This window comes from Triticum urartu, chromosome 5, assembly GCF_003073215.2.
Source record: "Triticum urartu cultivar G1812 chromosome 5, Tu2.1, whole genome shotgun sequence".
Lineage (NCBI taxonomy): Eukaryota > Viridiplantae > Streptophyta > Magnoliopsida > Poales > Poaceae > Triticum > Triticum urartu.
The window spans coordinates 550,526,835-550,598,923 of record NC_053026.1 but is presented as its reverse complement, the minus strand read 5'-3'; the positions used below and the strand labels follow the sequence as shown (position 1 = coordinate 550,598,923).

At 45.5% G+C, this 72,089-nt stretch overlaps 3 protein-coding genes across 3 annotated transcripts; all 3 read left to right on the top strand.

Moving 5' to 3' along the window:
* The first annotated feature begins 42,715 nt into the window (after positions 1–42,715).
* On the top strand, positions 42,716–43,527 carry LOC125510592 (dirigent protein 22-like). The gene has a single exon (XM_048675812.1). It carries the CDS (start codon positions 42,828–42,830, stop codon positions 43,359–43,361), a length of 534 nt encoding a protein of 177 aa, XP_048531769.1. The 5' UTR covers positions 42,716–42,827; the 3' UTR covers positions 43,362–43,527.
* An 11,332-nt stretch (positions 43,528–54,859) lies between these two features.
* LOC125510591 (dirigent protein 22-like) lies at positions 54,860–55,776 on the top strand. Its single transcript, XM_048675810.1, has one exon. It carries the CDS (start codon positions 54,977–54,979, stop codon positions 55,505–55,507), a length of 531 nt encoding a protein of 176 aa, XP_048531767.1. The 5' UTR covers positions 54,860–54,976; the 3' UTR covers positions 55,508–55,776.
* A 13,022-nt stretch (positions 55,777–68,798) lies between these two features.
* Positions 68,799–69,571, top strand: LOC125505972 (dirigent protein 22-like). Its single transcript, XM_048670867.1, has one exon. It carries the CDS (start codon positions 68,891–68,893, stop codon positions 69,419–69,421), a length of 531 nt encoding a protein of 176 aa, XP_048526824.1. The 5' UTR covers positions 68,799–68,890; the 3' UTR covers positions 69,422–69,571.
* Positions 69,572–72,089: the final 2,518 nt, after the last annotated feature.

The window sequence follows — 72,089 nt, the reverse complement described above, 5'->3', positions numbered from 1 at the left end:
TACCGTCAGCGTCAGTCTTCTTCTTAAAGATCCATTTATTCTCAATTGCTTGCCGATCATTGGGCAAGTCAACCAAAGTCCATACTTTGTTCTCATACATGGATCCCATCTCAGATTTCATGGCTTAAAGCCATTTTGCGGAATCTGGGCTCACCATCGCTTCTCCATAGTTCGTAGGTTCATCATGATCTAGTAGCATGACTTCCAGAACAGGATTACCGTACCACTCTGGTGCGGATCTTACTCTGGTTGATCTACGAGGTTCAGTAGTATCTTGTTCTGAAGCTTCATGATCATCATCATTAGCTTCCTCACTAATTGGTGTAGGTGTCACAGAAACTGGTTTCTGTGATGTACTACTTTCCAATAATGGAGCAGGTACAGTTACCTCATTAAGTTCTACTTTCCTCCCACTCACTTCTTTCGAGACAAACTCCTTCTCTAGAAAGTTTCCGAATTTAGCAACAAAAGTTTTGCCTTCGGATCTGTGATAGAAGGTGTATCCAATAGTTTCCTTTGGATATCCTATGAAGACACATTTCTCCGATTTGGGTTCGAGCTTATCAGGTTGAAGCTTTTTCACATAAGCATCGCAACCCCAAACTTTCAGAAACAACAACTTTGGTTTCTTGCCAAACCATAGTTCATAAGGCGTCGTCTCAATGGATTTTGATGGTGCCCTATTTAACGTGAATGCGGCCGTCTCTAGAGCATAACCCCAAAACGATAGCGGTAAATCAGTAAGAGACATCATAGATCGCACCATATCTAGTAAAGTTGCGAAACTATTCTGTGGTGTTCCGGGTGGCGTGAGTTGCGAAACTATTCTGCATTGTTTCAAATGTACACCAAACTCGTAACTCAAATATTCTCCTCCACGATCAGATCGCAGGAATTTTATTTTCTTGTTACGATGATTTTCAACTTCACTCTGAAATTCTTTGAACTTTTCAAATGTTTCAGACTTATGTTTCATTAAGTAGATATACCCATATCTGCTTAAGTCATCTGTGAAGGTGAGAAAATAACGATATCCGCCACGAGCCTCAACATTCATCGGACCACATACATCTGTATGTATGATTTCCAACAAATCTGTTGCTCTCTCCATAGTACCGGAGAACAGTGTTTTTGTCATCTTACCCATAAGGCACGGTTCGCAAGTACCAAGCGATTCATAATCAAGTGGTTCCAAAAACCCATCAGTATGGAGTTTCTTCATGAGCTTTACACCGATATGACCCAAACGACAGTGCCACAAATAAGTTGCACTATCATTATCAACTCTACATCTTTTGGTTTCAACATTATGAATATGTGTGTCACTACTATCGAGATTTTAATAAGAATAGACCACTCTTTAAGGGTGCATGACCATAAAAGCTATTACTCATATAAATAGAACAACCATTATTCTCTGATTTAAATGAATAACCGTCTCGCATCAAACAAGATCCAGATATAATGTTCATGCTTAACGCTAGCACCAAATAACAATTATTTAGGTCTAATACTAATCCCGAAGGTAGATGTAGAGGTAGCGTGCCGACCGCGATCACATCGACTTTGGAACCATTTCCCACGCGCATCGTCACCTCGTCCTTAGCCAATCTTCGCTTAATCTGTAGTCCCTGTTTCGAGTTGCAAATGTTAGCAACAGAACCAGTATCAAATACCCAAGTGCTACTGCGAGCATTAGTAAGGTACACATCAATAACATGTATATCACATATACCTTTGTTCACCTTGCCATCCTTCTTATCCGCCAAATACTTGGGGCAGTTCCGCTTCCAGTGACCAGTCTGCTTGCAGTAGAAGCACTCAGTTTTAGGCTTAGGTCCAGGTTTGGGTTTCTTCTCTTGAGTAGCAACTTGCTTGCTGTTCTTTTTGAAGTTCCCCTTCTTCTTCCCTTTGCCTTTTTTCTTGAAACTAGTGGTCTTATTGACCATCAACACTTGATGCTCCTTCTTGATTTCTACCTCCGCAGCTTTCAGCATTGCGAAGAGCTCGGGAATAGTCTTATTCATTCCTTGCATATTATAGTTCATCACGAAGCTCTTGTAGCTTGGTGGCAGTGATTGGAGAATTCTGTCAATGATGCAATCATCTGGAAGATTAACTCCCAATTGAATCAAGTGATTATTATACCCAGACATTTTGAGTATATGCTCACTGACAGAACTGTTCTCCTCCATCTTGCAGCTATAGAACTTATTGGAGACTTCATATCTCTCAATCCGGGCATTTGCTTGAAATATTAACTTCAACTCCTGGAACATCTCATATGCTCCATGATGTTCAAAACGTCGTTGAAGTCCTGATTCTAAGCCATAAAGCATGGCACACTGACCTATCGAGTAGTCATCAGCTTTGCTCTGCCAGACGTTCATAACATCTGGTGTTGCTCCAGCAGCAGGCCTGGCACCCAGCAGTGCTTCCAGGACGTAATTCTTCTGTGCAGCAATGAGGATAATCCTCAAGTTACGGACCCAGTCCGTGTAATTGCTACCATCATATTTCAACTTTGCTTTCTCAAGGAACGTATTAAAATTCAACGGAACAACAGCACGGGCCATCTATCTACAATCAAACATAAACAAGCAAGATACTATCAGGGACTAAGTTCATGATAAATTTAGGTTCAATTAATCATATTACTAAAGAACTCCCACTTAGATAGACATCCCTCTAATCCTCTAAGTGATAACGTGATCCAAATCAACTAAACCATGTCCGATCATCACGTGAGATGGAGTAGTTTCATTGGTGAACATCGCTATGTTGATCATATCTACTATATGATTCACGCTCGACCTTTCGGTCTCCGTGTTCCGAGGCCATATCTGTATATGCTTGGCTCGTCAAGTATAACCTGAGTATTCTACGTGTGCAACTGTTTTGCACCCGTTGTATTTGAACGTAGAGCCTATCACACCCGATCATCACGTGGTGTCTCAGCACGAAGAACTTTCGCAACGGTGCATAATCAGGGAGAACACTTCTTGATAATTAGTGAGAGATCATCTTATAATGCTACCGTCAATCAAAGCAAGATAAGATGCATAAAAGATAAACATCACATGCAATCAATATAAGTGATATGATATGGCCATCATCATCTTGTGCTTGTGATCTCCATCTTCGAAGCACCGTTGTGATCACCATCGTCACCGGCGCGACACCTTGATCTCCATCGTAGCATCGTTGTCGTCTCGCCAATCTTATGCTTCCATGACTATCGCTACCGCTTAGTGATAAAGTAAAGCATTACAGCGCGATTGCATTGCATACAATAAAGCGACAACCATATGGCTCCTGCCAGTTGCGGATAACTTGGTTACAAAACATGATCATCTCATACAATAAAATTTAGCATCATGTCTTGACCATATCACATCACAACATGCCCTGCAAAAACAAGTTAGACGTCCATGAATCAATACTATTTTTAGGCAAAGATGAAAACCAAGATTTAGCACAATCTCTAAGCGAAAAAGGAAATAGCTTCAATTTAACAATATCATTATCGACATCTTTCTTCTTTTGCATGTCACACAAATCAACGAAGCTATTAAGATGGGTAGCGGCATCTTCACTAGGAAGGCCGGAAAATGGATCTTTCATGACAAGATTCAGCAAAGCAACATTAATTTCACAAGATTCAGCATCGGTAAGAGGAGCAATCGGAGTGCTAAGGAAATCATTATTGTTGGTATTTGTGAAGTCACACAATTTAGTATTATCTTGAGCCATCGCGACAAACAAGCAATCCAACACACGAGCAAACAAAAACCAAACGGGCAAAAAGAGGCAAATAGAGAAAGAGAGCGAGGGTAGAGAGAGGGCCAATAAAACGGCAAGGGTGAAGTGGGGGAGAGGAAAACGAGAGGCAAATGGCAAATAATGTAATGCGGGAGATAGGGATTGTGATGGGTACTTGGTATGTTGACTTTTGCGCAGACTCCCCGGCAACAGTGCCAGAAATTCTTCTTGCTACCTCTTGAGCACCGCGTTGGATTTCCCCGAAGAAGAGAGGATGATGCAGAAAAGTAGCGTAAGTATTTCCCTCAGTTTTTGAGAACCAAGGTATCAATCCAGTAGGAGGATATGCGCGAATCCCTCGTACCTACACAAAAACAATAGCTCAACGCAACCAACGCGCTTAGGGTTGTCAATCCCTTCACGGTCACTTACAAAAGTGAGATCTGATAGAGATGATCAATAATATTTTTGGTATTTTTGGTAAGTAAAAGCAAAGCAATAATAAAGTGATGGAGATTGATATGATGAGAAAGAGACCTGGGGGGCATAGGTTTCACTAGTGGCTTCTCTCAAGAGCATAAGTATTCTACGGTGGGGGAACAAATTACTGTTGAGCAATTGACAGAATTGAGCATAGTTATGAGAATATCTAGGTATGATCATGTATATAGGCATCACGTCCGAGACAAGTAGACCGACTCCTGCCTGCATCTACTACTATTACTCCACTCATCGACCGCTATCCAGCATGCATCTAGAGTATTAAGTTAAAAACAAAGTAACGCCTTAAGCAAGATGACATGATTTAGAGGGATAGTTTCATGCAATATGATAAAAAACCCCGTCTTGTTATCCTCGATGGCAACAATACAATACGTGCCTTGCTGCACCTTCTGTCACTGGGAAAGGACACCGCAAGATTGAACCCAAAGCTAAGCACTTCTCCCATGGCAAGAAAAACCAATCTAGTAGGCCAAACCAAACTGATAATTCAAAGAGACTTGCAAAGATAACCAATCATACATAAAAGAATTCAGAGAAGATTCAAATATTATTCATAGATAGACTTGATCATAAACCCATAATTCATCGGTCTCAACAAACACACCGCAAAAATAAGATTACATCGAATAGATCTCCACGAGAGAGGGGAAGAACATTGTATTGAGTTCCAAAAAGAGAGAAGAAGCCATCTAGCTACTAACTATGGACCCGTAGGTCTGAAGTAAACTACTCACACTTCATCGGAGGGGCTTGAATGATGATGTAGAAGCCTTCCGTGATCGATTCCCCTTCCGGCGGAGCTCCGGAATAGGCCCCAAGATGGGATCTCGTGGATACAGAAAGTTGCGGTGGTGGAATTAGGTTTTTGGCTCCATCCCGATCGTTTGGGGGTACGTAGGTATATAGAGGAGGAAGGAGTACGTCGGTGGAGCTTCGAGGGGCCCACGAGGCAGGGGGCGCGCCCTAGGGGGGCGCCCTCCACCCTCGTGACCGCCTCGTGGCTTTCTTGACGGAGGGTCCAAGTCTCCTGGATCTTATCTGATGAGAAAATCACATTTCCGAAGGTTTCATTCCATTTGGACTCCGTTTGATATTCTGTTTCTCTGAAACACTAAAATAGGCAAAAAAACAGCAATTCTGGGCTGGGCCTCCGGTTAATAGGTTAGTCCTAAAAATAATAATAAAGTGGATAATAAAGCCCAATATAGTCCAAAACAGTAGATAATATAGCATGGAGCAATCAAAAATTATAGATACGTTGGAGACGTATCACCCGGCCTCGGAAGATCAACACGTCGCAGCCCTACCTAGGCACAACAGAGAGGTCAGCACGCCGGTCTAAATCCTATGGCAGAGGGGTCTGGGCCCATCGCGCATTGCACACCTGCATGTTGCGAACAGAGCCGGTGGGTAGACCTAGCAACCTCCATTACAAAGGAAGTTGCGTTACGCGGTCCAACCCGGCACGCGCCGCTCAGTTGCTGACGTCACGAAGGCTTCGGCTGATACCATGACGTCGAGTGCCCATAATTGTTCCCGCGTAGTTGGTTAGTGCGTATAGGCCAGTAGCCAGACTCAGATCAAATACCAAGATCTCGTTAAGCGTGTTAAGTATCCGCGAACGCCAACCAGGGCCAGGCCCACCTCTCTCCTAGGTGGTCTCAACCTGCCCTGTCACTCCGCCTCAAAGTAACAGCCGGGGGCCGTCGGGAACTCAGGCCCACCACTACCTGGATGGAGCCACCTGCCCCTTCAGCCCCCACATCAGAATCACCTGCGGGTACTCAACGAGCCGACCCGATTTTAGTCACCACCTGTATAGTATGTATATATGTATAAGTATATACTCGTGATCACCTCCCGAGTGATCACGGCCCGATAGTATAGCATGGCAGACGGACAAGAATGTAGGGCCACTGATGATAAACTAGCATCCTATACTAAGCATGTAGGATTGCAGGTAAGGTACCAACAGTTGTAGCAACAATGACAGGCTATGCATCAGAATAGGATTAACGGAAAGCAGTAACATGCTACACTACTCTAATGCAAGAAGTAGAGAGAAGAGTAGGCGATATCTGGTGATCAAGGGGGGGCTTGCCTGGTTGCTCCGCAGACAAAAATTTACCCTCGAAGGTGAAGTAGTCGATCACTGGTTCAACCGCGGTCTCGGGGTTTACCGGAAAACGTAACGGAAGGGGAACACAATAAATAATAGAGCAATCAAATGTAACACAAGGCAAGATGCGACAATACGTTGTTCTAGGGGTGCCCTAACGCGGTATGAGGTCGTGCCAGCGAAGGGGGGAAACATCCGGGGAAATATCCCCGGGGTTTTGCATTTTTGGACAGATGAATTGGAGGGGGAAAGTTGCGTGTTCTCTATGCTAGGGATGTGTGGCGGACGAATGGGCTGCGTATTCGGATTCGTCTCGTCGTTCTGAGCAACTTTCATGTACAAAGTTTTTCCATCCGAGCTACGGTTTATTTTATATTAATTTTAAAAGATTTAAATCATTTTTAGGATTTATTTAATTACTTAATTCAACATTATTCAGAACAGTGTTTGCTGACATCATCATGACGTTAGCATGACATCAGCAGTCAACAGGGGGTTGACTGGGTCAAACTGACATGTGGGTCCCACATGTCACTGATTGTTTCTCTAATCAGTTAATTAAGGTTAATTAACAGGGTTAATTAGATTAATTAACAGTACTAATTAAGTTAATTAATTATCTCAATTAATTAAATGATTAATTAATTGATTATATTTCATTATTATTATTAATCTAAATTAATTAATTTTATTTTATTATTTTTATATATATTTTGTAAACAAGGGCGTGGGGCCCAGTGCCATAGGCCCAGGCCACAAGCGGGCACTAGGCGCTAGCGGGCAGCGGGCGCTGGGTCCCGGCCCAACTGGGTGCTGGCCCAGGCCAGCAGGGGCCGCGGCGGGGGCACGAGCGCGCGTCCCGGCGATGGCGGCCGGACGACGCGGGGTGCGATGGAGCGCGGTCGCGAGACAGGGGCGGTGGATCGGCGAATAGGCCCGCGGTGGGCTTGACTGCGACGGGGTTCGGCCGGGGAGCAGCGCAGTAGAGGGGGGAGGCGAGGCGATGCAGCATCAGACCGCTGATACGTCTCCAACGTATCTATAAATTTTTATTGCTCCATGCTATATTATCTACTGTTTTGGACCATATCGGGCTTGTTTTTCCACTTATATATTATTTTTGGGACTAACTTATTAACCAGAGGCCAGCCCAGAATTGCTGTTTTTTTGCCTACGAAACTGTTTCGGAGAAACAGAATATCAAACGGAGTCCAAACGGAATGAAACCTTCGGAAACGTGATTTTCTCATCAGATAAGATCCAGGAGACTTGGACCCTCCGTCAAGAAAGCCACGAGGCGGTCACGAGGGTGGAGGGCCCCCCCCTAGGGCGCGCCCCTGCCTCGTGGGCCCCTTGAAGCTCCACCGACGTACTCCTTCCTCCTATATATACCTACGTACCCACAAACGATCGGGGACAGAGCCAAAAACCTGATTCCACCGCCGCAACTTTCTGTATCCACGAGGTCCCATTTTGGGGCCTGTTCCGGAGCTCCGCCAAAGGGGGCATCGATCAAGGAGGGCTTCTACATCATCATCCAAGCCCCTCCGATGAAGTGTGAGTGGTTTACTTCAGACCTACGGGTCCATAGTTAGTAGCTAGATGGCTTCTTCTCTCTTTTTGGATCCCAATATAATGTTCTCCTCCTCTCTTGTGGAGATCTATTCGATGTAATCTTCTTTTTGCGGTGTGTTTGTTGAGACCGGTGAATTGTGGGTTTATGATCCAGTCTATCTATGAATAATATTTGAATCTTCTCTGAATTCTTTTATGTATGATTGGTTATCTTTGCAAGTCTTTTCGAATTATCAGTTTCGTTTGGCCTACTAGATTGGTTGTTCTTGCCATGGGAGAAGTGCTTAGCTTTGGGTTCGATCTTGCGGTGTCCTTTCCTAGTGATAGAAGGGGCAGCAAGGCACGTATTGTATTGTTGCCATCGAGGATAACAAGATGGGATTTTTCTCATATTGCATGAAACTATCCCTCTACATCATGTCATTTTGCTTAAGGCGTTACTCTGTTTTTAACTTAATACTCTAGATGCATGCTGGATAGCGGTCGATGAGTGGAGTAATAGTAGTAGATGCAAGCAGGAGTCGGTCTACTTGTCTCGGACGTGATGCCTATATACATGATCATACCTAGATATTCTCATAACTATGCTCAATTCTGTCAATTGCTCAACAGTAATTTGTTCACCCACCATAGAATACTTATGCTCTTGAGAGAAGCCACTAGTGAAACCTATGGCCCCCGGGTCTCTTTCTCATCATATCAATCTCCATCAATTTATTATTACTTTGCTTTTTTACTTTGCCTTTTACTTTTTACTTTGCATCTCTATACCAAAAATATTATTTATCATCTCTATCAGATCTCACTTTCGTAAGTGACCGTGAAGGGATTGACAATCCCTAAGTGCGTTGGTTGCATTGAGCTATTGTTTTTGTGTAGGTACGAGGGACTCGCGCGTAGCCTCCTACTAGATTGATACCTTGATTCTCAAAAACCGAGGGAAATACTTACGCTACTTTGCTGCATCATCCTCTCCTCTTCGGGGAAATCCAACGCAGTGCTGAAGAGGTAGCAACCGCAGGCGAGGCGCGGTGCGGGCGAGCGGAGGCGTGCGCGCGGTCAGCGGGGCAGGGGGCTGGCCGGAGCGGGCGTAGCAGAGCTGGACGGAGGGCGCGAGGGAGCACAGACGGGTGCGGCAGCAGCGGCAGAGCACAGCGGAAGCTGCGGGCAAGGGGCGCGGTGGCCGGTGCGGCCTGGCGCGTCCATGGGCGCGGGGCTGTAGCCAGAGCGCGGCGAGGGCGAGGCGAGCGCGCATCGGGCGCGGCCGAGGACGACGCGAGCGCGTGTAGCTGCAGTGACTGGGGCGTGCGGGCACTAGCGACGTCGGGAGATGGCAGAAGCCAAGGGAGGGAGGAGGGTGAGCTCACGCACGCGTAGAGGAGCGGGGGTGGTGAGTCTTGATGAAGCGGCGCGAGGAGGGGACGAGGACACGGTCCGGCGGCGTCGTGGCTCCGGCGAGGGGGACTCCAAGCGGCTGTGGCGTCGGGACCGAGTCCCAGCTCCAGATCGAGGGCGGCGCGCGGACGGGCATCGGAGCGACTCTGGGTGAGGTGAGGAGGAGGCGGTGACAGGGCGGGGCGCGCGGAGGATGGGCGCCGCGAGGTGGCTTCGGGCGGCGGTGATGGACAGCGCCGGGCGGGATCGATCCCGGTCCTGATTGGATCGGGAGTGGGAGAGAGAGAACGTGGGGGAGGAAAAATGGGTGGGGGTGGGTGGGTTGACCGTGGAGTGGGGGGTTATGGAGAGGGAGTGGGGGTGGGCCGGCCCATTCAGGCGGCCGGGGGCCGTGTGGACGGCCAGCTGGGCCAAAAGGCCCAGTGGGGGGGAGGGTTTTCTCCTTTTCTTATTTTTGTTTTGTTTTTTTACCTTTCACTTATTTTATTTTCTGTTCTAATTTCTAGTTTCCTCTGATTTTAGTTTTATAAAACCACAAAAGTTGAACCTAATTTAGTATCAGTAACTATACCTTAGCTACAAAAAGATCAAACCCTAAACAAAATAGTCTAACATTTTATAAATAATAAAAGGCATTTATTAAATTGGTTATGTTGTTGTTTTATTCATCGTAGAGTGTTTAAGCATTTTATAAAAGTATGGTTCCCCTACCATAATAACCTATGCAATATTTGGTTCACTCCGAACATTTTAGTTTTAATATTTGAAAACCTTTATTGTTAGATGGATTTTGAACTTCAATTTGAATCGGTTTTGAACTACCGCGAGACTAGCAACAGTAATTGAAGTGACGTGGCATCATTAGCAGAGGGTTGCTGTAGCTTAATTATCCGTGCGTCACAATTCTCCTTCACTACAAGAAATCTCGTCCCAAAATTTAGGAGCGGGAGTAAGGGGAAAGTTCTGGTTACGAAATTCTAATGGATCTTCTCGTTCTTGGTTGCTCTTCTCGAAGAGGTCGATCTATTACATTGATGTCTTCATTCCTCTGTTTCAGGTCATCATGATGAAGTCATCATCCTTTCTTCGGAAATTTCATCGTACTTGCGAAAAGACAATGGGTAACTTCGGAAGAACGAACCTTACAAGGTTGACTATGTGGCAGATAACTCAGGGAATGTGGTTGAAAGCAACTCTCGAATAGATACTTAAGAAAATATCAAGAGTAAAATAAGAAGGTACCATGAGAAGTTTCCAATGGGCAAGCAATAATTCGATAGCCTAATCAGAAGGTGAAAGAGGTTCAGAGCAACGAGAATAAGTATTGCGTCTGATACCAGAATAGATCACTAGGCAGGTGGCCCGTGAATTACATATGAAGTCAAACGGGAGGAATAACTTTGACAACAGGGTGTACAGGAGAGTCTGGTTTCGATCCTGTGGAACTTTGGGTTATGGGCCCACCATGTGGGTTAAAAGTAGGAGGAGCAGTGACATCTTGCACGGTCATGATAGCAAGGCATGTCAGAGGGTAGCCTGTCAGTTATGTCGGCAACAACGTCGGTACCAAGGGCGAGGGACGAGGAGAACCATTTTCCTGCTCATTAAACGAGGCAGACCAATAGGCAAGGTTCTCATCCATCGGTGACTACCGGAATGTCATCAACAATAGTAACAGGGTCTTGCTAACGGAATTGTACAATGAGGTGTTTACATAAGTAGGAGAATATTACTCCTTAGATCATATAGATCACAAGAAAGATTAAATCAAACAATGGAAAGGAAAATGTGATTATTAGATTAAACAGAACAATGGAAATGAAAATGTGTTAAAATACATATTCCAGGGGTATATCCTCCCAAGGACAAGCGGAGCATGATATCCTTGACTGGTTATAATGTAGAAAACTCTTTAGGTAAGGTGATAGAAATTTCATGACACTACTCATACAGTGGTGTTTGGGTAATTGAGCAGGAAACATTTAGCATTGGGCTTCAAATGTTCTTGTTGATAATCGGAGTACCACAAACAAGCTTAGAGATAGCATTGACATGGTCACCAGGTAAAGATCAGACTTTGGATACACAAAGGTTCCATCAGGAACAACTTATAGAATAAGTCTTACAATTTCCTCATGGAAGAATGGCTAACCTTGCTAAAAGGAAACTATAAAAATAGGTCCTCCGGGCAGGTGTGTTAGGATGACATCACCTTATTGGGTTTAAGACCAATGTTATAACTCTGGGGAATATGTTCCAACCATCGTATCTGACCAAGATTCATGTCTGATTGGTGTCAGGATACCCTAGACTCGGATGCCTGAGAAGAAAAAGGTGCAACTCCAATAAACGAGATGACATTGTAAGATTATCAGGAAATGAACTATGGAAGCAAGTTTCGAATCATGAGTTCATCATTAAACCAAGAAGAGGATGAGGAGGTGGCTGATGAACTCAACGACAATGAATCGAGATTTCCAAAAGATGGATTCCCCACCAGTATTCGAACAAGGAGATAACATTTGTCAGATCAAATGATATAATGAGGTATGCCCGAGGAAAACATACACAGTTAATCATTGATTGAAAGGTGCACCCAAAATATGGGATTAGGTAGCACGATCAATGTTAGAATGGTGATTCGATAACCAACGATCTAAGAATGAAATGTCGATCATTAACTTCAAAGCAATAGGGTTGCTAGAAGTTTCGAAGTCGCACATCATAGTTCAATTGTTGGTTTTCCGGTTAGAAACAACACGGGGACCAAGGAATGAACGAATATGGCAAGAGGTATCACCTGTATCAAAAATTCTTAAGGGGTGGTGAAATTCTCACTACATTGATGGCTTAAGAGATGGTAATGTTCCAAGGTAAGGAAGAACAAAGGCTGTATAGCAAGGATCTCAAGGTATAACACAAAAACACGAACAAGTTTGTGTTGGAGGGAAGGAAATAAAGTGGCCGATGATAACACAAATTATCGAGGGCAAGGATGGTATTTCTCATCATGAATTTGATTGATATCCTGGCAGAGCTCTTAAGGTTGATGATAATCACGACACATTTGTCGAGAGATTTCATGAAGATGTAATCAATCAGCGATGACATCAGGTCAAAGGAATGATGAAGCGAAGGGTTTTTGGAACCATGGGTACGACACAAACTTAGATTCAAGTTTGTGCTTCGAGGTGAAACGATAAGACGAGGAAATCGACGTAAGCTTAGCTTATTTCCGGAAGATGTGCTCCGGTAATAAGGAATGGGTGTCACAGTTAAAATTTAGCACGATAATGATATAGCCAATCAGGCTAGGGATGACTTGAAGTATTTTTAAACTCATAAGCAACGAAGATTACTTAGCGTTATCGAACCAGAGTGTTGAATCGGTTCACTTACCGGTGTTCTTGAGCGACTAACAACTCAGAACCCATGAAAATTTGGAATCAGTGAGAAATAATAGCTAAATGATGACTCGTAAAATGCAACATAATTCTTAGATATTATCGAGATGCCAGAGGGTAATACTCGGTGGTAGGTCAAGGAAGAGGCTGGACTGGTGTATTGAGTTGCAAAAGACAAGTGGTTTAACTCATCCGAGATATGGGATCAAAGAAGAACATATGGTCGGAACCATGATTGGAAAGGATCAACTCACCGATACCAAAGGATATTATATCAAGGAAATAGTTATCAATACAAGAAGCTACCAGGATAGGATCTACATCGTGTCCATGGGCCTGAACACAAGGTTCAAGGTCGACTCCGACTTCCTCAATGCATAACCTACCATTCACCTCTCGTATTTCAAAAATGACATTAGTTGTTGAAAGTTTTACCTGGTGCAATACCAGATAAGTATGTCCTGTGAAATCTTTCGGGTTCACACAAATTAAGGAAGTCATAGGTTGAACCCATCAGGGCATCTTAGGAACATATACCACAAACTTCAGAGTAATTTATTACAAGCTCAAAAGTAGAGCATGGTTTAGAAAGCAGAGGATACAATTTACCAAAGGCATTATGTATCTGAGGAAAGGCTCATAAGTTTAATGAATATGAAGGACGGTGTCGGACAAAATCCAACAAAGGATCTGGTGGTCCATAAGGGATCTGATGTGAGTATCGGTACTCAACCAGAGAAAGCAAGAATGCAATGAGATCAGATTATAGAAACAACTGACTAACTCAAAGCTCAAATGCAAAGGAATTATGAATTCCAAAACAAGGGATCAGAAGCAATGCTCTGATTAGGGATGGATAAGTTGAATAGCCTTAGGGTTACAATCAATGGCAATTTGGTTGGTCGACAACCAGCTCAGGTTCAAAATGACGTCCGAGCCGGAAGGATAATTTTCAGGGAATGACTGATGATTGTGTGCATTCACACACAAGTTGAATCAACGGGATCAGATTGTCGATCACAAAGTATTTTAATGAATATTGCTTGACATATGGAAGTAACCATTAGGCAAGCGGGTAAAGAAGATCAAGAGCATTAGGCTACTGAGGATTTCAGAAGTTCGAATGGCATTTCAAAGAATTTTGCGAAACACCTGAACAACTGGGGACGAACGGATCCTCGCTAAGTGCGAGAAATTATCCGTAGGGGTATTCATGTGGCAAAGAACAACATGGTAGTAAGATCAAAGCATTCTCGGGACAACAGAGAGTATTTCGGGGCATCTTGTAATGACAAGAGCAACGGGGAATGTTTGTATTTATGGAAAGTGTATGTAGTTTCCCATAGGGTTGACGGTGGAAGGAAATCTCAAAACCGATGAGCACAAGTTCTCGGGCGAACATGAGAGAGTATCTTTTGAATCTTCTGGTGCAGCAGGTGATCATCTGTAATAAGGGGCTCTCCGGAAGAAAGTACTTACGAGAATCTAGAGTTAGAGTTAGCAAAATCTTTTAACCCGAATAGAAGAGAGATCAGAGTCCCAGAGTATAGATGAGGAATAAAAGATCCTAATACCACCCAAATGGCGACGTGGGCCTGTAAGGCACACAGCCATGTTAGTAAAAGTTTTCCAATGTCTAGACTCGACTTCGGCCAAGGAGTGTGGAAGGGGGATTCCTACAGGAAGTCGGCTCTGATACCAACTTGTGACGCCCCCGATTTGACCGTACACTAATCATATATGCAAACATGTACGATCAAGATCAGGGACTCACGGGAAGATATCACAACACAACTCTACAAATAAAATAAGTCTTACAAGCATCATATTACAAGCCAGGGGCCTCGAGGGCTCGAATACAAGAGCTCGATCATAGAGGAGTTAGCGGAAGCAACCATATCTGAGTACAGACATAAGTTAAACAAGGTTGCCTTAAGAAGGCTAGCACAAACTGGGATACATATCGAAAGAGGCGCATGCCTCCTGCCTGGGATCCTCCTAAACTACTCCTGGTCGTTGTCAGCGGGCTGCACGTAGTAGTAGGCACCTCCCGAGTAGTAGTAGTCGTCATCGACAATGGCGTCTGGCTCCTGGGCTCCATCGTCTGGTCGCAGCAATCGGGTATAGAAAGGGGAAAAGGGGGGAGCAAAGCAACCGTGAGTACTCATCCAAAGTACTCGCAAGCAAGGAGCTACACTACATATGTATGCATTGGTATCAAATGGAAAAGGGGTAACATATGTGGACTGAACTACAGAATGCCGGAATAAGAGGGGGATAGCTAGTCCTATCGAAGACTACGCATCTGGTAACCTCCATCTTGCAGTAGAAGAAGAGAATAGATGGTAAGTTCACCAAGTAACATCGCATCGCATAATCCTAACTGATGATCCTCCCCTCGTCGCCCTGTGAGAGAGCGACCACCAGTTGTATCTGGCACATGGAAGGGTGCATTTTATTAAGTATCCAGTTCTAGTTGTCATAAGGTCAAGGTACAACTCCAAGTCGTCCTGTTACCAAAGATCATGAGTATTCGAATAGATTAACTTCCCTGCAGGGGTGCACCACATTTCCCAACACGCTCGATCCCCTTTGTCTGGACACACTTTCCTGGGTCATACCCGGCCTCGGAAGATCAACACGTCGCAGCCCTACCTAGGCACAACAGAGAGTTCAGCACGCCGGTTTAAATCCTATGGCGCAGGGGTCTGGGCCCATCGCCCATTGCACACCTGCACGTTGCGAACGCGGCCGGTGAGCAGACCTAGCAACCCCCATTACAAAGGAAGTTGCGTTACGCGGTCCAACCCGGCGCACGCCGCTCGGTCGCTGACGTCACGAAGGCTTCGGCTGATACCACGACATCGAGTGCCCATAACTGTTCCCTCGTAGTTGGTTAGTGCGTGTAGGCCAGTAGCCAGACTCAGATCAAATACCAAGATCTCGTAAGCATGTTAAGTATCCGCGAACGCCGACCAGGGTCAGGCCAACTCTCTACTAGGTGGTATCAACCTCCCATGTCGCTCCGCCTCAAAGTAACAGTCGGGGGCTGTCGGGAACTCAGGCCCACCAAGTCTGGATGGAGCCACCTGCCCCTTCAGCCCCCACATCAGAATCACCTGCGGGTACTCAACCAGCCGACCCGGACTTAGTCACCACCTGTATAGTATGTATATATGTATAAGTATATACCCGTGATCACCTCCCGAGTGATCATGGCCTGATAGTATAGCATGGCAGACGGACAAGAATGTAGGGCCACTTATGATAAACTAGCATCCTATACTAAGCATGTAGGATTGCAGGTAAGGTATCAATAGTTGTAGCAACAATGACAGGCTATGCATCAGAATAGGATTAACGGAAAGCAGTAACATGCTACACTACTCTAATGCAAGCAGTAGAGAGAAGAGTAGGCAATATCTGGTGATCAAGGGGGGGCTTGCCTGGTTGCTCTACAGACAGAAATGGGCCCTCGAAGGTGAAGTAGTCGATCACTGGTTCAACCGCGGTCTCGGGGTTTACCGGAAAAGGTAACGGAGGGGGAACACAATAAATAATAGAGCAATAAAACGTAACACAAGTCAAGACGCGACAATACGTTGTGCTAGGGGTGCCCTAACGCGGTATGAGGTGGTACCAGCGAAGGGGGGAAACATCCGGGAAAATATCCCCGGGGTTTCGCGTTTTCGGACAGATGAATTGGAGGGGGAAAGTTGCGTGTTCTCTATGCTAGGGATGTGTGGCGGACGAACGGGTTGCGTATTCGAATTCGTCTCATCGTTCTGAGCAACTTTCACGTACAAAGTTTTTCCATCCGAGCTACAGTTTATTTTATATTAATTTTAAAAGATTTAAATCATTTTTAGGATTTATTTAATTATTTAATTCAACATTATCCAGAACAGTGTTTGCTGACATCATCATGATGTTAGCATGACATCAGCAGTCAACAGGGGGTTGACTGGGTCAAACTGACGTGTGGGTCCCACATGTCATTGACTGTTTGTCTAATCAGTTAATTAAGGTTAATTAACAAGGTTAATTAGATTAATTAACAATATTAATTAAGTTAATTAATTATCTCAATTAATTAAATGATTAATTAATTGATTATATTTCATTATTATTACTAATCTAAATTAATTTATTTTATTTTATTATTATTATATATATGTATATTGTAAACAAGGGCGTGGGGCCACAGTGCCATAGGCCCAGGCCACAAGCGGGCATTGGGCGCTAGCGGGCAGCGAGCGCTGGGTGCCGGCCCGACTGGGTGCTGGCCCAGGCCAGCCGGGGCCGCGGCGGGGGCACGAGCGCGCGTCCCGGCGATGGCGGCCGGACAGCACGGGGTGCGATGGAGCTCGGGCGCGAGACAGGGGCGGCGGATCAGTGAATAGGCCCGCGGTGGGCTCGACTGCGACGGGGTTTGGCCGGGGAGCAGCGCAGTAGAGGGGGGAGGCGAGGCGATGCAGCATTGCTACGTCTTGAGCTTGCGTTGGTTTTCCCCGAAGAGGAAGGGATAATGCAGCAGAGTAGCATAAGTATTTCCCTCAGTTTTTGAGAACCAAGGTATCAATCCAGTAGGAGGCCACGCTCAAGTCCCTCGTACCTGCACAAAACGATAGCTACTCGCAACCAACGCGATTAGGGGTTGCCAATCCCTTCACGGTCACTTACGAGAGTGAGATCTGATAGATATAATATTTTTGGTATAAAGATGCAAAGTAAAAAGTATAAGCAAAGCAAGATCAAAGTGATGGAGATTGATATGATGAGAATAGACCCGGGGGCCATAGGTTTCACTAGTGGCTTCTCTCAAGAGCATAAGTATTCTACGGTGGGTGAACAAATTACTGTTGAGCAATTGATAGAATTGAGCATAGTTATGAGAATATCTAGGCATGATCATGTATATAGGCATCACGTCCGTGACAAGTAGATCGAAACGATTCTGCATCTACTACTATTACTCCAGTCATCGACCGCTATCCAGCATGCATCTAGAGTATTAAGTTAAAAACAGAGTAATGACTTAAGCAAGATGACATGATGTAGAGAGATAAATTCATGCAATATGAAATAAACCCCATCTTGTTATCCTCGATGGCAACGATACAATACGTGCCTTGCTGGCCCTTCTGTCACTGGGTAAGGACACCGCAAGATCGAACCCAAAGCTAAGCACTTCTCCCATGGCAAGAACTACCAATCTAGTTGGCCAAACCAAACGGATAATTCGAAGAGACTTGCAAAGATAACCAATCATACATAAAAGAATTCAGAGAAGATTCAAATATTATTCATAGATAGACTTGATCATAAACCCACAATTCATCAGTCTCAACAAACACACCGCAAAAAGAAGATTACATCGAATAGATCTCCACAAGAGAGGGGGAGAAGTTTGTATTGAGATTCAAAGAGAGAGAAGAAGCCATCTAGCTACTAACTATGGACCTGAAGGTCTGAGGTAAACTACTCACACTTCATCGGAGGGGCTAGGATGATGTAGAAGCCCTCCGTGATGACGGCCCTCTTCCGGCGGAGCTCCGGAACAGGCCCCGAGATGGGATCTCGTGGATACAGAAAGTTGCGGCGGTGGAATTAGGTTTTTTGGCTCCTGTTTTGATCGTTTGGGGGTATGTGTGTATATATAGGAGGAAGGAGTACATCGGTGGAGCACCGAGGGGCCCACGAGGCAGGGGGCGCGCCCTAGGGGGGGCGCGCCCCCACCCTCGTGACCTCCTCGTTGACCCCCTGGAGTAGGGTCCAAGTCTCCTAGATCACATTCGGTGAGAAAATCATGTTCCCGAAGATTTTATTCCGTTTGGACTCCGTTTGATATTCTGTTTCTCCGAAACACTGAAATAAGAAAAAATAGCAATTCTGGGCTGGGCCTCCGGTTAATAGGTTAGTCCCAAAAATAATATAAAAGTGGAAAATAAATCCCAATATATTCCAAAACAGTAGATAATATAGCATGGAGCAATCAAAAATTATAGATACGTTGGAGACGTATCAGGCATCCCCAAGCTTAATTCCTGCTCGTCCTCGAGTAGGTAAATGATAAAAAGAGAATTTTTGATGCGGAGTGCTACTTGGCATAATTTCAATGCAAATCTTCTTAATTGTGGTATGAATATTCAGATTAGAAAGATTCAAGACAAAAGTTTATATTGACATAAAAATAATAATACTTCAAGCATACTAACAAAGAAATTATGTCTTCTCAAAATAACATGGCCAAAGAAAGTTATTCCCTACAAAATCATATAGTCTGGCTATGCTCCATCTTCACCACACAGAGTATTTAAATCATGCACAACCCCGATGACAAGCCAAGCAATTGTTTCATACTCTAACTTTTTCAAAACTTTTTCATCTTCACGCAATACATGAGCATGAGCCATGGATATAGCACTATAGGTGGAATAGAATGGTGGTTGTGGAGAAGACAAAAAGGAGGGGAAGATAGTCTCACATCAACTAGGCGTATCAACGGGCTATGGATATGCCCATCAATAGATATCAATGTGAGTGAGTAGGGATTGTCATGCAATGGATGCGCTAGAGCTATAAATGTATGAAAGCTCAACAAAAGAAACTAGTGGGTGTGCATCCAACTTGCTTGCTCACGAAGACCTAGGGCAATTTTGAGGAAGCCCATCATTGGAATATACAAGCCAAGTTCTATAATGTAAAATTCCCACTAGTATATGAAAGTGACAACATATGAGACTCTCTATATGAAGAACATGGTGCTACTTTGAAGCACAATATATGAGACTCGCTATATCATGGTGCTACTTTGAAGCACAAGTGTGGAAAAAAGGATAGTAGCATTGCCCCTTTTTATTTATTTTCTTTTTTTGGGCCTTCTTTTTTTCTTTGGCCTTTCTCTTTTTTTATTGGGACAATGCTCTATTGAATGATGATCATCACACTTTTATTTATTTACAACTCAATGATTACAACTCGATTCTAAAACAAAGTATGACACTATATGGATGCCTCCGATGGTGTACCGGGATATGCAATGAATCAAGAGTGACAAGTATGAAGAAATTATGAACGGTGGCTTTGCCACAAATACTATGTCAACTACATGATCATGCTAAGCAATATGACAATAATGAATGTGTCATGAAGATGGACTGGATGGTGGAAAGTTGCATGGCAATATATCTCGGAATGGCTATGGAAATGCCATAATAGGTAGGTATGGTGGCTGTTTTGAGGAAGGTATATGGTAGGTGTATGATACCGGCGAAAGGTGTGCAGTATTAGAGAGGCTAGCAAAGGTGGAAGGGTGAGAGTGCATATGATCCATGGACTCAACATTAGTCATAAAGAACTCATATACTTATTGCAAAAATCTAGAAGTTATCAAAGCAAAGTATTACGCGCATGCTCCTAGGGGGATAGATTGGTAGGAAAAGACCATCGCTCGTCCCCGACCGCCACTCATAAGGAAGACAATCAATAAATAAATCATGCTCCGACTTCGTCACATAATGGTTCACCATACGTGCATGCTATGGGAATCACAAACTTTAACACAAGTATTCTTTAAATTCACAACTACTCAACTAACATGACTTTAATATTATCACCTCCATATCTCAAAACAATTATCATGCTTCAATCTTTTCTTAGTATTTAACACACTCAAAAGAAAGTTTCATAAATCTTGAATACCAAGCATATTATTATTAAGCAAATTACCATGCTATTAAGAGACTCTCAAAATAATTTAAGTGAAGCATGAGAGATCAATAGTTTCTTTAAAACAAATCCACCACCGTGCTCTAAAAGATCTAAGTGAAGCACATAGAGCAAAATTATAACGCTCAAAAGATATAAGTGAAGCACATAGAGCAAAATTATCTAGCTCAGAAGATATAAGTGAAGCACATAGAGCAAAAATACTTAGCTCAAAAGATATAAGTGAAGCACATAGAGCAAAACTACTTAGCTCAAAAGATATAAGTGAAGCACATAGAGTATTCTATCAAATTTTAATTCATGTGTGGCTCTCTCAAAAGGTGTGTACAGAAAGGATGATTGTGGCATACTAAGACACAAAGACACAAATAATACAAGACGCTCCAAGCAAAACACATATCATGTTGGTGAATAAAAATATAGCTCCAAGTAAATTACTGATGGAAGTGGACGAAAGAGGGGATGCCTTCCGGGGCATCCCCAAGCTTTGACTTTTTGGTGTCCTTGGATTATCTTGGGGGTGCCATGGTCATCCCCAAGCTTAGGCTCTTGCCACTCCTTGTTCCATGATCCATCAAAATAATTCACCCAAAACTTGAAAACTTCACAACACAAAACTCAAAATAGAAAACTCGTGAGGTCCGTTAGCGAAAGAAAACAAAAGACCACTTCAAGGTACTGTAATGAACTCATTCTTTATTTATATTGGTGTTAAACCTACTGTATTCCAACTTCTCTATGGATTATAAACTATTTTACTAACCATAGATTCATCAAAATAAGCAAACAACACTCTAAAAAACAGAATCTGTCAAAAACAGAATAGTCTGTAGTAATCTGTAGCTAGCACAAGATCTGGAACCCCAAAAATTCTAAAATAAATTGCTGGACGTGAGGAATGTATCTATTAATCATCTTCCAAAATAATTAACTAAATAGCACTCCTCAAATAAAAATTACAGAAGTTCTCGTGAGCGCTAAAGTTTCTGTTTTTTACAGCAAGTTCAACAAGACTTTCCCCAAGTCTTCCCAACGGTTCTACTTGGCAAAAACACTAATTAAACACAAAAAAACACAACCAAAACAGAGGATAAATAATTTATTTATTACTAAGCAGGAGAAAAAAGCAAGGAATAAAAATAAAATTGGGTTGCCTCCCAACAAGCGCTATCGTTTAACGCCCCTAGCTAGGCATAAAAGCGAGGATAGATCTAGGTATTGCCATTCTTGGTTTTAGAGAGAAAGAGAGCAAACTTGTTATCTATGGAATTAATCTTTCTTTTTTGACAAAGTACATGTCCATTAATGTTAGAAGAAAGATTAAGTATGTTGCGGAAATTGGCATCTAGGCTAGTTTTTATCTCTTTAATATATTCGTTTTGGTAAGAAAGCAAGAGAGATGTGATTTCAGCTTTCTCATTAATGGGGTGCCCAAATATAGTTTTCATACTCTCATAGGTATCTATGGGGTCCCCTTCAAGGAAACCCCCTTCGAAAATAGAATCTAAAACTTGTTTGAACGAAGCGGGTAGCCAACCATTAAAGCTTTTTAAGTAAACCTCAATTTGATATTGGGGTACATAGCTAGCCCGGATCCTTAACAGCCTATCCCAAGCATCTTTCAAAGATTCATCAAGTAAGTAACGAAAAATTCCAGAATCATCTTCATCAAAATTACTAAGGTTCTCATTGATAACTCCGGCAAGTTGTTCTATAGCATTCCGATTTATGAGTTTAGATAAGATAACAGGATTGTCTAAAGTACTAGAACATGGGAGAGGACCCCCAACTCTTTTTGATTCTGACATGGCGAGGGAAAAGGGGCAAATAGAGAGGGAGGATAGAGATAGAGAGGGCGAATAAAACGGCAAGGGTGAATTGGGGGGAGAGGAAAACGAGAGGCAAATGGCAAATAATGTAATGCGAGAGATAGGGATTGTGATGGGTACTTGGTATGTTGACTTTTTGCGTAGACTCCCCGGCAACAGCGCCAGAAATCCTTCTTGCTACGTCTTGAGCTTGCATTGGTTTTCCCCGAAGAGGAAGGGATAATGCAGTATAGTAGCGTAAGTATTTCCCTCAGTTTTTGAGAACCAAGGTATCAATCCAGTAGGAGGCCACGCTCAAGTCCCTCGTACCTGCACAAAACGATAGCTACTCGCAACCAACGCGATTAGGGGTTGTCAATCCCTTCACTGTCACTTACGAGAGTGAGATCTGATAGATATAATATTTTTGGTATAAAGATGCAAAGTAAAAAGCAAAAGCAAAGTAAAAAAGCAAAGCAAGATTAAAGTGATGGAGATTGATATGATGATAATAGACCCGGGGGCCATAGGTTTCACTAGTGGCTTCTCTCAAGAGCATAAGTATTCTACGGTGGGTGAACAAATTACTGTTGAGCAATTGACAGAATTGAGCATAGTTATGAGAATATCTAGGCATGATCATGTATATAGTCATCACGTCCGTGACAAGTAGATCGAAACGATTCTGCATCTACTACTATTACTCCACTCATCGACCGCTATCCAGCGTGCATCTAGAGTATTAAGTTAAAAACAGAGTCACGCCTTAAGCAAGATGACATGATGTAGAGAGATAAATTCATGCAATATGAAATAAACCCCATCTTGTTATCCTTGATGGCAACGATACAATACGTGCCTTGCTGCCCCTTCTGTCACTGCGTAAGGACACCGCAAGATCGAACCCAAAGCTAAGCACTTCTCCCATGGGAAGAACTACCAATCTAGTTGGCCAAACTAGACGGATAATTCGAAGAGACTTGCAAAGATAACCAATCATACATAAAAGAATTCAGAGAAGATTCAAATATTATTCATAGATAGACTTGATCATAAACCCACAATTCATCGGTCTCAACAAACACACCGCAAAAAGAAGATTACATCGAATAGATCTCCACAAGAGAGGGGGAGAACTTTGTATTGAGATTCAAAGAGAGAGAAGAATCCATCTAGCTACTAACTATGGACCCGAAGGTCTGAGGTAAACTACTCACACTTCATCGGAGGGGCTAGGATGATGTAGAAGCCCTCCGTGATGACGGCCCTCTTCTGGTGAAGCTCCGGAACAGGCCCCAAGATGGGATCTCGTGGATACAGAAAGTTGCGGCGGTGGAATTAGGTTTTTTGGCTCCTGTTCTGATCGTTTGGGGGTACGTGTGTATATATAGGAGGAAGGAGTACGTCGGTGGAGCACCGAGGGGCCCACAAGGCAGGGGCGCACCCTAGGGGGGGCGCGCCCCCCACCCTCGTGACCTCCTCTTTGACCCCCTGGAGTAGGGTCCAAGTCTCATGGATCACGTTCGGTGAGAAAATCACGTTCCCGAAGATTTTATTCCGTTTGGACTCCGTTTGATATTCTGTTTCTCCGAAACACTGAAATAGGCAAAAAAACAGCAATTCTGGGCTGGGCCTCCGGTTAATAGGTTAGTCCCAAAAATAATATAGAAGTGGAAAATAAAGGCCAATATAGTCCAAAACAGTAGATAATATAGCATGGAGCAATCAAAAATTATAGATACGTTGGAGACGTATCAACCATCAGGCCGCCGGCGAGGCGCAGTGGAGGCGAGCGGAGGCTTGCGCGCGGTCAGCGGGGTAGGGCGCTGGCCGGAGCGGGCGCAGCAAAGCTGGACGGAGGGCGCAAGGGAGCACGGACGGGCGCGGCAGCAGCGGTAGAGCACGGCGGAAGCTGCGAGCGAGTGGCGCAGTGGCCGGTGCGGCCGGGCGCGTGTGTCCGGGCAGGGCGCATCCATGGGCGCGGGCTGGGAGCCCAGGGCACGGTGTGCGAGCGGGGCTGTAGCCGGAGCGCGGCGAGAGCGAGGCGAGCGCGCATCGGGCGCGGCCGAGGATGACACGAGCGCGTGTAGCTGCAGGGACTGGGGCGTGCGGGCGCTAGCGACGTCGGGAGATGGCCGAAGCCAGGGGAGGAGGAGGGTGAGCTCACGCGCGCGTAGAGGAACAGGGGCGGTGAGGCTTGATGAAGCGGCGCGAGGAGGGGACGAGGACGCGGTCCGGCGGCATCGCGGCTCCGGCGAGGGGGACTCCAAGCGGCTGTGGCGTCGGGACCGAGTTCCAGCTCCAGATCAAGGGTGGCGCGCGGACGGGCGTCGGGGTGACTCAGGGTGAGGGTATGAAGGAGGCGGTGACAGGGCAGGGCGGCGCTGAGGATGGGCGTCGTGAGGTGGCTTCGGGCGGCAGCGATGGACAGCGCCGGGCGGGATCGATCCCAGTCCCGATTGGATCGGGAGTGGGAGAGAGAGAATGTGGGGGAGGGAAAATGGGTGTCGGTAGGGGTGGGGGGTTGACCGTGGAGTGGTGGGTTATGGAGAGGGAGTGGGGGTGGGTCGGCCCATTGAGGCGGCCGGGGTCCGTGCGGACGGCCAGTTGGGCCAAAAGGCCTAGCGGGGGGGGGGGGGTTCTCCTTTTCTTATTTTTTTTGTTTTTTTACCTTTTACTTATTTTCTTTTCTATTCTAATTTCTTTTCTTTTTTTGAGGAATTTCTGTTCTAATTTCTAGTTTCCTCTGATTTTAGTTTTATAAAACCACAAAAGTTGAACCTAATTTAGTATCACTAACTATACCTTAGCTACAAAAAGATCAAACCCTAAACAAAATAGTCTAACATTTTATAAATAATAAAAGGCATTTATTAAATTGGTTATGTTGTTGTTTCATTCATCGTAGAGTATTTAAGCATTTTATAAAAGTATGGTTCCCCTACCATAATAACCAATGCAATATTTGGTTCACTCTGAACATTTTAGTTTTAATATTTGAAAACTTTTATTGTTAGATGGATTTTGAACTTCAATTTGAATCGGTTTTGAACTACCGCGAGACTAGCAACAGTAATTGAAGTGACGTGGCATCATTAGCAGAGGGTTGCTGCAGCTTAATTATCCGGGCGTCACACTTTGGCCTTTAGAAATCAGGATGTGTGCAAACTATATGCAATTTGGATCTCTTTGGGCTTTAGAAACTAGGAGTGAATTGTCTGCAGAATTTGGATTTCTTTGGACTTTCGAAACAAAGACGTGTGTAAATTGTCTATAGATCATGAAATACATATATTTTTGTAGCTTGACAAGAGTCTAGACCCTTGACATTTCCAATGTCATGAACTTATTTTATCTTCCTGGCTGATGGCAAAGTAAGTTCTACAATGTTTATCTTAGCGATGAATTTGGCATTTCTATTTGGCATGGCGAAGCATTGCTCCTAGTCCATGTCTAATTTTATAGGCTAGTGCACTAAGGGATGAGTGTCATTCAATAGAGTGCCCAGATATATAAATAAGTTTGAGGTAGGATTAGTCTAGATATTGAAAATTTTGATATATGAAATGCTAAAGAAACACGGAGTGGTGGATCACCCATGGAGACTTTGTTTTACTGAGAGAAAAATAGTTGAATCACTTGCTCCACAACTAGAAAACTTTCCCGCGCTGGCCTACTATGTGTTACGTTTTTCACAAATTGGGAAGCATGTTAGGCAGAATATATTAATGCCAGGTTAAATAAGGTATACTTTTCCTCCTTATTTTTTATGCATATACACAAATGATTGTCTTATGATTTTACATATATTTTAGATGTTCTCATTTTGGTAAATTCCATTAGTGATGTGTTACCACCATTCGTTCATGCTTGGCAGCAGAGACACTAGGTTTATATTACCACTGAACGATCAATGTTTTCTAGCATGTTGTTGTGACAGTATGGAGATTTAGCAGATATATTTGACGACGTCAGACTACTCGAGGGTGTGCATATTGTGGCTATATTTGTTTCCACCTTGGCTAATCAATATTCAGGTATGTAAGTAGTTGTGCGGAAGAGATTAGTTTTTAATAGTATTTAAAATTAATTGGTGGAAAATGACAATAATATGAAAATTGTTACAACATTTAGGTATGCTGGAGTTCTAATCCACCTCCACCTTCACATGGTACATTAAATGGAAGCCCCTGGTGTGTTAGCCAATTTTGAAAGGTAATAATAACAAATTGCACTTCTATGCTTATTATTTTAAATTCTGCATGTTGTTTTCTTTTATTTCCAATTAAACTGCTGCTTGATCTATGGTTAAAAGGATACTGCAAATGCACATACTAAGAACAAAAGATATTAGAAGTGTTGAGTGCTTATTTATGTGGTGCATCATATTCCTCTTTTGTATTTATATTTTTTTTTAATTATTCAAATTCTCAATTTGAGCAATAAGAATATCTCGATCTGACTCCTTATTAGAAGAAGGAAAAGGTAAGAACCATGTTGTCTCCATCCCATTTGGCACATGCCTTCTCCATGTTCCATAATCTTAATCCATAACTTACAATGTGTTTTGGGGATTATTTTCTTTAGAGTTATGGATCTTGGAATCCTAGATTTTGCTAATAAAATTCTTTGTGATGAACAACATGTATTTTCATTATTGTTAGCCATGATTGAGGGAGTCCTGGATTAGGGGGTGTCCGGATGGCCGGACTATACCTTCAGCCGGACTCCTGGACTATGAAGATACAAGATTGAAGACTTCGTCCCGTGTCCGGAAGGGACTTTCCTTGGCGTGGAAGGCAAGCTTGGCGATACGGATATGTAGATCTCCTACCATTGTAACCGACTTTGTGTAACCCTAATCTTCTCCGGTGTCTATATAAACCGGAGGGTTTTAGTCCGTAGGACAACATATAGAACAACAATCATACCATAGGCTAGCTTCTAGGGTTTAGCCTCTCCGATCTCGTGGTAGATCTACTCTTGTACTACCCATATCATCAATATTAATCAAGCAGGACGTAGGGTTTTACCTCCATCAAGAGGGCCCGAACCTGGGTAAAACTTCGTGTCCCTTGCCTCCTGTTACCATCCGGCCTAGACGCACACTTCGGGACCCCCTACCCGAGATCCGCCGATTTTGACACCGACATTGGTGCTTTCATTGAGAGTTCCTCTGTGTCGTCGCCGTCAGGCTTGATGGCTCCTACGATCATCAATAGTGATGCAGTCCAGGGTGAGACCTTCCTCCCCGGACAGATCTTCGTCTTCGGCGGCTTCGCACTGCGGGCCAATTCACTTGGCCATCTGGAGCAGATCGAAAGCTATGCCCCTGGCCGTCAGGTCAGATTTGGAAGTTTAAACTACACGGCTGACATCTGCGGGGACTTGATCTTCGACGGATTCGAGCCACTGTCGAGCGCGCCGCACTGTCACGACGAGCATGATCTAGCTCTGCCGCCGAACAGTGCCCTGGAGGCCGCACCCGCATCGGCTTCGACCCTTAATTCGGAGCCAACTGCGCCATCGAAGATAGGTGGTTGGACGCCGCCTCGGGGGCTGCGATCCCAACGGCGATCGAGCCGAACACCAGCCCCGCACTCCGCGAGACTCGTGACTCCAAGGAGCTGAACTCCTCTCCGGACTCCGAACCCTCCGCGCCCCTGCCAATCGAATCCGATTGGGCGCCGATCATGGAGTTTACTGCCGCGGACATCTTTCAGCACTCGCCTTTCGGCAATATTTTGAAGACACTAAAGTCTCTCTCTTTATCAGGAGAGCCCTGGCCGGACTACAGTCAACAAGGTTGGGATACGGACGATGAAAAAATTCAAAGCCCACCCACCACCCACCACCCACTTTGTAGCCATTGTCGACGATTTAACCGACAAGCTCGACTTCGACTCTAAAGACATCGACGGTATGGACACCGATGCAGGAGACGATGAAGAACCAGCGCCTATTGGGCCCTAGAAAGCCACCTCATCATATGACATATACATGGTGGACACCCCAAAAAAAGGAGATGGCGATGGAACAGCGGAGGATGACCCCTCCAAGAAACAGCCTAAGCGCCGGCGTCAGCGGCGCCGCTCAAAATCCCGCCAAAGCAAATACGGTGATTCCAGCACAGGAGATAATAATACTCCGGAGAGTGCCGAAGAAAACCCCCTCCAGCAAGATTCAGCACATGAGGATGGAGAAGCCAGCCCTCATGAGAGAGCGGCAGACAGAAAGGTCGAGGACGATAATTGTATGCCTCCCTCCGAAGACGAGGCAAGCCTCGATGACGACGAATTCGTCGTGCCAGAGGATCTCGTCGAGCAAGAGCATTTTCAACGCAGGCTTATGGCCACGGCAAGAAGCCTCAAGAAAAAACAGCAACAGCTTAGACCCGATCAAGATTTGCTAACCGACAGATGGACTGAAGTCCTTGCGGCCGAGGAGCATAAAATCGAACGCCCCTCCAAGAGCTACCCAAAGCGCAGGTTGCTACCCCGATTAGAGGAGGAAGCACTTAAACCTACATCACCAGCACCCCGTACCAAGGCACGGGAAAATGCGCCGGACTTACGAGACATGTTGGAGGACAAGGCAAGGCAAACAAGATCGATCTACGGATCGCATGGGCGCCCCATGACTCGAGACGGTAACCGTCATGCCGGACACAAATCCGGTAGGGCCGAACACAGTAGACAAGGCTCATTGGAGCTACGTCACGATATAGCCCAGTACAGAGGCACCGCACACCCACTCTGCTTTACAGACGAAGTAATGGATCATCAAATCCTCGAGGGTTTCAAACCCGTAAACATCGAATCATATGATGGCACAACAGATCCTGCGGTATGGATCGATGATTATCTCCTTCATATCCATATGGCCCGCGGTGATGATCTCCACGCCATCAAATACCTCCCACTCAAGCTTAAAGGACCAGCTCGGCATTGGCTTAACAGCTTGCCAGCAGGATCAATCAGTTGTTGGGAGGACCTGGAAGCCGCATTCCTCGAGAATTTCCAGGGCACTTATGTGCGACCCCCAGACGTAGATGTCCTAAGCCACGTAATTCAGCAGCCAGATGAATCGGCCAGGAAATTCTGGACACGGTTCCTAACAAAAAAAATCAAATAGTCGACTGTCCGGACGCAGAGGCCCTAGCAGCCTTCAAGCACAATATCCGTGACGAGTGTCTTGCCCGGCACCTTAGACAGGAAAAGACAAAATCTATGGCAGCACTCACGACACTCATGACCCGCTTTTGCGCGGGAGAAGACAGCTGGCTTGCTGGTAGCAACAATATGACCAAGAACCCTGGTAATTCAGATACCAGGGACAGTAGTGGCAGGTCGCGCCGCAACAAGCAGAAGCGCCGCATTAACGGCGACAATGCTGAGGATACGGCAGTTAATGCCGGATTCAGAGGCTATAAATCCGGTCAGCGGAAAAAGTCATTCAAAAGAAATCCTAGGGGCCCGTCCAGTTTGGACCGAATACTTGACCGCTTGTGCCAGATACATGGCACCCCCGAAAAGCCGGCCAATCACACTAACAAGGATTGTTGGGTGTTCAAGCAGGTAGGCAAGTTAAATGCCAAAAATAAAGACACGGGGCTGCATGGCGATGACGACGAAGAGCCCCGGCCGCCGAACAACAGTGGACAGAAGGGTTTTCCCCCACAAGTGCGGATGGTGAACATGATATACGCAACCCACATCCCCAAGAGGGAGCGGAAGCGCGCGTTAAGGGACGTATACGCGGTAGAGCCAGTCGCCCCAAAGTTCAACCCATGGTCCTCCTGCCCGATCACCTTTGATCGAAGGGACCATCCCACTAGCACCCGTCACGGCGGATTCACTGCATTGGTTCTAGACCCAATCATTGACGGATTTCATCTCACTAGAGTCCTTATGGACGGCGGCAGCAGCCTGAACCTGCTTTACCAGGATACAGTGCGGAAAATGGGCATAGATCCCTCGAGGATTAAGCCCACCAAAACGACCTTTAAAGGCGTCATACCAGGTGTAGAGGCCAACTGTACAGGCTCAGTCACACTTGAAGTGGTCTTCGGATCTCCGGATAATTTCCGAAGCGAGGAGTTAATCTTCGACATAGTCCCATTCCGCAGTGGCTATCATGCACTGCTCGGGCGAACCGCATTCGCCAAGTTCAATGCGGTACCGCACTATGCATACCTTAAGCTCAAGATGCCAGGCCCTCGAGGAGTAATTACGGTCAATGGAAACACCGAACGCTCTCTCCGAACGGAGGAGCACACGGCGGCCCTTGCAGCGGAAGTACAAAGCGTCCTCTCCAGGCAGTTCTCCAGTCCGGCCATTAAACGTCCGAACACCGTCAAGCGCGCCCGGAGTAACCTACAACAAGACCGCCTGGCACGTTCCGAGCAGGCGTAGCAATGCGGCCCCAACCCCAGCCCTTGCAAAAATGCGACGCCAGTGCTTCGCGTACATAACTACGCTCTAGAAATACCATGGGTACAGGGGGAGGGGCACCATCACGGCACGCCCGAAACACGGCTTAAACCGCACCAGGGGCTGCTGATTTTTTAATTTTCTCTTACTTTTAGGACTCCATTCTTCGGAAGGCCTGTTCGGCAGTTCAATTGCCGCACAAACAATGCAAGAACCAGGGAAGCAGACAAGCCATGCCGCATTACGGAACTCCCAGGTGGTCTCTATCACAAGCAGTATACCTGTTTCGCATACCATTCCGCAGCCTGCCCCTGGAACGGACATGTTAAATAGTCAAACCTTTTGCTGATCGCATTATTTTGTATCGTTCTGCTTTGATCGCAGCCCTTTTTAATAAACAATGCATAGCTTTTGTCTATTTTTGCATTACTCTTTTTTTACAAATATATGTTCCTTAATGACATGTTGCACCCGTACACTTTGGTACGGCCAATACGCCAGGGGCTTAAGTACCCCACAACATGGTGTGAGAAGTCTGAACACTTTCACAAGTGCGGCACCCCAAACTTATAGCATTATATGCATCGGCTCCGAATCATGTCTTGGGTCAATAGTTGGGTTTGCCCGGCTCCTATGTTTTGGTACCTTACGTTCCGTCATCTCGGCTAAGGTAGCACTAGGAGAACTACTACGATTGTGCCCCAGTTGAGCTGGGCTAAGCACCTCAGTAGAGAACGCTAAAACTGACCGTCATGATGAGGCGAGAGCTGGTCGCTGTTCGAGAGGTTTTCGAGTCCCTAAAGACTTATGCCGCTTAGAGCGAGGAGTCCGCTCTGTCCGGCCAAGGCGTGGATAGTGCCCCGAACTCGGTCTTCCGAATACCAGGGGCTTCGCCGAAATTTAAAATTGTAGAATTCTATGGCTAAGTGAGAGTGTTCACGCATTATAGTCCGATTGAGTCCGATTGCCTTGTTCGTTGTGCTGAGCGCCTCCCTCGAAGGACTCAAACATGGGAAAAAGAGCGCTCAGGTTTATCCCCGAACACCCCAGGACTAGCGGCACGGGGGCAGAAGCCGACGACTCGCCATCTCTCAGAATTAATAAACAGCCGCACAGAAGGTAATATTTTAAATTCCAACAGCATTGCTTAGCGCATATGAACAAGTTTTCAGCGCACGGGACAAAACGAGCGAGTTTTACTCAAAAATTACATCCCTGGAACATTCATCCTCCATAAGGCAGGCACCCTTCAGAACATCCTTATAATAATTCTCGGGCTTGCGATGCTCTTTCCTCGGCGGTGGCCCGTCCTTCACAAGCTTCTCAGCATCCAGCTTGCCCCAGTGCACCTTAGCACGGGCAAGGGCCCTACGGGCACCTTCAATGCAGACGGAGCGCTTGATGACTTCGAGCCTTGGACAGGCCCCCACCAGCCGCCGCACCAGCCCGAAATAGTTCCCAGGTAGAGCCTCTCCAGGCCACAGCCGAACTATGAGGCCCTTCATGGCCTGTTCGGCCGCCTTGTGGAGCTCGACCAGTTGCTTCAGCTGGTCGCTCAGGGGCACGGGGTGTCCGGCCTCAGCATACTGAGACCAAAACACCTTATCTGTCGAGCTGCCCTCCTCGGCTCGATAGAATATGGCGACATCGGACACGCTACGGGGAAGATCTGCGAATGCTCCTGGAGAGCTCCGGATTCGGGTAAGTAACAAGTAACTCACGTTTATGTGTTTACTTTGCATAAAGAATGCCTTACCCGCCGCTATCTTTTTCACCTCATCCAACTCCTGGAGGGTCTTCTGGGATTCGGCCTTGGCAGACTTGGCATTTTCAATAGCCATCGCGAGCTCGGACGCTTGCATCTTTGAGTCAAGATCCAAACTCTCATGTTTTTTCATGAGAGCCTGGAGCTCTTGCCGCACCTTGCCAACCTGGGCCTCATACTTCTCCCGCTCGGTGCGCTCCGTGGCCGCCGTCTTCTCGGCCTCGGACAACGCTTGCTTAAGGGTCGCCACCTCAGAAGTGGCCCCTACAATAGCCACGATAATCCTGTCATTTTTTTCAATTGCACTTTTTTCTATATATATAAAACAAGGTATTTTTTACCTTCCTTGTCCTCGAGCTGCTTCTTGGCATGCCCGAGCTCTTGCTCGGACTGCTCGAGGTTCTGCTTTAGCGTGTCCATTTCCGCAGTCAGTGCGGCGGACGCCAGCAGAGAAGCCTGCATACGCATATTGATTTCTTTTTGTTAGACTCCTGCGAATTTTATTTGATCCTCTATTCGGCTTTTCTTCCTGAACGCCAAACAGAGCATCAGGGGCTACTGTCTATGCGGTAATATTATTTACACATTCTTTACTTACCTCAAAGCCTGTTAAAAGGCTAGCACAAGCTTCAGTCAGTCCGCTCTTGGTGGACTGAACCTTCTGGACCACCACACTCATAATGATGCGGTGCTCCTCGTCGATGGAGGCGCCTTTGAGCGCCTCCAACAGATTGTCTGGCGCCTCCGGTTGGACGGGGGTCACCGGCACGGTGGGCTTGCTCCTCTTGTAAGGAGGTCGCCCGCCGGACTCTGGAACCCTTGAAGGTTTCGGAGCGGTGTCTAGCCTAGGGCCGGACTTGGAGCCCTGGGGGGTTTTATCCCCTTTACTCCTGGAGTCCGGGAGGTCGCCTTGCGGCGCCTCCAGGACCACCTCCTCCTGGCTTGGAACCTGTTGGGACAATACTTCGGTGTCGTCCGTAGGGTGGGGGGAGGTGGCCGTCGGAAGAGAATTCACATCCGACGAGTCCAGTGAACCGCTCGACGACGCGTCGAGCCGGTCTTTGGGTGGGCTGCATAATCATATTCAACATAAGGGAAAGCTGTGCAATAAAGGAATACTATGAATTACTCTGCTATCCGGATACTTACGATTTCGCCAGGGGCTTGGCCCTGAGCGGCCACTCCTCTCCGCCGTCATCGGCGTCGGTGGAGTAGTCCGGAGGAAGGGTTTTCCCCTTCTTGGACCCTTCGGCCTCCTCAGTGAGGGCGGCCTTCCTTTTCTTCTCTCTCCCCACTGGAGGGGGAGAGGTCTCTTCTTCCTCCTCCTCGTCTTCACGGGAGGAATGCGCCTTGGAGCCGTCGGATGATGAACCCTACACCTCCTGGCGCCGGGCACTTTTTCGAGTCCCCGTGGCCCTCTTCGTGGCCTTCTTCTCCGGCACCACATAGGGTGCCGGAACCAGCAGCTTCCCCAAGCGGGCATCGGCTGGGTCTTCGGGCAAAGGAGCCGGACAATCGATCTGTCCGGACTTCGCCTGCCAAACCTGTCAAAGGTAAGGGAGCTTAGATCCCGCATAGAGTTAAACTATGAAAAACTAATACCCTGTAAAAGGTACAAACAACTTACCGCGCTAGCGTGACGCTGCGCACTGAATCCGCGATCCACGGTAGCGGACGCGGGAGCCTCGGCGCCCTTGAAAAGCACCTTCCAGACATCTTCGTACGTCGTGTCGAAGAGCCTGCTCAGAGTTCGGTGCTGCACCGGGTTGAACTCCCACAGATTGAAGGCCCGTTGTTGACACGGGAGGATCCGGCGGATGAGCATGACCTGGACTACGTTGACAAGCTTGAGCTGCTTGTCCACCAGGGTTTGGATGCATGTTTGCAGTCCAGTCATCTCTCCTTTGCTGCCCCACGATAGGCCCGTCTCTTTCCAGGACGTCAGCCGCGTTGGGGGTCCGGACCAGAACTCGGGGGCTGCGACCCACTCAGGGTCGCGTGGCTCGGTGATGTAAAACCACCCCGATTGCCACCCCTTCAGGGTCCCCACAAAGGAGCCCTCGAGCCATAAGACGTTGGGTATCTTGCCCACCATGGCACCTCCGCACTCCGCCTGGTTGCCGCGCACCACCTTCGGCTCGACATTGAAAGTCTTGAGCCATAGGCCGAAATGGGGGTGGATGCAGAGGAAAGCCTCGCACACGACGATAAATGCCGAGATGTTGAGGATGAAATTCGGGGCCAGATCATGGAAATCCAGGTCGTAGTAGAACATGAGTCCCTGGACGAATGGGTGGATAGGAAAGCCCAGTCCGCGGAGGAAGTGGGGAAGGAACACTACCCTCTCATGAGGCCTTGGGGTGGGGAGGAGCTGCCCCTCTTCGGGAAGCCGGTACGCGATGTCGTTAGACAAGTATCCGGCCTTCCTCTGTTTTTTGATGTGACCCTCCGTGACGGAGGAGACCATCCACTTGCCTCCTGCTCCGGACATGGCTGGAGAAGGTTGAGGTGGGGAGTGCGGACTTGGGCGCTGGAGCTCGAGTGCGCGAAAATGGATAGGCAAAGGAGGAAGAAGGCGTAGGTGAAAAGGTGGATCCTTATCCCCTTATATGGGTGGACGCAACTACGTGTCCCCACTAGCCTGGTAAAACTCGCTTATCTCCAAGCGCCGTAATGAATGGCGCGGTTGGGTTACCCATGCCCGTATTGATGAGAATCCCGGAATAAGGGGACACGATCTCTGCTTTAACAAGACATGCCAAGGAAACCGCCTCGCATGACGCGCTGAGGTGGGATAATAAAACGGTTTGAATAAAGGCTTGGCCGTGGTGCGTCACACTACGGAATACGTCAGCAGATTAGATTTGTGTAAATATTATTCTATCTATGGCAATATGTGGAAACTTATTTTGCAGAGCCGGACACTATCTTTGTGTTCAAAATCTTCTATGAAGTACTTGGAGGAGGAATCCGCCTTGCAATGCCGAAGACAATCTGCGCGCCGGACTCGTCGTCATTGAAGCCTAGTTCAGGGGCTACTGAGGGAGTCCTGGATTAGGGGGTGTCCGGATGGCCGGACTATACCTTCAGCCGGACTCCTGGACTATGAAGATACAAGATTGAAGACTTCGTCCTGTGTCCCGAAGGGACTTTCCTTGGCGTGGAAGGCAATCTTGGCGATACGGATATGTAGATCTCCTACCATTGTAACCGACTTTGTGTAACCCTAATCTTCTCCGGTGTCTATATAAACTGGAGGGTTTTAGTCCGTAGGACAACATATAGAACAACAATCATACCATAGGCTAGCTTCTAGGGTTTAGCCTCTCCGATCTCGTGGTAGATCTACTCTTGTACTACCCATATCATCAATATTAATAAAGCGGGACGTAGGGTTTTACCTCCATCAAGAGGGCTCGAACCAGGGTAAAACTTCGTGTCCCTTGCCTCCTGTTACCATCCGGCCTAGACGCACAGTTCGGAACCCCCTACCCGAGATCCGCTGGTTTTGACACCGACAATGATCTTTACCCAGCTTCTCATAGGGATTATGCTAAAAAAATATTATGTTCATATTGCATAGAACACCAACAAATATTGCATAGAACTGAACAAAGATGTTTTTTTATCATCTTTCCAATTGTACTATCAATTGGTTTCAAATTTCATATGAAGAGTGATCTTGACTATTCATACAAGCTTTTTTTTTGCTTCATCATGATAACTCTAACATTTCTATGGTTTTGATTCTTGAACAAATTTCAATGCCTTCAAAGGTATCTATACCCTTTACAATATTTTGTTGTAATTGTGGGGTTCATGGTAGAATATCCATTCAGTTCCCTGAATATTTTAGACTACGAGTAGATCAATTGCACTTTCTGTGGTTGAGTTTGTGCACATTTTAAAACAACTATTAACACCGTGCAGGTGCAGTCTCTAACTATGACTCTTTTCATGGATAACAAGGTTTGATCAATGATAGAGCTATTGCTTAAGGACTTGGAAATAAACAACAATGTAAAAGGGCCTCTTCGCAACTGGCTCGACCTCAAACATACGCACGCGCTCAACCACCGGTGCGGCGTGCCGCTGCGACTTCCGCCTGCTAGTATTAACGAAACATCTTAGGAAATAATAAAGTGTTTTGCTCCATTTTCCCTACCAATATTGAAAAAGGGAATGCATTGTAAGAAAACATGGGAAAAAACTCCGCTCGAGGTTGTATCTCTAGTTCTCTATTGTCAATGTTTTTTATTAGAGAAACACCTCACTGGATAGCCCCATTATGTAAATCATTTTTTAACCGAGAAGATCAAAATTTCAAATTTGGTAGGCAGAAAAGGGAATACTTGCAAGGGTCATACCTAGAAGCACTAGATCTCACCCGCAAAGCTAACATTAGTCCAATTTGCAGATAGTATGTATTGTCAGGAGTAAGAAATATAAAAAGGAGTGATAGGATACCAAATATTATGAATCATAATCCAACTTAAGAAGGCATACTAAGATTAGTTAGTCATACCTTCAATCTACCACAATCATCACTATTTTGAAGATTGTCACATTGAATGTTGAGTCAATAAAGACAACAAAGTAACCATGTGTGATATGGACTCAATGGACATGAGCATGTATAATCCACAACAAAAGCGCAATATTCCACCAATGATATATAGGGGCAGAGGCTAATTTTTTTACTTTCTTACTATTCAATTTTGAATGCATAATCCACACAACACTAATTCAAATATAATCTATCGAAGCATGAACCAGGGAGCCCTATCAACAACTTAATCTACAATCCTTTGTACCCATGAATTCAACATCACCAAGTTTGAGAAGTACATATCTTTTACAGAAGAAAAATCAACACTTTCCAAATAAACCAATAAACTAAGTAGTAACCTATGTAGTTAAAGGATAAAAATGAGAAATCCTAACATGGGGCAGCTGTTGGACGGGGGTGAGGTGGAGCTACGTGTCGTGCAACCACAGGGATGGGCAGTGTCCGCCATAGAGATGCAAGAAGTACCAGCGTTGAGTGGCGGCGGTGATGGGGCAAGGTGCAGTGGTGCAACGGCTAGTCGAGGAGACGTGTCGTCTTGGGCCATACAAAGAGCACTGCCAGTAGGTGCGTCGCTCAACTATAGCACTGGCTCCTGCCAGGACCTCTAACAACGTGCCTCAATGACTCCTTGCCCATGGCACTATGAGAAGCGAGCCACGGGAGGTGTCGACACCACTCGCCTACTCCTCCTCAGCCACCCTCAATTGCAAGTCCATGCTCGCTGGAACCTCCACCAGGCGAGGATGACTGAAGGGAGGTTATGAGGGACGACATGGTGAGAATGGCACTACTAGGGAAAACCCTAGCAGTAGCTCTGGTTTTGTGCTCACTAGTAGCGCGGGTAGGCGCGCTACTAATAAGGCGCTACAGCTATTGCTTAGCAGTAATGCGTGCCCGCACGCGCTACTGCTAGGACAAATAGCTGCAGCGTTTGTTCACTTCCACGCTACTGCTAATGTAACTACTGGTAGCGTGTTTTCTCTCCATCGCTACTAGTATTCTTTTAATTTTTTAATTTTTAGTGTATTTATGCGCCATCATACAAATATTGGTACAATATCAGTTATGAGGTTTACATCATTATGTCCATAACGGTATGTCAAATGAAGGTGGATTAGGTTCAAGTGGAGGCAATATGTGGTGCATGTCAAAAGTATACTACTAATCCAAAGTTGATCTAGATTGGACTAGTAGTACTTTCGATGTGCACCACATGTTGCCTCCACTTGAATCTAATCCGCCAGCACAAGCTATTTAATCATCATCATAGTCATTACCACCAATAGTATTTATTTAATCACCACTAACACTAGCTAATAATAATCATCATAGTCATTACCACCAACACTAGCTATTTTATCATCATAGTAATAGTGTAGCACATCATCATCTTCAAACTCATTTCTAGCTAGCTAATCACTCCTGGTGCTCTCTCTTAGGTAAAATAACATAAAACATGTGTAGCTCTCCTCCTTGATCAATTTGGAGCATGCAGATGAACATGTCTCCTAATCGTGGGTAGCGCATCTGTTTGCTACCCCCTAGTACTTCTCTGCGCTTCTCCATCACACATTTGGTCCAGTCTTGCACTATTAAGCATCCGTCGCTAATCTTGAATGCACTAAAGTAATCTGTAGGATATCTTGTCCGTAAGCTAATAATACTCATGGTACCTTTAGTCTCGATCCCATAAGGCACAACATTCATCGGGAGTCCCTGTTGAAGAACATCGTATGGTAACATACTTAGCAATGAAGTTTAGCTTCAAAAATAATGTATGGAAAAGATGCACTGAGGACAAATAGTAAAAATATTACCATCCTTCCTAAATAGATGTGACCGTAGTTCATTACGAACACTATTGGTCGCACGTTTTCAGTACTAACATTTCTAAGTGCAGGAAGAAAATTTGTCTTGATAGTATCAAGATGCTCAAGCCATGAAACATAATGACTTAGCTCCTCGCAGTTTAGTTCAGCCCCGGGACAGTAGTAGGTCCTGTCTACCAAGCGCTGGACATGTTTGCTTGCAGCGAAATAAGCTGACAATACAAATTAGTTGTCAACTATTTTTGAATAAACAATATCAAAGACATAAATATGGTTGAGAAACTTACATAATGGTATAACTGGAGGCGTCTGCACATCGACCCAGATGTCGGTATTACCTTCAATATCATCTTCCGGACGAATATCAAAGGTGATAACCATATCAGGCTCAAATGCATAAGTCTTGCATAGTGCTCGCCATGTTTTGCATCCAAAATAGGTGTAGTCGTCTGAATTGTATAATTTTGCGTGAAAAATATAACCATGCTCGGTCTTCAAGTAAACTTTCTTTTCCTCTATAGTACGACTGAAACCTATCTTATCCAATACAAAAACTCTTGCATGGCAGGGGATACGCTAGTAGAATAGTAAAAAAAGACTTGTCATGCTTAATGTCATGCTTAAATTATAAGTTGAAGCAAATGAAGAAAATATCATGCTTAATTACGAAAAAAGACTTGTCGTTGTGACTTACTGTATACACTTCGAAGTTCTCGTCCAGCTTGATGCTGAAGCGCCTATCATCATCTAGAAAGATTTCGTCGCACAGGCCGCACTCGTCTTCGCAGTATTTGCAAATACCGAAATCCTTTTCGTCGTCAGACATTTCCTATGTTCATAGTTAAAACATTAATTGAAAATCGATCGAAGACAACTACCAGGATACTCAACACACAAATCCGGGGCACTCGATATTTCCTACATATTCTGGCACAAGTCATGCCAAAATTCACGGAAAAATCCGGCATGACTTTTGCTAAAATAGGACATATCGAGCGCCCGAAATTTGCCGGAACGGAAATGAATCAACACTCCGGCAAAACATAGGCCACTCGGAGGTGTAACCTGCAAACATGACCGGCCACTTGGTCAAGCACATATCCTATTTGAGCAACACAAGATATACATTTCAAAATATCTTATAGGACTCAAATTAGCATGCATTCAATAAGCAAAAGTAAATCATCTCATGCGTCCGTACATCATCGAATATTATCACTAATACATCCCGAATAGTGTCATACATATAACATCACTAATACAACTAAAACCCTAGCACACGACGGGTATCGGCGCGGGCAGTGGACACCCACAGAGAAGGAACCATCACGGGATCATAGCTCCAGTGAGATCCCTGGAGAACCTGTCCTCCAACACAAACAAGTAGCGACGGATGTGCACGTCCTCCTCACTGACACGGTGACGCACCACCTCCGCGGGGTCCTCGAGCCTCTGGACCCTCACTGGCCCACGCGACCGCCACCAAAAAAGGTTCGGGTCAACGACAGGCTGGCTCCTCACCAACTTGCGCCCCCCGGTAGGTAGCGCCTCCCAGTACCACCCCGGCGGAGCCCAGTCCCGGACATGGCCCATCTGGTCAAGCAGGTGTCGTCCTCCGCCGACTTGACGACGAGGATGCGGGATAGGCATCGTCCACGTCGATGCGGGAAAAATTGCTTTAACTAAAAAAATAGCAACAAGTTCTTACTAACTAGTTCTATTAATTCAACTAGTTCTTATTAAAAATAAACTTACTATAAATAAAAATAAACTAGTACCTAATTAGTACCTAGTTCTTACTAACTAATTAGTACCTAGGAACTACTGCCCTAATTACCATCTAATTTGATGAAGCTAGGGGTGGAAAGTGGTAGCGGATATTCCAATTATCCAACTATAAAGTGAAATAAGTGGTCAAATTTTACTTGTTTTATGATTCATCTTAGAAATTTGATTCGTTTCCACCCTTACATGAACCCTAACTCATTTGAGCCGCATTCGCATCTGATTCGTTTCCACCCTTACATGAACCCTAACTAATTTGATGCAACTAAAATATAAAGAAACCCTAGGCAGAGGTAGGGGAGAGGGAGGAGCAGGCGTGCTCACCTCGGGTGCCTGCGACGAGGGAGGGGCAGGCGGCGTCGAGGTCGGGGTCGGGGTCGGGGCTCGGGCGCGCGGCGGATGGCGGTGTCGAGGTCGGGGTCGGGGGCGGCGTTGAGGTCGGGGCGGGGGCGGCGTTGAATCTGGGGTCGGGGGCGGCGTAGAGGGTATGCGGAGAGCGCGCGGCGGCCGACGGGCGACAGCGGCGGCGAGAGTGGAGAGCTGAATTTGGGGGAAGTGGCCGTGGGGAATGACGAACCCCGTGGTTAAGTCAGAAGTAGCAGTAGCGCGTTCCAGAAAGCGCGCTACTGCTACGTTAGCTACAGCGCGTTCTGGGATACACGCTACTGCTACTCCTTTCTCTTTTTTCCCCTTTTTCATTTAGTTTTCTTCACATTTTATTTTTTTCTTTCACCTTATTCTATTTCTTTCATTTTCAATTACCTTTCTATTTGCTTTCCATTTAATTTTATATCCTTTAGCAGTAGCGAGTTTAGATTAAAACGCGCTGCTACAAAGAAAGTAGCGGTAGCGCGGTTCGATATAGGTCGCTACTACTATGTGTAGCCTATCGGCTAAGCCGTCGGAATTTTAGTAGTAACGTGTTTAGAACAAGACGCGCTACTGCTAAAACTTTATCTGCAGCGCGGTTTGCACAGGCACGCTACTGCTACTTAGCACCAGCGTGCTTTTTTGACCCGCGCTATTGCTAAAGTTCTGTGTATAAGGTTTTTCCTAATAGTGTGGTAGTGCGTAGGGAGCGAAGAGGCAGGTGGAGAGAGACCGAGCCGGATGTGAATTGGGGATGAAGACCTTGGGAGAAGGAAGCCTCTGTCGTTGGTCAAGTAGTGAGAAGATAAGGTGGTGGGTGGTGGGACCTGTGCAATTTCCAGAGCTCCATAGAGATCTTAGGAAATATCTAGTGGCCGGCCAAACTATCACCATCACATAAATCCCACAATAACCTCATGGGAGTAATGTTTTGGCTTTGGCTATAATTCCGCCTTACAACATTGTGACACTTGTATCATGTCATACGACCTTGTATCACACTTTCTATTCTATTTTTAGATCACATGTGTCGCGGCGAATGTTTGGGTCTTCGCAACCTTGCATCGAACTTCTTTCGGTAACTCGATCTTGGGCCTGAGTTTAAGCCCGGTGACAGACTCCTTTCTACAAAGAAAAGTTACACCAGGTAGTTTTTTTCCCGATAAATGAAATGCAACTAGTTGAAAACAAGGTGAATCGATGTCACACACACACACACACAGACACGGTCAATCACCTAACCAAAAAATAACCTCGGTCAATTGCCCCCCCCCCCCCCCCCCCCTTTCCCTATTGCCACGAGTCCTCGTGCCAACCTTCTAGAGCAACCCCGCTTTCCAAATTGGAAGGACCAATGTGTGTGTGTAGGGATGCATGGAAAGTGCAAGCAGCATCACCTAACTATAGCGTGTTCATTCGGTCATACCTTCACCTGCCGCGCAGCTTCTTGCTATTCAAAAATCTCATAACCAACGAAGTCCACGATCTACTCTCTCTCTCTCCCTCTCACGCATACTACAAAAACAAGACGAATGCGAAAGATACACATACACTAAAGTTAACACATGTGACACGGCCAGAAATACTAAACTAAACACTGGGGACGACACTGCCAGAAATTGTCAAGGACCCAACAACCACGACTCGCCGTTAAATAGATCCACCTCTGCGCCATTGGACATACAAGCTGCACAAACCTCCAGCTCCTAGGAAGAAGAATTCGGCACTCGCATCAAACCACCAACATCCATTCCGGGCTTAGCTACCTAGCTGATCCTAATGGCGAGCAGCACTGCTCTCTCCTGCCTGGCCGCGCTCCTGCTCCTCGCAGCCGCCGCGGCACCGGCGTCGGCGGCGGAGAAGGAGACCCGGCTGCGGGTGTACTGGCACGACGTGGTCAGCGGCGGGCCGAACGCCACGGTGGCGCAGGTGGCGCCGGCGCCGTCCTCCAACGCCTCCGCCACGGGATTCGGCAGCGTGTACGTCATCGACGACCCGCTCACCGAGGGGCCCAGCCTGACGGGCTCCAGGCTACTCGGCCGCGCGCAGGGCCTCTACGTCAGCACCGGCAAGGACAGCCTGTCGCTGCTCATGGCCATGAACTTTGTCTTCGTCGACGGCGCCTACAACGGGAGCAGCATCGCCATCGTCGGCCCCAACCCGGTGAACCGGGCCGTCAGGGAGATGGCCGTGGTCGGCGGCACCGGCGTCTTCCGGTTCGCGCGCGGCTACTGCCAGTTGCGGACCAACTGGTTTGACGCCAATACCGGCGACGCCACCGTCGAGTACAGGGTCCATCTTCGCCACGACTGATGCATGCATCCTTGTTTCGTGCCCGGTCGGTACTATGATTGTTAATTCGTTGTTATGATCCAATATATGATTTCCTGATTTTACCGATAGCTTATTTTCATTTCGAGAGTATGTGTATATGCTTTCTGAGATGATTTATTTGGAAATAAATAACGGATTCCACTAACTAGCGACGGTTGATTTTTCTTTGGATAAAACCAAACGATTTCTTCCCGTGCACATATACTATTTCCTCTATTCATTATATACATGCAGAAAAGACAAATATGCAATGAGCAATGATTTCACTAACTATAGCGGCCAAACCTACACCGCGCATGGGGGGCCTCCTGATGATCATGGTCATGGTCATGGTCTATGGTGGGAATCCGTCCCACTCATCTGCTAGCGTCACTCCGTCTGGTATATCGTGAAGCGCTGGCAACCGCGATTATCGGAAGATCCGACCTCAAGATTGCGCTTGAAACACACTTCGTGTTCGAGGTGAAAAGCTTATTCTAATCTATGCTGGATGGGTCCAATTATGACAAACTTGTGTCATATCTTGTTGAAGACATTGTCTCCTTGCTGGTGTGCTCACCTTAGTTGGTTGGTCTCAGGCTCAGCTACCGGGATGAAATGCGTGTCCTGTCATCACCAGCCGAACCTGATGACGGTGTCGTGAGAGAGCGTTGTTGCGGAAGAAGTTTTTTTTTAAAACATTAAGCTTTATTGATTAGAAATAACAGTTACACCATCAATAAGAAGAGTTACAATATCAACCATGGGCTCCTCAAACCAATCCCTAGTCGCTGAATATTTCGCTAGCCTAGCAATTTCATGAGCAACTTTATTTGCTTCCCTATTACAATGTTCAAATTTAATAATAGTAAAATCGCAAGCCATGAAATAGCAATCATCGAACACTGCCGTCGCCGCTCCCGCCGATTGTCCTCCATTCTTCATCGTGTCAATCACTTCCGTATTATCAGAGTTAACAATAAGGCGGTTGCACCCCGCCTTCTGTGCTAGGGTAAGGCCAAACCTCAGTGCCAATGCTTCTACCGTTAGAACATCCGCACACCAATCAAGTCGCCAACTTCCGCCAACAATGAACCTTCCTTTGTCATCTCAGGACTGCCCCCGCCGTGCCTCTAAGCAGATCAAGGTCAAAAGAAGCATCAACGTTTTAGCTTCACAAAACCCATAGGAGGTCTAAGCCATCCCCCTTTCTTATTGATCGCCTTAGGAGAGTTTGCTTTAACATAATTTGCCGCTATAGCATTGGCCTCCATCGCAGATTGATATGCATCTTGAGACTTTCCTTCATGAACCAGTTTACGTCTATCCCACCATAAATACCAAGTTGTTATAACGATCAATTTACGTGCATTCTAGAGTCCCAAAACAGATATTTCTTCCTCTGGCATAAGTAATAAAAATTCAAGAACTGCACTCTCCTGCCCGGTCAACAACACAGGCTCTATTGATCACCTCATACAAACCCAAATTATCCCAGACCTTTTTCGCCTTCTGACACAGAAACAAGACGTGTTTCGTGTCTTCTAGCCCTTTTGAACATGTTGGGCAGATGGGAGGGACCTTCACATGTCTATTGGCGAGCGTAACACGACATGGGAGTGTTCCATGCAATGTACGCCAGATGAAGATTTTTACCTTTGCCGGACAAGATAGCTTCCAGATCTTGCTCCAAACAGGATTAGCATTGGATCTACCCATACCATTCATATATTGTAATTTTCTTCCATGCTGTTTGTTCCATTCCTCCCAATAAGCCGATCGAACAGTGAACAAACCATTTTTTGTGAAACTCCAAGCAATGAAATCCGTCATTTCATGTATGGGAAGGGGGATTGCAAGTACCCTTTGAGCGTCAATTGGCCACAACGTTTGTCTCACCAAGTCTTCATCCCAATAACTCGTAATTGGATCAATAAGATCAGAAACCTTCGACAAAAGTTGCCCCCTTCTAGGAGTAATTATTTTTCTATTTGCACAATTCGGGATCCATGCATCTTCCCAAATATCAATTTTTTGTCCGTTTCCAACTCGCCAGATATAGCCGTTCCTTAGAGAATTAACCCCCGCCATAGTGCTTTGCCAGGTGAAAGAGGAACCCTTCTTTAGACTTGCATTCATTAAATCGCCATCCGGAAAATATTTAGCTCTCATGATTGTGGCACATAACGATTCCGGATTATCAAGCAAACTCCACGCTTGCTTGGCTAGTAACGCCAAATTGAAACAATGTAAATCTCGGAACCCCATTCCTCCTTGTTTTTTTGGGACACACATTTTCCACCACGCCATCCAATGCATCCTTTTCTGATTGTCCTCATCACCCCACCAAAATTGCGACATCGCGTCAATGATTCCTTTACAAATTTTTTTAGGAATTTTAAAGACGGACATAGCATAAGCTGGGATAGCTTGTACAACAGCTTTAAGTAGAATTTCCTTTCCTCCGGTGGATAACAGCTTCTCCTTCCATCCACTAATTTTTGTAATAATGCGATCAATTAGGAAAAGGAAGCAATCACTTTTGTCCATGCCCACATTTGCAGGTAAACCCAAATATTTATCATTGAGGGCTTCGGTCATAATATTCAGTGTTGTGCAGATCTGCGCTCTATTTTCTACTTTTGTATTGGGACTAAAGAAAATACTAGATTTTTCGACACTCACCAATTGCCCTGAGGTAGCGCAATAAGAGTCCAATACTGATTTTAATGCCTCCGCATTCATAGCATTTGCTTTCATAAGGATCAAAGAATCGTCGGCAAATAAAAGGTTTGAAATTGATGGGGCATCTCTGCAGACCTTAACTCCAGAAATATTACCATTCTCCTCTGCATTAGCTAGTAGAGCGGTCAGCCCCTCTGTACATAACAAGAATAAGTATGGGGAGAGGGGGTCTCCCTGCCTCAGACCTCTAGTAGGTTTAAAGCTCTCGGTCTCTTCATTATTAAAACGAACCCGGTACTCCACAGAAGATACACATTGCATAACTAAATCTACCCACTTCTCTTTGAAACCCAATTTTAGCATTATTTCCTTCAAAAAGGACCACTCTACTCGGTCATACGCTTTATGCATATCCAGTTTGATGGCACATATACCCTCTTTACCACTCCTTTTTTTCTTTATTGTGTGAAAACATTCGTAGGCCACTAAAATATTATCTGTGATCATTCTTCCTGGTACAAATGCACTCTAAGTTGTACTGATAACATCTGGAAGGATTAACTTCAGACGAGCCACACTCATTTTTGAAATAACCTTATACACCACGTTGCACAAACTGATTGGTCTAAACTGAGTTACCTTTTCTGGGGAACCAATCTTTGGGATCATTACAATTGTTGTATCATTCCACCCATTAGGTATAGTGCCAGTATTCACCGCGTGGAGCACCTCTTCAGTCAGATCATCCCCCAACATAGACCAAAATATTTTATCAAAAATGGCATGTAGTCCATCCGGACCCGGCGCTTTTAAGTCTCCTATATCAAATAGCGCCTTTCGAACCTCCTCAACCGCATAAGGGGCAAGGAGAGCAATATTCATTTCATCTGTCACTTTTCTTCTGACGAGGGATAAAACCTCCGGATTCGGTTGAGCAACTTGTGAAGTAAAGAGATTAGCAAAGTACCCCGTAATATGGTTTTTCATCTCCGTATCTTGCAGCCAAACACCATTGTCATCCAGCAATTTTTTGATCTGATTTCTTTTTTTCCTAGTCGTCGCCGCATTATGGAAAAAGGAAGTGTTGCGATCACCATGTAAAAGCCAGTTTGCACGACCCCTTTGTAACCAGTAGATCTCCTCTTGCTCTAATAGGTTTTCAATAATGACAAGAATCTCTTTTTGGCGTGCTTGGGATTCCGCGTTTATAGGACCCCTCCGCAAGTTTTCTAATTCTTTTTTTAATTTATTAATTCTTTTTTCGGTCCTCTCAGAATATCACGGTCCCAAATATGCAAATCCGCATTCACCACTCGTGTACGCTCAGCGAGAGATGGTCCAATACCTCGTATCTTTGCTTTTTCCCACGCTATACGTACAATTTCTACAACTGTTTCTTCTTTGAGCCATCGGGCTTCAAATTGTTTCATTCGGCTCCTTGATTGGTTAAAAACATTACCATCAAAATATTCTGTATCCAGAATAAGAGGGTGATGATCAGAATGTACATGTTGTTTATTTATAACTGCAGATCTAGGGAACTTGTTTGCCCATTTCACAATACAAACCGTGCGGTCAAGCCTCTCCCTAATGTCACCCCTCCTCCAAGTGAAGGGGTCCCCAATACATCCCATATCTTCCAACCCGCATTCTCCCAAACAATTACGAAAGTCTCTCATCATTGTATTAGGTCTCGCATTGCCTCCCTCTTTTCCGAAGAAAGAAGAATTTCATTAAAATCGCCCAAAACCACCCAAGGGTGATCACTTTTATTGTGCAAGTTACGGATATCATCTCAAGATAAATTACGATCCCTCCAATTCGGATGACCATAAAAGCCAGTAAAACGCCATTGTACAACATTGTCATTCATAAAAAGAACATCTATAAAATTAGCCGCCACATAGTTTAAAACAACTTTGTTCATTTTGTGGTAAAACATAACAAGGCCACCGGCCCGACCATCACTCTCCACTACAAACATCGAATCAAAATCTAAAACACGACGAAGCTCATCAGCTTTACATTTATTCAAATGAGACTCAGAAAGAAAAATTAAATCTGCCTTGGTACGCCCTTGTAGATCCAAGAGCTCGCGAACTGCCGTGGGGGAGAGCATACCACGACAGTTCCACCCTATGATTTTCATTTGGCCCGGCGGACCTCCTCCTCGGAGGCCGCCGATGCGCCATCATCTCCAACCAATTCTCTCCTTTGCTGCACATATTCCTCTTCTTTCCCCTTTGTCTCCTTTGTTATATGTGTAGTGACCCCATCTCCATCCGTTACTGTTTCTACCCTACCCATGCACACTCTCTTAGAGGAAGCGTATATACCACCATACAACACACGCTCATAACTGTCCATGGTTTTTTCAAATGAGAACTCTACGTCACTGCCTGTTGGTGGGACTTCAAATGGGTTCCTTCTTTTTTTCCCCAATATTATCCTACGCGCGTCCTCAGACCTCCCACTTCCTCCTTCCTTCTTTTCTTTCTTTCCCATACTCTTTGGCCTAACCTGCTTAGGCTTCTTCTTAGCACTAAAATTAAACAGAGCCTTAGAATTTGCATTAGCAGTAGCAAGCCTAGCAGCCACCGCTCCTGACAGGGCCTCAAGCACACCTGGTTTAAATAAGAGTTGGTCAGGATGAGCATCATTAGTGACTTGGCTTGCCTCACCCCTGAACAGGACTCCCTGACCCCCTTGGCCTGTTGGGAAAAGTTGCACTCCCTGACCCTCTTGGCCAGGAAAGACAACCGGACCGGTAGTCTCCATTATCGCCTGCTCCTGGCCCTCTTGGCGAGAGCTAGCCTGGACGCCTGGAACTGCTACCTGATCCTCCTGAACAGTAGCAGCCCAAGGGCTAGTGCGCGGGGGTGCCAATGGGGCCCGGCCCTCCTGGCCGAGCAGTAAGACACCCCGCTGTGTGCCCGCGGACGCCGCCAGCCTCAGGCCCTCCTGGCTGAGACTAGCAGGAGTGACCAGGGCTGTATTTCGGTCCTCCTGACCGGAAACAACCCCACGAGAGGTCGATAGGGCTGCCCCAGGAGACCGGCCCACCTGGTCGAGCTGGGAGCCTCCCTGGCCTGAGCCCCTGTCACGGGGGTGGCCGTCATCGTGACCACCGCTGATCCCTTTTCCGTCACCGTGAGGTTACTCACGGCCTTGGTCACCTTGCCCACCATTTCCTCTGCGGCCCTGGGTGCAATGTTACTGTTGGGGCCATTAAACATAATAGCTCTTTTGCTAGCCATTTGACCTTTCCAGTAAGCATCTACACTAAGATTTTTTGGGAAGGATGCTACTCTAATATCCTTCGGAATTCTACAGAACCTCTCAGATGTGTGACCAACAAGTCCACAACACTCACAGTACAATGGCAATTTTTCATAGCATACATCATATTGAAGACTCTCTTTGCTGCCTAAAGGAGTGAATTCTGCCCTATGCTTGAGTGGTTCATGTAACGGAATTTTCACTCGAATATGCAAAAACTTCTCCACAATCATATGATTTCGGTGGGATACGGCGATCACCTCGCCAAGTTGGCCCCCTAGGGACTTGCCCACACTCTCAGTTTTTATCTCGAAAGGAAGGTCACGAACCTGTGCCCATATAGGCATGGCTCCAAGGTTAATCTCCGTCGGGTCACCCTTGCCGTCGAACTCGGCAAAGATAATGCCGTCACGCTTGTAGTGCCATGGTTGGGCCTTCAAGACAAACTTTCTATCTGCCTCGACAGAGAAGTTGAGGACGAATCTCCCATCCACGCTAGCCACCTCTTGAACGGTGGCCACACCTTGCAACTTCCATGCCGAAGTAGCACGAAGTTCATCGACGATGGTATGCGGATTCACTTGGAAGGGCGATAGGAGACGCCCCACCATTAGTGATCCACAAATAGCCCTCATCGCCGCCTCCATGTCGATGATCAATGGGGAGCACCCCCCTCGAGGGCGTCTCTCCACCGCCCCCTCGTTGTTGTCCGGCATAGGGGCCAGAACAGGGGCTCCACTCCCGCCGGGAATCGCCGGCTCACAACCCCCCACCGCCGTGTTCATCATTTCGCCCCTGCCCTTACCCATCTCCTTCTCCTTCCCCTGACTTGCCATGGCTCTCACACTAGTAACCCAACCCGAGAGAGGATGAGCAAAAATCTTTGTCCCATGTTCTGAGCTATTATGTGAGGGAGGTTTGCTCATCGCATTGGTACAGATATACTGCCTATTCTCCTCTAATTTAGCACCCTCCACAACGGAATTGATACACTTTACGAACCATAAATGATCCTGATTTGTCAGTTTCCCAAAACTTCTAGCGCTAATTGCTCTAGATTTAATATGGCACCCTCTATCCCCCGCAAGCATAATAAGCAGGATGAAATTGAAGCGATTATCAAAGCGTACAAGACCTTTATTAGGCGATTTCCAAAAGAAGATCACGTGAATTCCTCCCATGCCCCTAATTCTGCAGAATCCGTCAATTTCCCGATTCATCTCTCCTCCCTTAATAACAGTCCAGGAAACACTCTCTCTAATCCCCGTAACATAGGACTTTCTTTCCAAATCGGCTGGGGGCAACAAAGAATCCTTCAACAGGAAAGAATCCTTGCCAGACTTGGCCTTGGCCGAACCCTCCTCCGCCAGATCGGATATAAACTCACGTGATGTCCCGCTAAATAGCCCCTTCGCATGTTTCTTCATCCTCTCCCAACATCGCTTCCGATCCGCGGAACGCCGGAAGATTTCCCGTGACTTGGCCTTGATGGTGATCCACTCCTGATCGGTGAAGGGCCCTTGGATTGTGCCCACCCCCGTACGGACCTCTTTCCCCGCCGGAGGAGTCGCCTGGATCGGCGCCTCCCTTTCACTCGACTTCCCTCTCCATAGCCGCTTCCTAGCCTCGATCTCGCTCCTCTCCTGAGCGCTAAAGGGCCCTCATGGGTGCCCACCCCCGCATGGGCGTCCCCCTCCGCCGGTAACGCCGCCTGAATCGCCGCCGCCATCTCACCCACTCTGTCTCTCCGTCGCCGCCAGATCGCGGGAGCTCCAGTACACGGTCTCAACTTTGTCAAAGGAGAAAGGCATCCAAGGAGTGTTGCGGAAGAAGTTGATCTAGGCATATGTGTTAAACCCATGTCTTGTAATGGTTCGTTGTAGTTGCTCATTCTTTATACTTCATTTGTTGATGATTTTGGCCTTGTTGTCTAGCATCAACATTAATAAGGGTCTGTTTGGTTCCAATAAGTCACCTGACTTATAGGTCAGGTGACTTAAAACCAGTGACTTATAAGTCACGCCTGTTTGGTTGTCATCTAACTTATAAGTCACCTGACCATACCTTCCCACCTTGTTTTTAATGTAAAGGTGATGGGACCCACGCAAAAAGAGGTGACTTATAAGTTTTAAGTTGGGGTGGAGCAACTTATGACTTATAAGTTGGGGTGACTTATAAGTTGGGTCTGTTTGGCAAAATAAGTCACTTTTTCACTTTTTGACTTATAAGTTGGTGACTTATTTGGAACCAAACAGGGCGTAAAGATGGTTGTGTGCACCACCTGATGCGGAGACTGGGGTTTCAACCAAATTTCAATAAATAAATAAATAAATAAATAAATAAATAAATAGCATGAGTAGTTAAAAAACAGTAGCATCAACAATGATTACTTTAGCATCGACAGCCTGGCACCTATAGCACATGCAACCTGGTAACTATAGCATGAGCATTGTGGTAACTTTACATAAGCTTGATTTTAAAAAAAATTAACATGAGTAGCCTGGTAACAATAGTATGAGCAGTATGGTTAATATAACATGAAAAGCATGTTAACTTTAGTCAGTCTGATAAATATAACATAACCAGTCTGGTAATTACGTACTCCCTCCATCCTTTTTACCTTGCGCCAATACTAGGAGAGCAGTTAATGCGGGGTGATGGTAATTTGCATGCAGCGGCGCACCAAACGAGGAGAGAGCCGGATAACCAGGAAAACAATTACCGCACGCGTGCTCCTCCACTGCATGGGACGCGGCAAATGAGGGATAGAATAGGAAAGAGCTGCGGCAAAATTAGAACGCCCAGAGCAATTCGGAAAAAATGAAAAAAAGTTAGATGCAGAGTAAAAGGGATCGGAGGGAGTAATTGCTATATTGATAATTATATAATAGCCATGTCGATAACTACAACACATGCAGGCCAGTATGTTAGTAATTATAGCATGACTGGCCTGATAACTACATAACTGCTATGTTGGTAACTATAATATGAGCTGCATGGTAACTTTAGCATGTGCAACCTGATAACTATAGCAAAAGTACCCCGATAACTTAAGTAGGAACAAAATGATAACTATGACATGAGCATCCTGGTAACTATAACACGAGTGGCATGGTAATTATTATTACATGAGCAGCCATGTAACTATAGCATACAGCATGGTAACTTTAGCATGAGCAACATGGTACTATAGTATGAGCAATCTGGTAACTATAGCATGAGCAATCTAGTAATGATTCATCATGTTGGAAAACTCTAGCTTTTATTGCATCATAAGGAAATAACCCCTTTTCATATTTTTCAAGGCAAAGAGCACCAGTCCTCTTATTTTGTGTTACACTCTTTTTTAATGTGGCCACAACCGCTTCTGGAACGGATTGCTCCATAATACTTCTAGATTTTTCCGGCAATGATTTGTGAGTGTTGCCGAAATTCTGCAATTGTGTAGAGGATGCATTACGTGCTGAAATATTATGTAAAGGCATATGTGCTCCTGTATAATTTTCACCTATCTGGCTTTGTCTACGAAGGTGTGGAGCTGAATTATGAATATCCCCAACAGCATAAGGTGCCAAAAAATTACTAACATGATGTGTAGCATATGATGGTTGCGGGTAAATGGCCGTATAACTAGTGGTAGCATGGCCAATCTCCCATCCATTAGCATATTTGGATTCACATATTGCAAATTAGTTGTCGATGAGTGAAATAGTTTCTTGCATGGCTTTAGAAATTCTAACATGTGTTGTTTCAAATTTATTAGCCAAACTCATCATGTTGTTCATCAGCATATGAATTTGTGGGGTTGCCGATACATGCATGAGAGTTGGAATGCATATGATGCATATTGCTAGTATCATAAGAAGTTGAAGCATGCAAATTACTTTGAATCGGCCATTGCACGTAATTAGATGCATGATTGAAAAATCAAGGGCTGGCCGATAGAGCATACAATGATCGTAACATCATATGAATTATTTGCATCTACACAAGAGGATTGGGGTATTAATATTATCTTTGTAGATTACAAACCCTTGATGGCGATCTCTTCATAGCAAGAATGTGGGATGGAGGTCGTTTGAAGTTTGTCCCCAATGGAGTAACTAAAAAGTGTGTTCGCACATGAACACATGAACACATGACCGTGGACCCTCAACATCAGGGGTGGTGCACCGCAGCTCACGTCGAAAGAGACACGCCTGGAAGCGTGGTACGCAAGCAATTCAGTGGACGATTTTGTAGACCCGAAGCCCTGCTCGCCCAGGAGGGACCCTGTCAGGACGCGTGGCGGCTATGGGCCGCCCTAGGTCAACCTGGTCGCCTCTAGGGCCTCATGGTTCGCCGCCCTGCAAACGAAAAACAAGAAGAAGAATTAGGTTCAAGGAAAAAAGGTAAAGGTAAAAAAATGGTGGATGGCTTGATTCATTGTGTGTTGTTCAATCGACCGTCACCTCCCATCTATTTATGAGGCGGTCGGACTTTCCGTACAAAAAAAGGACTACAAATCTCATCCAAATCCTTCTAAAATTAACCTAATTTGGATTTAGGTATGGCTGAGACCGCATTTCCGTCTTTTGGTTCTACAGGCCAAATACGACCTTAGATGTAAATGAGCCCAAATGGAAATTTATTCGCTTCAACGAGGCGAACAACTTTCGTGTTGGATGTTTTTCAATTCGAGGCCATCTTGAGGGCCGAATAGCTCACGCAAAAGAGGTGATATCACGTTCCCTATCAGACATCAGTCATATGGGTGTCTGGTGCCAGGCGTCACTTTTTGCTCATGGTAGGGCCGCATTGTGCTGAACTTCTGCATATGATCTGGGATTAAGATGACTCAAATATAAAGAACGATTGGCTCGATGAGACAAAGACAATCCGTGTAGAATACTTTTCCGTATAGACTATCTTTGAGGAGTAATTGGCCAAATAGTACCGAATATAAAATCTTAGTTCTTCGAGTACAACTTTGTACTCCGAGATGAGGTCGGATGGCAATGACCCAAACATCAAAGCTTCTCATTTCGATGATATGTAACTTTTCATGTGGAGCACTTCTTCATTTAAGGTCATCTTAAAAATATTTTCTTCGGTGCTAAATCTGGTGTCAACAACAACAACGCTACGTACTTTGTATGTGCCAATCACATGCATAGTTAAAGAAATTGGAGCTGCGGGTTTAGGTTTTTACCAGTCAATCGGCTTAAAAAACCGTGGTCAATGGCCGGACCCCTATATTGTTGGTAGCCGGCACGATCGAGTCCCCGCGTCAACCTTCTAGAGCACCCCGTTTTCCAAATTTGAAGGAGGACGAGCGTGTATGTGTGGATGCATGGAAAGTGCAGCCTGCACCACCCAACTATAGCGTGTTAATTCAGTCATACCTTCACCTACTGCGCACAGCTTCTTATTCCAAGTCACAGCCGACGAAGTCCACGATGACTTGTAAGATCAACTACTACATCTCGCACACGCATAGAAGATAAACCGAACACACGGCCAGACACTGTCACAACTTGCCCTTAAATAGACCCATCTCCGCACCATTGGAGAGCAAGCAGCACAAACCAGAGCTCCTCAGGAAGAGCTAAGCAATCGCATCGCATCAGATCACCAACATCCATTCCTAGCTTACTAGCTAGCTGATCCCAATGGCGAGCAGCACCGCTCTCTCCTGCCTGGCCGCGCTCCTGCTCCTCGCGGCCGCAGCGGCGCCGGCGTCGGCGGCCGAGAAGGAGACCCGGCTGCGGGTGTACTGGCACGACGTGGTGAGCGGCGGGCCGAACGCGAGGGTGGTGCAGGTGGCGCAGGCGCCGTCCTCCAACACCTCTGCCACCGGCTTCGGCACCGTGCTCGTCATCGACGACCCGCTCACCGAGGGGCCCAACCTGACGTCGAGGCTCCTCGGCCGCGCGCAGGGCATGTACATCAGCGCCGGCAAGGACAGCCTGTCGCTGCTCATGGCCATGAACTTCGTCTTCGTCGACGGCGCCTACAACGGGAGCAGCATCGCCATCATCGGGCCCAATCAGGCGGACCGGGCCGTCAGGGAGATGCCCGTCGTCGGCGGCACCGGCGTCTTCCGCTTCGCGCGCGGCTACTGCCAGTTGCGGACCCACTGGTTCGACGCCAAGACCGGCGACGCCACCGTCGAGTACAAGATCCATCTCCGCCACGACTGATGCATTATCAGCTGAACTAATAATAAGAGGGTGCTTGGATCCAAGGAATTTATTTTAGTCTGATTAAAAATAGTCTTTTTAAGAGGCTAAAGTTCCAAGCACCCTGATTAAAGAGGGGCTAAAATTAGTCTTGAGACTAAAAAATTTTAGTCCAGGGTATCCCTATTAAAATGTGGATTAGTACTCTCTACTTATTTAACTCCTCTCCTTTAACACAGGCGAGTTCTGGATTGGAGGGTTTGAAGGATAATAAATGCTCATTAACTTAATTTTAGCCTTTTTAATATTTAGATCCAAATATGGGTGAAGCTATCACGTTTTAGTCCCACTACTTTTAAACGTATCCAAGCACCCTCTAAGCTTGTTGTTCCTACATATGATTTCCTGATTTTACCGCTACCTTATTTATTATCTCGAGGGTATGTACTATATGCGTTGTACGGCAATGATTTATTCGGAGTAATACCGGGAGTTAATAAACATTTCAATTTTGGAATGAAATACAATCTGGTGAATATTCCTTTTTGTCTTAGTCGGTTTCAAACTGAAGACCGAGAACTGCATTCCCGCTAAACACAAGAAGACCGATGACTAACGACCGCAAGTGATAAAAAAGATAGTGACGACCAAGCTCGTCCTAACATCTAGCCATTCATTTCAAATCGAAACAGCAAAAGCATTAGAGACACACTTCAATGAGCCAACGACTTAGGCCAACTCCATCGCGCGACCCCAAACGGATGTCCGCTTTGCCCGAAATCGGTCCGTTTTGGGTAGAGTGATGGAGTCGTGTCCGGGCCTGTTCTGGGATGTGGTGGCCGTGCGTCCAGCGCGCGGCCGCAACCGTTTGCCCCATCCTGTCCGCCAGGGTCAAAATGCCCATATTTTCATATCAAAACAAATTTGCATGTTCAAATATTAATTTTCTGAAAATAAAAATAGTTTTATATCCCAATCGAAATTGTCTCTAATAAAATAGTTTTACAACCAAGTTGAAATTGTTGTGAATGAACATAAAATGAATCAATACATTTATTGGTTGCCAATGTGATCCCACGCGTGCTCAACCAAGTCATTTTGAAGATCCAAATGAGTGTGCCAATCACGCAGCTCACGATGAAATTGGACAAACTGTTCAAACATGGCCGGTTCTTGGTGCAGGGCTCAATTTTTTCACCTTGATAATCAAATCCTTGGTCGAAGATATTGTCATCGTGCTTGTCCTCGACGATCATGTTGTGCATGATTACACAAGCAGTCATCACGTCTCAATGCTTCCCTTCATCCCATGACAGTCCAGGGTTTCGCACGATACCCCATCGGGATTGAAGCACACCAAAAGCACATTTCACATCCTTTCTAGTACTCTCTTGCATTTCGGCAAATCTCTTTCTCCTCTCACCTTGGGGGTTCGAGATTATCTTCACAAAAGTTGACCACTGAGGATATGTACCATCAGCTAGATAGTATCCCTTGTTGTACTGATGGCCGTTGATCTCAAAGTTGACAGGTGGAGAGTGGCCTTCTGCAAGCCTTGCGAAGACTGGAGAACGCTGCAGCACGTTGATATCATTGTGAGAACATGCCATGCCGAAGAAAGAATGTCATATCCAAAGATCATGTGAAGCCACCGCTTCTAATATGACAGTGCACACTTTGACATGCCCCTTGTACTGGCCCTGCCAAGCAAATGGACAGTTCTTCCACTCTCAGTGCATACAATCTATACTGCGAAGTATGCCTGGAAAGCCTCTAGCTGCGTTGGTCGCCAACAATCTCTCTGTATCAATGGAAGTTGGCTGCCTCAAGTACTCAGGGCCAAACACCTCGATCACAGCCTGGCAGAATTTGTACATTGACACCAGACATGTTGTCTCACTCATACGCACATACTCATCCACCACATCGCCTGGAATTCCATATGCAAGCATGCGGATGGCCGCGGTGCATTTCTGGTAAGAGGAGAATCCAAGCTTGCCAAGGGCATCCGTCTTGCACTCGAAGTATGGGTCATGAGCAACCACTCCCTCTCGGATACGATTGAACACATGCCTTGCCATACGAAAACGGCGACGGAATTTATCCGGCTTGAAGAGCGGGGTGTTCGCAAAGTAATCGGCATAGAGCAAGGCGTGGCCTCTCTCCCTGTTGCGGTTCAGGTTGGGAGCACGGCCACGGAGTGACCCCCTATACCGAGGAAGCTGTCGTTGAATGTGGTCGTGAACGGCCAGTGCAGCCACCACAAGATCTTCATCACCTGACGACGAATCATCCGATGAACAAATGAAGTGGTGGAAGAAAAATCCATCTCCACTGTCCATACCTTTGTGGGCAAAGTGTCGAATACCTTGCGGTCGTGGTGGCAAGAGGGCGCGATGATCACCTCGATGTAGCAGGGGTGGTTGACGGCCGGCTACTAGCCGCTCTGGAGCACTCGTCGGAAGCTGTCGTGGCCGCCGTGGTACGCCGTCGGCGGTCGTATCACCTCTGCCGCCGGCTACGACGGCGACGGCCAAAACTACGGCGAAAGCGCGGGCGTGGTGGCGGCCATGTCGAGACGTGGTTTGGTATGGACGGCCGGGGGCTGCGCGGTGAGGAGGCGGCCGGAGAATAGCGGCGGCGCCGGCAGCGGGGCGGGGAGAGGGGGTGAAGGCGTTGGAAGCGAAGGGACTGCTAGTGTCCCCGATAGACGGGCCACGGGGGGACAAGGGCGTGCAGCGAGCCCGTCCGCGTGATGTCCGTTTCACCCCAAACTCGGCGCAAGTTTGGGCCGAGAATAGGTCGAAAACGGACTGAATCCGGACATTTGTCCGTTTGGGGTTGCGCGTTGTGCCGCGCTATTCGTCCGCTCTACTCCAAACGGACACACCTGGACAAGACGGGGTCGCGTGGTGGAGTTGGCCGTAGGGCATGTTTGGGGAAATTTTTGGTGCTCCCACACCTCCCGTGCTATGATGATATGGGAGCTTGTCGTCCGTTGGATCCAATATCCAACGGTCACAAGAAGAATCTGCACAAACTTGCAGACACATCCTCAAGGAGACCCATAATTTTGTGCAGATCCAGAGGCTTCAACACTAACCGATCGGTCTCCTATCCGACGGCCCACAAGCACTTGTATCACCGTAGCACCTGAAATTCTCCCGGGCATGTTTAGTTGAGGAACAAAATAAAATGAAATGCCATGATTTCCGTTCTAAAGAAATATGTTGGTTCCATTTTCATATTTTGTTGGAACAAAAAAATTGATTAAATCGATTCTGTTTATGCGCTTGGTTGAAGAGATGGGATGAGTCACGATTGATCCAGCTCATCTCTTTTATATAGAGATGGTGAGATTGCTCCCCATATGTAACTTTGTATAATCTATACAAATATAGCTACAATTCCTTGCATAAAAAAATATAGCTACAATTTTGCCCTTTCTATTTATTCATAGTAAAAGAACATGCATATGAAAAAAAAATGGTGCAAACACAACTAGTGCATCATTTTGTAGATTTTACCAATTATATGCCTTGTGGAAAGTTCGTCACATTCCTCCGCAATGATGATTACACCTTTGCTACAGTGGACACTAGAAATGATGCCACGGTGCTTCCCAACTCGGTCATCTTATGCAAGAAGCTATTCGACATCCAGAATCAATACAAGATCGTCGACAACAATAAGGGGAAGGACTCTGTGGCTGATCTCAGCGCGGTCGTCATCGACCCCCTCCTATGCCTGCATGAAAGATGGCATTGATACAGAGAACTTGGAAACCACATGGGAGCAACCTTTGAATCCAGAGTATGTCGTTTATGCAGCCAAGGACACCTACACAAGCTACGACATGTACAGACGGGCCTTGAACATGAGGACATTTTTGCTTCCCGTGCATAGCCCCGAGGCAAAAGCCCATCACCGTTCTGGTTCATACAATTAGATCCAATGCCACCCCAAAGCGAAAACCCATCATCGATACGCCTCACACATACATAAATCTCGATCTAAGTCCAAACGCGACGGCAGACACAACATGGCCCAACACATCATTGTCGCTGAAAACTCTTTGCCATAGTCACCCCGAGAGACCATGCCGCGACCAATGCGTCCTCCTTCTGGTCCTTTCCCTGGCGAACCAAAGAGGACCGCGACGAGAGAAAAACCTGGCAGAGAGTGTGGGAGTATTCCAAGTGGGTCGAGCAGGAAGAGCTCCCTAAGGACGAGTGGATCTATTCCTTTACAATAAAAAATGACAACAAAAAAATAGAGGAAACAACACCAAGAAATTTTATTGTCGGTACACATTACAGAGTCTTGTATCTTGCTGTACCACAATGAAAGGAAAAAAGGCGCCAAATTGAAGAGAACATAAGTATGGACAATGAACTGAAGGGACTACCCAACCAAAATAGAAATAGTATGCCGATCAATGGCAAAAGTCACTCTTCTTGAGGCCGGAGAACATGGCACACTATACATCCGTTCGAGAAAGGTGAGGCCGGAGAGGTGGTCGAGCATCGCGGGTGGGAACGGGCAAAGGGCTCTACAGAGAAGGGGCTGCAAAGCAAAGCAAGAGGGATCCCAGTGTGCGCGACGTCTGCCATGCTGCATAAAAACAACAAACTTATAGAAAAACCCAACCTCCATCATAAAAAGACCTAACCACCCACAAAGACCCCAACTCGCACAAACCGAATACCTTCCCCAACGATCCGATCAAGGAAACTCCCCGGCATACCGGATCCGGCACACTCAGAGAAATGGCCGAGCGAGGGACCCCAATTAGTGCTCGGGTCCATGAAACACCGAGACACCCCAGACCAAGCCAAAGCTGGGTCTGGCTACTCCGAGTATCTCTCATAGACCGTATACCGCGACAACGTCTCCCACAGGCTGCACTTGGATGTTGTGCGGCGTTGGCCACCCAGACTCTTGCCATCGCGACCCTGACCGGATAGCCCTCATGTCTGGTTGGCTTGTCATCGCAACCCCGGGTCAGATTGCCCTCATGGCTACCCGGGCTCTTGACATCACGACCGCGGTTGGATGGACCGGAAGAGAATGACGCTTACAGGCCGACCCATCCTCATACAATGCGCGCGGAAGAGTGCATGAGAAGGCCCGCGGAGAGGTGGCTTAGTCGTGCCCGCGGCCCACGCATCATGGACCTTTAAAGAAAATTGGCTGGGTGTGGGGTGTTGCGAAGATCAGACGACGCAGAGCGCACCATGGAGGCATCTGCGCGAGGCGAGCGTGAAACAGATGATGCGAAGGGCACTCGTGGGTGTGATGCCCCTAGGAGGCGGGTACTCCAGCATCCTTCATCGGAGTAATATGCATATTGCCATGGACATGCACAATTCTGATATGTACAATCTAAACGATTAGCGAATCAATCTAATCTGGATCCCAAAAATATGCTAACTGTGTATCCTCATCGGCAAAATCGCATTGCCGCTGGAGAACCACCCTAAAAAACCCGAACTGCAACCGAATCATCCCTCAATCTACATGTATGGAGCAATGGTCAGGTAGATAAAATTTTATAGCATCAAACAAAGGTGGAGTTGTTGCCTCTCTAGGTGGGTGTATGTCGCTGGAGGTAGAAGGAAACCTCGGCCAGGCATCATCATAATCCCTACCTTCGTCATGGCGGGTGTTCCGGAAACCACAACCCTAGTGGAGATCCCCGCCGCCACATCCAACGTCCCTGCCACCTATGGGCGGTCGATAGACGCGGAGCATGGCTTTTTGCAGATGTGGGAATGAACCTTGAATATTCTCTCCAATTGCGCGGTGTTGAGCCACCCCCTGTGTAACGGTGGCGAGCCAACGCTTGTGAACACTACCATTGACTGCGCAAGGAGACGAGCGATGCGCTGGTGGGTGTCAGTGGCCGTCGGTGAAAATGAAGGGATGGTGAGAGAGGGGTGTGAATGCAGGTTTGGGCGATGAAGAGGCTGGAGTGAGGAGTAATGACCCATATGTCTTGTCTCCCGCTTCCCAAAGCATGCAGACGAGTGGCACGCGTGGCTCGTCAGAGCCTGGTGCCGAAGAAATAGCTGATTTAGTGATTCCTCTTTAGCGAGGCCCAAAGCTACTTTAAGGTATGTGCGGTCTATGAATTCTATTGAGAAATAAAAACATGTGATCAATTGTATGGGAGGGATGCCTCCCAGGAGGTGTCTGTTGGGGAAGAGGTGTCCCCCCAACACACCCCTTCACCATGTATATAAGTGGGTCTCCCACATTGCAATAGAACTAGTGGATCATTTGGACACTTCGTTTGTCTTTTTTACTTTCACTTTATAACACGTTATCAGCACTTAGACTCTACCGAGAGCAATTGGCGACACGAAAAGAAACTGTCGAGTGACCGTCCTTCTAAACATTGGCCAGTATGCACGGAGGCGCTCGGCCGTGGCAGCGCTCCTCCAAGGCGGAAGCACGACGCCAATACGTGAAGGCGTCGATTGCAGAACTACAAGCGGCGGCAACAGCATGTGATGGCAGGGTTGATTGCGCAAGGACATGCAGCGGCAACACCATGGAGCATGCATGTATCCGTACAAGAGATTAATCATGAGAATGTTAATTTCTTTGTCTTCTTATGATTAAGGGATACAAGAATCTGATCCATTTGTTTTCCTGGGAGGATTGCTTGGCTCTTCGCTGAGAGGAAAAGTCCATCTAAGCAGCAGTTACGTACGCTCGCGGCAGCCGGCGGAGTCGTCCTGTTGCATTCGCATCCGGCAAGCGAAGGTCTCTGATGCGGATCCATTCAACGGGAACTGCCTGGTTCCACGCACAGATTGGGATTAGTCAATTGATTGCTTAATCAATCATCTTTCAATTATTTTTCCCCTGTACATCTACTCACTCACGAGATTTACTTTCATCTGAGCACGTATAGAAGGAGAAAACAAGAAGAAGAATCTCAGACATTGGAATCCATCGATTCCAGGAAGAACGAGAAAAGAGTCATGGCGGTGACGTGCCTAACGGCCACAAGGAATCGACGAAGGTGGCTACGCGTGCAGAACAAGCAGCGCGACATGGGCGTTGTCGGGCCCGCGCGACGGTATGAGTTACGGCGGCGGGAGGCATCATCAGCAAAATGCCTCACGGTCGGCGACCATGAATCTGTCCAAGTGCGGGAGCTTCCATTGCCTCAGGGCGTGATGGCGGCTAAGGCAGTGCCAAGTGCGCATGAAGCCCTCGACTTTGGCCGACGAGGCTCCCTCCGGCATGGCCTCGACCGCGTGGCACTCGGTTCGCCGTATGGTAAAGCGATCCGGCGCGGCTGAAAATTTCCGAAAGGCAACGGTGGCTATTCCTCTCAAGGAATTGGCAATCGCACAGCAAAAGAAGAGAAGAGATATCCTCTCTTCGGTGATTTTGCAAATCAGCCTTTTTGATTGTATGGAAATCACGGATAAATCCTGACACTTTCGTTAGGATTATCCAACTTGCTACTAAGCTCTCAGGCTTATTAAAATTTACCCCGAGGCTTTACTATTTTCAGCACTCTAACCACATGGTTATTGATATTTGCGTTTTATGCCCCAGGCTTCAGAGCAAATATACATGATAGACCACAGGGTCTTGCTGAACTGCATAATAATTAATTATGCATCATTTTACATCATGTAAAATGACCGTTTGAGGCCCCCAAGTCCTCATATATGTTGCACAAGTATGTTTATACTTCTGCATTTATTCGTATTACATGAGTAATACTGTTGCAAAGCAATATATTGATTCCATTATTGGCAACAATATGGAACTTGCTTGCAAATTTGGGAAACATAAGATTATCCAATGTTATTGTGAGGTCTATATCATGTCAGTCTGACATAATGACTACCTTCAATTTTGCACACAACTTATGAATTGCATGATGGCAACGAATCATTTTCGTTCACAACTGCGAGGTCTACACTACCATGTGGTGATTACCTTCAATGTGTTTTTTTAATTAACACAAGGTTGTGAGAAGCTCCATAAGAGTGAGATCTACACTACTTAGTGATTATCTCCATGTGTTCGAAGCAAAAGTGATGGCACAAAACTTATGACATAGCCATTATGAGGCCTACACTGTTGATGCCTACCTTCATGATGTTTTTCCAAATACTTGTCAATTTCATAGCATTTGTCATTGGTTGTGACTATAGTGTCAAATACTCCATCAGGAGATGAATCCAAGGCAATGGTGACTATGCTGCATATTATGCTATGAAGAGAATTATGCAAAACACTTGCATATTTTGGTGATTACCTTCCATGCATACACAACTTATGGGACGTCATCATAGCTATGAATTAAGTTTCATGCACAACTGAGAGGTTCATGCTATTTTATGGTGATTACCTTCATGTGTTATAAATAACATAAGGTTGTGGAGGCTATGATCAATGGGAACTGTCCATAAGAGTGAGGCACCACTAGGTGGTCGGCTACCTCTATGTGTTTTAAGGAAATTAATTAAAGGCTTGTCCCTTTCGAGGCGACTACCTTTAATTTGAAGATCTACACCACACTGTGGTGTTCTTCTGGAAGGCTTGCACTTTGGATCAATAACAATCACCATGACCATGATTATGCTTAGCCATAGCATTTTCATCCTACATAATTTACTAAAGGTAAATTAATGCATGAGTATTTCATGCACCATATGCCTGACCTTTTTAAAAGAAAATGCGATGAGATGACATTTGGTGGGAGTAAGTATTTAACATGGGTCATGGACATAAAGATTTTTTCCGACCCGGGGCCTTATTGCCACGGAGACTCCACCTGCAGAAAATGTCATGGCTATTTATAAATAGCTAAGAATATGCATATTTGCATTTATGTACCATCGCAATGGCTCGGTTCTCAACTGAGTATGTAATGGATAATGAACATCCATTTTCCCTTTGAGCCTTCATTGAGGCGAGATATATTGTTATAAGCATCACATGAATGATTACTCATTCATTGTTAGGACTTCGAGTCCGTTGAGCCTTATAGTTCTGTTGTCAATAAATCAACACTATGTTGAGATTATGTGATAAGGCGGCTCCAGATGCATATCTGAATATAAGTCCCTATTGTACTTTACGTTCTCCTAGGATGATAAACAGAAATATCATCTTTGTTTCAGGTTTGCAATGCCTGAAATTCATGCTAGTGCTCTTAGTACTAAACAATAGTGGTTAGAGAACCACGGGAGTTGAATGTAAGGTGAAGGAAAAATGACAAGCAGAAATGGAGTCTATATCTCAAAAGGGAATGTGTCATTTAATCTAAATGATCATAATGACAACTTTCAAGTTTGTCAAAGTGGTGGTTTTACGAAATGTTATACCAATGATTACCAATTGGTCAAGTATTGGGTTGAATCATACCACCGACTCACTGGAGGCAAATGATTTTAATGGGATAAGTTCGAAGTTCTACTTCAAAAGGAAACAACCAGAAAATATTATGGCATGGTGGAAGGAGAATGGACTCCTCTATATTGATGATATTCTTGTGGAATGATATTCCAAAGATATTTTGGAGATCTCATGTAGTCTCCTAGTTATCCCTAAATATCATTAGCCTGTAATTGTACTACTACATGTAGTATAAATTGCAACATCTTGTCCCTCGGACATGATAGTTGAGATAATTGAGTGTATGAGTCAGTTCATACTCAATCTTGTGGCATACATAATAATTTTCCCTCCTTTATCATCATGGTATTGGACGATTAGAGAAATTATTGACAATTCTGTTGGCCACAACTTGACAAGTTGCAATATTCCCAACAATCATCAGATTGTTTTATGCACTCTCACCTTAAAATTTGAAATGAGCAGCCAATATTCTTGATTGAATGCAAGAATATGTTTGGATTATTCAACCATTATCTGGGTTATCTTGGTACTTCATGGTGTTCATAGACGCATCTAGAAGATGGTCTTAGGTGTGTATATCCACACATAACCATGCATTTATTGAATTAAGTGCTCAAATTGACGAATTTAGAGCAAATTATCCTAACGTGGGATAATTCCATTGGAATGGAAATGTCGTTGAAGTTGATTCACGGACATTCAATGGTTATATTCAGTATATGGTACATAACCAGAATGATTTGGCTGGATATCTTATGAAAGAGATTCAATATTGCATAGCCAATGTTGCAGAATTGTGATTTACCGACATTTTGTTGATGGTAACATGCGGTCTCACACTCCGCATATTTGGTCTAAATGAGATCAAATGATACTGCACCCCCTTGCAGTTTGTACGTGGAAATAAGTGAAGTATTTCCCATCTGCGGTAATTCGGTTGTATACCGATATCACCACCCCAGCGTACATCATGGGCCTTCACATATGGTTGGGATCTATGTGAGGAATAACTGTGGTATGTTCGTTAATCTGCAGAATACCTTAACCCTAGCAAGGGAGTTATTTTCAGCCCATACGCTGATTGCTTTTGCAATAAGAACATTTTCTGGCATTAGGGGAGATGTGTACCACAAAGAATGCCAGGAAATGGATAAGAAATGTCATAGACATTTTGTCCACGTACTTAAGAATTTGAACTGCATGTTCAGGTTATGAGAAATTTACAGCATACTGCAAATAATCTGCCAAGTATATTTACTGATGACAAAGGTGTCAATATGGTCAAGTACCAGAATGAGTGGAGGTACCTAATAAACCACTCATCTCCCTAGATGAGAGCAAGAGGAGGAGAATTCTGGTCGCATGAGATTAAGTTCTCATATGTTTCAGCGGAAACATGTGAGATTGACTCCTTGATCAGTAAATATGATTCAACATCGGGTTGAATGACACCTGAGGGATGCGCGGCATCCAAAGTCCAACACATATGTGCACACATTTTTAGGTGTTGGGAAATCGAAACACCTTGACTCCGTTGTTGTGGGAAATCACAAGGAGTTAAGAGGCGTAGTAAGAATTCCACAATGATATTGATTCATGAGAATCGTATATGAGAAAGTCTACATATGTCGACATAAAATTCTTCTTGAGAATTGCTAGAATCCTTTTGGGCCCTGAACCAAAATCCATGGAAAGTGTTGTCTGCACTTATATTGGTTCAAATGAAAGGAAGCAATTAAGGAAGAGTGGCACTCGCTCATCAAAAGAGCGGTATTTACCATTGTAAAACCTGCTCCTCATATGTATCTTCCAGAGGGAAGAGAAGTGAATTTTTGTTTGGAAACGAAAATAAATGAGGTGGTGAGAAAGCGAGGCTTGTAGCACAAGGGTTATTCGCAGAGACCCGATGTAGCATACCTTTTTGGTATAAGTGGAATTATGTTTCAATACTGAATGTTAATGGCAGTACAGATCCATACAGTTGATGTATGTAATGTCAACATACTCCATGGGTCAATTAGTTTGGATGTATATATTGAAGTCATTGAATGACTTGATAGTCTGAATCCAAAGGTAAATCGCAACATGCATGTGTGGAACTTCTGAAGTCATTCTATGACTTGAAGTAGTCGGAGATTTGTGTGGTGCAACCGACTAAGTGAGTTATTCCTTGACAAGGATTACTCTCATACTAATGATTGTTGACGTGTATTCATGAAGAAATCCTGGGTTGGATTTTACATCACCTTAATTTGTGGTGTCGATGATCTTATCATCAAAGTCTATATAAGACATGAAATACACACAATCATGTTAAGACAGATATTTGGGTTAAGCCAAATTATGCTAAGCTTATGACTTGAGCACATCCCCCTAAGATATCAGTCTTCATATATCCGAAAGTATTGGAGAAGTTCAATATGGATATATTATATCAAAGACACATATGGTCATGTTATACCTAATATGGGATATAGATCCTTGATACATAGGGGAGATGGTGACGTGATAGAGGAGCATGAATTGCCATATCTAAATACCATCAAAGCACTCATATATCTTGCAAAATATGTCAGGCCTGACACTATAGTTTTTGGCAATTTATTGAGAGTGCAATTCCCTAAAAGGTATAAGGTTTGTGTAAGGAATATCCTGGGATATATCCAGGGCACGAAGGGTCTTGATCAATTTCATTCGAAAAATCAAGATGGGACCATGGTTTGATATATTGATAGTGGCTAATTATCTGTTCCCACAATGACATATCAAAGACTGGGTTTGCTGGAAGAGTACTTTGAAGGAAGTATTCAGAATAGACTCTAAACGAGTCCTTCCAGTGAACATTCTATTTCATTTGAAGCATCGGAAAATGTGGATGACTTCATAGAATGATTGGCCACATGTGAAATCATGTGGAGATTATCATTATCTACCAAGATAATGTCACTTGTATTGCTTATGGGTTATATTTATTATCCTTGTGAATTACAGAAATGTAAGAGGATAATATGCAAACAGATTATTGTGATATTCACAATATCTCTATCAATGTTTACATTCCAGAACTAGGTTCGTGGAATTGGTATGAGATATTCTTGAGGTTTGCAAAGTTCAGGGGGAGTAAAATCCCAAGTTATAACCCGTTGGTGATCCTCAAATCACTCATATTGTACTCTTTTTCCCTTTATGAGTTTTCCATGATGGTTTCTCATATAAGGTTTTAACAGACAATATAAATACAAGTGCGGATATATGCCAATATTGTTTTCTCCTTATATTTTTCCCACTGGATTTTAAAGGAGTTTTCGATGGCATATTATTATAAGGTTCTCCTCAATTTTTCCCACAGGGTTTTTGGAGGAGTTTTAGTTTGCAATATACATATGACGAATTGATCAAGGGGGAGTGTTGAGAAATAAAAACATGTGATCAATTATATGGGAGGGATGCCTCCCATGAGGTGTCTGTTGGGGAAGAGGTGTCTCCCCAACACACCCCTTCACCATGTATATAAGTGGGTCTCCCACATTGCAATAATAGAACTAGTGGATCATTTGGACACTTCCTTTGTCTTTTTTACTTTCACTTTATAACAAATTCAAAGGAACTCAGGCTACCGAGCAGGTCAATTTTGCATCCCGAGGACGTGTATGGGACGTGACCTACAAACACGTGACGAGAGCACCCACATTAACCATAGCGTGTTAATCCAGTCGTACCTTCACCTACTGCTCAGCTTCTTATCCAAAGTCCTATAACCGAAGAAGTCCACGATCAACTCTGTCTCACACACACGTACTACGACAACAAGATAATGTGCAGGATAACCCTAAATATAAACACGCGGGAAATTGTCAAGGATCCAACAATCACAACTCGCCGTTAAATACGCCCATCTCTGCACCATTGGACATGCAAGCTGAGCAAACCAGATCAGCTCCTCGGAAGAAGACTTCGGCGATCGCATCAGACCACCACCATCCATTCCTAGCTTGCTAGCTGATCCCAATGGTGAGCAGCACCGCTCTCTCTGTCTTGGCCGCGCTCCTGCTCCTCGCGGCTGCCGGGGCGCCGGCGTCCACGGCGGAGAAGGAAACCCGGCTGCGGGTCTACTGGCACGACGTCGTGAGCGGCGGGCCGAACGCAAGGGTGGTGCAGGTGGCGGAGGCGCCGTCCTCCAACGCCTCCGCCACGGGCTTCGGCACCGTGCTCGTCATCGACGACCCGCTCACCGAGGGGCCCAACCTGACGTCGAGGCTCCTCGGTCGCGCGCAGGGCGTCTACATTAGCGCCGGCAAGGACAGCCTGTCGCTGTTCGTGGCCATGAACTTCGTCTTCGTCGACGGCGCCTACAATGGGAGCAGCATCGCCATCATCGGACCCAATCAGGCAGACCGGGCCGTCAGAGAGATGCCCGTCGTTGGCGGCACCGGCGTCTTTCGGTTTGCGCGCGGCTACTGCCAGTTGCGGACCCACTGGTTCGACGGCAAGACCGGCGACGCCACCGTCGAGTACAGGATCCATCTCCGCCACGACTGATGCATTGTCAGCTGGACTAATAATAAGTTTGTTGTTCCTACACATATGGTTTCCTGAGTTTACCCCTAGCTTATTGTAAATTTCAAAGGTATGTGGATGTGTTATACGGATATGAGTATTCGGAATAATACGGTGTTAATAAACGTTTCATATTTAAAATGAAATACTACCTCACTGCAAAAACGTCTTAGCTTTTGAGACGAAGATAGTAGAAAAAACACCGAAGACCTAAGACTGCATCCTCACTAAGCACAACAGGACCGATCAGGCGATCGCAAAGATGAAGCTCATCGTCAGCCCCAACATTTGAGATGGAACCATTCGTTTCAGATCAAAACAATAAAAGCATTAGAGACGCGTTTCAGTGGGCCAACGACCTGGGACATGTTTAGTCGAGGAACCAAATGAAATGAAATGCCATGGTTCTATTCTAGTGGATTTCGTTCAAACTTTAAAAATGAAATAACCCGGTTCCGTTCATGCACTTGGCTCGAGAGATATGATGAGTCAAATGCTTGCCTCTTTTATATAGGAGTAAAACGCACAGAACCATCATATTAGCGTCATAGTTCTCGGAAAATCACCACTTTTCAAAACCGTGATATTTCGCACCGAACTGAAAAATTGATAGTGCCGAAATCAAGTAGCAGCTTCACCACGATTTTTTTTCCTCATTTGTAAGCACCGGAACCATGAAGGAGCTCTTGGACGGCTCGCCCCACTGCACGGGACAAGGCCCGGCCTCTAGCGCGTGCGCGTACACGCAGACGGGGATGGAGTCGCTGATGCATCCTACTCCTGGGGCGGGCCGGTTCTCGGGTTTAATCGACGCAGAGGTGGCGGCCATGAAAGCAATGTGAGGAGCAGAGGGCCTCTAGTGACCAACGGAGACAACGAGATCTGAAGAGATAACGAAGGAGGAAGAAGAAGACCAAGTTAACTTGCATGTGTGGCATTTTTACTGCCAACTCAGCCCGATAGACGGGCCGGGCCGATTAGTCTCGTCATCAAAGTCATTAGAATTTTGAATCAGTGTTTTTTGTCACTGCCAATTTTTTGGTTCGGTACGAAATGTCACGTTTTATAAAGTGGTGGTTTTTCGAGAGCTATGATGCTAATGTGATGGTTCTGTAGATTTTACTCTTTATATTGAGATGGAGAGGTTACCTTCCATAGATAAATGGTGTATAATCTATGAAAACACGAAAATACACAACGAAACTTGGGTCTAGGCGCACGTGAATTGAAAAAAAAAAGAATCTTTCTAGATCAAGTATTGTCTAGTGTATTACTCTCATGTAGGGTTTTGCCGCAAAATGACTTTTGAGTTCTCGTAACAAATAAAAACAAAACCTATATTGTATTAAGCTTAATATTCACACAATTTGTACTTGTAAATTTGTCTTTTTTTTCAATGATACCAATGAAGTCATTTTGCCCCGAAACTTTTCACGTGAGTGATACACTGACAATGCTTCTTCGTACAAAGTTTTAATTTTTTTACTATTTTCCTTTTCTTTTTGCCCAGACAGGTGCACCTAGACCCACGTTTCAAAAACTTGCACTGATGAAAACTTAACAAAAATATATTCCCTTTGAGGAAATTGCACAAATATTTGGGGCTGAGGTAACACAAAACCACAACTCCAGAACTACTCGGTAACAAAGGACACACATTTGTTCTGATTAGTCAGTTAAGGAGAATTATGACGTGTGGGTTCAATCTTAAATGATCAATTTGGGAAATTTGCAACCAATTTAGCCCAGTCATTTCAAATTTGGAAAGTTTTTCGTAATTTTCCTTCAAAGAATCAAAGTTAAAAAGCTAAGTAAATTACAGCTATTCGGAACATCTGAATTCTGAAATGATCAATCTAGGGAATCTTTAGCCAATTTAGCCCAGCCATTTAAAATTTGGAGAGTTTTTGTAAGATAAAACTGGTTTGTTTGTGTTTTTTGTTACCAACTAATTCTGGAGTTGGGAACTCCCCTAAAGTCGAGGTTTTGTGTTACCTATTCATAGTAAAAAGAATTTACATACGAAAAAAGGAGCAAACACAATTAGTGGACCATTTTGTAAATTCTATCGATTGTCCAGAACAACAATAGTTGAATAGTAGGAACTATCTCAATCTGAGCCATCCGTGCGGCAGATTTACGTCAGGCCACGACACCGACTTGCCATGCTCCAAGAAGTACCGGCAGCACATCAACATGTAGGGCGTGTTTGGTTGCAGTTTGAAACAGTACCTGCATTGCATGTCCATCTCAACCCAGGTTGGTTGCTGAAATACAACCTCATATGCAGCAGATGCAACTTGTTTGGTTGCCTGCATCGCATAGAGAGGGATTTACCCCTCTGTTGTTTGGTTGCTGTTTTTGTGCTTAGGGTGTGAGCAGATGCAAACTTTAGTTGTTTGGTTGCAAACAGCGTTTGTGTTATGCTCACCCCATTCAAATGTGATGGCCTTACCACCACATGATCAGCACAACAACAACAGCAGAACAACAAGTTTAAACAAAGTAAGCAATGTTATGACAGCAAACTTAATACATCAAGTAAGGAAAAATAGCAAACTACTTAACTACTTAGCATAAGTCTAGATTAAAAGTAGGGGCATCCTCCTTCCCTGCTCCATGCCAAGGTGCTGCTCCTGGCCAAAATATG

Bases quoted from the DNA above. Each gene is read 5' to 3' on its own strand.
- LOC125510592 (XM_048675812.1), top strand. From the start codon at position 42,828: ATGGCGAGCAGCACTGCTCTCTCCTGCCTGGCCGCGCTCCTGCTCCTC.
- LOC125510591 (XM_048675810.1), top strand. From the start codon at position 54,977: ATGGCGAGCAGCACCGCTCTCTCCTGCCTGGCCGCGCTCCTGCTCCTC.
- LOC125505972 (XM_048670867.1), top strand. From the start codon at position 68,891: ATGGTGAGCAGCACCGCTCTCTCTGTCTTGGCCGCGCTCCTGCTCCTC.